At 36.4% G+C, this 72089-nt stretch overlaps 4 protein-coding genes across 6 annotated transcripts; 3 read left to right on the plus strand and 1 right to left on the minus strand.

Moving 5' to 3' along the window:
• Nucleotides 1-6223: 6223 nt before the first annotated feature.
• On the minus strand, nt 6224-8437 carry LOC142631533 (putative F-box protein At1g26515). Its single transcript, XM_075805706.1, has 2 exons — nt 8415-8437; nt 6224-7316 (listed from the first exon to the last, which is right to left on the minus strand). Exons 1-2 carry the CDS (start codon nt 8435-8437, stop codon nt 6224-6226), a joined length of 1116 nt encoding a protein of 371 aa, XP_075661821.1.
• Nucleotides 8438-15039: 6602 nt separating this feature from the next.
• Nucleotides 15040-29945, plus strand: LOC142614873 (putative alpha-mannosidase At5g13980). The gene is made up of 29 exons (XM_075787522.1): nt 15040-15504; nt 15596-15679; nt 16399-16487; nt 16709-16883; nt 17295-17414; nt 17554-17640; nt 17732-17803; nt 18480-18593; nt 19872-19972; nt 20064-20157; nt 20261-20428; nt 20524-20613; nt 21299-21364; nt 21474-21530; nt 22462-22681; nt 22804-22943; nt 23233-23298; nt 23416-23472; nt 23556-23627; nt 24403-24450; nt 24673-24792; nt 25044-25109; nt 27714-27826; nt 28094-28178; nt 28584-28694; nt 28816-28911; nt 29170-29217; nt 29399-29467; nt 29567-29945. The coding sequence occupies exons 1-29, from the start codon at nt 15307-15309 to the stop codon at nt 29792-29794; spliced, it is 3054 nt and encodes a 1017-aa protein (XP_075643637.1). The 5' UTR covers nt 15040-15306; the 3' UTR covers nt 29795-29945.
• A 3867-nt stretch (nt 29946-33812) lies between these two features.
• Nucleotides 33813-40248, plus strand: LOC142614453 (uncharacterized). Of its 3 annotated transcripts, none has more exons than XM_075786975.1 (9): nt 33814-34146; nt 34430-34476; nt 34720-35955; nt 36735-36823; nt 38083-38185; nt 38284-38388; nt 38899-39016; nt 39406-39582; nt 39857-40248. In XM_075786975.1, exons 1-9 carry the CDS (start codon nt 33936-33938, stop codon nt 40009-40011), a joined length of 2241 nt encoding a protein of 746 aa, XP_075643090.1. In that variant the 5' UTR covers nt 33814-33935; the 3' UTR covers nt 40012-40248. The 3 variants fall into 3 exon arrangements, with proteins under 3 accessions (XP_075643103.1, XP_075643090.1, XP_075643095.1); XM_075786980.1 differs by having other exon boundaries at nt 39406-39573; XM_075786988.1 differs by lacking the exons at nt 38899-39016; nt 39406-39582; nt 39857-40248 and adding an exon at nt 38489-38638 and having other exon boundaries at nt 33813-34146.
• A 3561-nt stretch (nt 40249-43809) lies between these two features.
• On the plus strand, nt 43810-46639 carry LOC142610084 (putative pentatricopeptide repeat-containing protein At2g01510). The gene has a single exon (XM_075781798.1). It carries the CDS (start codon nt 43944-43946, stop codon nt 46401-46403), a length of 2460 nt encoding a protein of 819 aa, XP_075637913.1. The 5' UTR covers nt 43810-43943; the 3' UTR covers nt 46404-46639.
• Nucleotides 46640-72089: the final 25450 nt, after the last annotated feature.

The raw sequence follows: 72089 nt of genomic DNA on the forward strand, positions 1-72089 counted from the left end.
GGCTGCAAAGTTCTAGCCTTATCCTCATCCGAGAAGCTCAAAGTCGGTCTGGTCTCCATTTTACTCCTCTTCGGATCAGGGGACGAGCCCTCTATAGAGGGCTGAGTCACAGACATCACCCTGGACGCCCAAGAACTAGTCTTGCCCGTAGTAGTAAGGATGATACCGGTTGTACCTAGAGGTGGTCTTGTAGGAGCATCTCTCTGAGCCTCGACCCAGCCTAATTTCCCTGTTCGTTGGGCTGATAGAGAAATTGCTTTAACTTTCCAATTTTAACCAACTGCTCTAAGTGGCTCCACAACGTCCTACAATCTTCAGTGGTGTGCCCTCGCTCCTGGTGGTATTGACAGTGAAGACTTTGGTTGCGCCTTATGGGGTCTCCTTCCATCTTGTTTGGCCATTGAAATTATGGCTCATTCTTAATTTTCTCCAAGATTTGGTGCACTGGCTCTCGGAACACGGTACTGACTACCTGAGTAGTAGCAGACCTAGAATGCCCCGTGAAATCTCTCTGAGGTTGGTTGTTATTGTATCTATCCGACATGGAATCCATTTTATCCTATGCGACCACTTTAGCTTTTCCCTTCCCTTGTTGTTGGTCCTCCTCGATCCGCTTGTACTCATCAATACGGTCCATGAGTCGATGCACACTTCTAACCGATTTCTTGGTCAAGGACGTTCTCAAATCATGCTCGACGGGTAAGCCAACCTTGAAAGTCCTTATAGCCACGTCGTCAAAGTTCCCATCTATCTCGTTGAACATCTCCCAGTACCTATCAAAATACATTTTCAGGGTCTCCCCTTCTCGCATGGTCATAGACAGTAGAGAGTCCAAGGGTCGAGGAACCCTACTGCAAGTCACGAAATGAGCCCAAATGCCCTAGTAATATCCTTGAGGGAGCTAATAGAACCTTCCTCAAGCTGTCGAACCATCTCATCGCCACTAGCCCCAAACTAGATGGGAACACTTTGCATATCAAGGCTTCATTCTGGGAGTGAACGGTCATTCTTTGGTTGAAGTGGCTGACGTGCTCCATAGGGTCCATTCTGCCATTATACATGGTGAATGTTGGCTGAGTGAAACGCCGAGGAAGCTCCCTCCTTCAATTCTAAGCGTAAATGGTGACTTAGAGATTTGGTTAAAAGCCCTACTCATAGCATCATTGCCCAAACCCTTGCAGGATGGACTCTTACTCCTCCGCTGCTAATGACGGTCCTCATTGTATGAAAGAGACTCACTGGGAGGAGTCCTAGACCTGGTCTTGTAGCTATTGTCCCCATCATTGCCAAAAGAAGCATCAGAATCCGAGGGAGTCCTTCTCCGTTGTTCGTGGCGTAGCCTCCTGCGAAGATGGCTAATCTCCAACTACAGGCCTCTAGTACTTTCCTCGTGAGAGATGTGACTCTTTCCTCGAGACTGGCTCCTGCTAGTTTGTGTCGTGTGCACGCTAACCTCACAGTCCCTCCTTTGTTCAAGGTTGAGAAAATGGTCGTGACGTGGGGAATCCACAGACTCTTCTTGATTAGGCCCTGAACCAACCATGACTGAACGTTGATCCCACCAAAGCTCAAGCCTTTCCCATAGATGGTGCCAATTGTAAGGGCGGGTTTTGGGGTCTTAAGCCCAAAAGATTAATGGATTGAGGCCCAAAGAGCCCAATACTATGAATTTGAAGAGAGTGGGCTTAAAAGTTAGGCTTCAATGGATCCAAGGACACGTACAATGAATTGAAGATTGAAAGAAAGTAAAGAAGAACAAGCTTTTTTCAAAAGAAAACCTTCCTCGACAAAGTGATCCTGCAATATATATTTCCTTTTCACTTGGATATTATTACAGTTCTTGTTGCTACAATGTTTTCTAGAGGTCTCTTACATTATATAGCTCCCTTAAGATGATCTTGGCCCTCCATTTGTTGGTCATCCTGGCCACTACTTGAGTGCCTATCCCATTAGACACCTTCCCAAACCCCTTGTGAGTTGCGGTAGCCAAGGTAACACTGTTCAGGGGTCTTCTCCACATAAATGAAGCCAGGAAGTTTGGTGGGATGCATTAAATGTGGTGGTAGCCACCATCCCTTCAGTCATGTCAGTGCGAACCCCTTCCTCGAAGCTCTTTCTTTACAGTATGACCTCCTCTAGTGACGTGCGACTGATGTGGCCTTACTATCTGAAGGTGTGGCCTTCTCGGCATGATAATGACCCCTCTCGGCCACGGGTATGACACGTGGCACAATTACCTTTTTCAAATTCTTGTACCCCACAGTACTGATTCAATTAATGGGTGTTCTTAGGGAATTTAGAAAAATTTTAGTACTACCACTTTCATAGAAAATATAAAAATTTGTCAAAAAAGTTAGCTGTTTTTTATTTTCCTATAAAAATTTTCTTAACTTATTTTCTTAAATAATTTCCTTAGAACATTTTTTTTAACTTTCTAGAAATTTTGCAACTATGGAGGAGATAATAAGAAGATGTAATCTAATGGTGGATTTGTCAAAATTCATCTCTACTAAAACGATATTAAGTAAGATTGTAGCATAAAACTATAGCCAATTTTGTAACTAAAAGTTGTCATTTTTTATTTTATAGGTAACTCTGACCCCCCACACACACACATATAAAGAGAGAAGAAAAGTAACTCTCACCCCACACACACACACACACATATATTAGCTTTATTAACTCAAATTAGCCATATTGGCCTGAACAAAATTCAAAGATTGGGATGAAACATCCTCCAACCACATAGTATAGTGTGAAAAATTTATTGCCAAACTATGAGTAGCTTTATTGCCATCTCTCTTAGTATGAGAGTGAGACAATGTGGAAAAGGAACTAGAGAAGGGGCTAGCATCATTAAGGAATAACCCATAAGCCGTTGACCTCGATTCCTCATTTTCCAAGATGTTTAATACTACCTCAGAATCTCCCTCTAAAATAGCCCAATGTATGCCAAACTCCAAACCAAACCTGAGGGCCGGGTTCTACTTGCTGCCATCGCCTCGACCTCAACTGCTTGATAGGCTTAGGATAGTTGTTGAACCAAGGAAGCAATAACCAACCCTTGGTTATCCTGGATAACAACTCCAATACTTGATTTGTTCACCTTTGCAAAAACAGCCCCGTCATAATTAATCTTAAAATAATTTGGTGGGGGTGGCATCCAAATTGCTCGATGTTGTTGCCGTCGCGACTTCATTGGTGGCAACAATGCTTTGAACTCCTCATATCTGTCTTTAGCTACTTGAGCTAGGTGGTCCGTGGGGCAACTAGGTTAATGGAGATGAACCTGGTTTCTTTGGTTCTAGATAGACCATAAACTGTCATGGCAAAAAGTTCAGGTGCTTTGTTTTTCTTCGAAATCCATGCAGTGAGGGCTTTAAAATCCTGGAAATATACTTGACTCCTAAAATCCGAGACTTTCTCGGCTGTCCAGATTATATCAAGCTCGGAGCACGACTAGAGGGCATACAATGGATTCTCTGTAGTTGCTACGCATCGATCACAAGTTGGGTATGAAATTATAGTTCGTCGAACCAAGTTACCCTTCGTTGGCAAAGAATTTATACAAGCCCTCCAGATCAAATTCTTCACCTTATTTGGATATTCTAAAGCCTAGATTTCTTTCCATAAGTCCTTCTCCAAGCCTGGAGGTTCTTTTATGATGTTGAGAGCAGTTTCTTCCTTCAAGAATCGATAGCTTGATTTACATGTGTATTTCCCATCTTGCTCCATAGGCCAGAAGAGAGTCCTCCACCACAACCTGAGACAAAGGGATTTTCTTAATTGCATTAGCTTCTTCAGGCACAAAAATACGTCCAACCATACCACTGTAAGATGGAGTTCCATGCATAGGAACCTGAGGTCGATTCTTTAGCCTCCATTAAAGAACAAATAGGGAAAAACGAAGCTTTAAAGATTCGGTAAAAGAGAGAATCCTTGTTATTTAGGACCCTCCAAGCTTGTTTTTCTAGCAAAGAATCATTAAACAAGGTTAGGTCTCTAAAACCCATCCCACCAACCATCTTGGACTTCGTCAGTAGGAAACTGTTCTCACACATACCATCATTAGATCCACCCATCTTGAACAAAAGCCCATTTTTCTATGAGTTTTTCCAGAAAAATCCATCCCACTTGATCAAATACCAAAATCTGATCATATTGTTATTTATATTTCCTTTGTTGATATCATAAATGACTCATTAAATTATTGCTAAAAAAAACCTACCAAAAATATCTTTTATTTTTTTATAATATACAGTTTTTTTTTATAATTATTTTTAATCTATAACATCCACTCTTAAAAATTGTTCTTAGTTTTTGGAGTAGCGAGGTTCGAACTCTAGGTTTTTTATTTGATGACAAGAGACTTTTACCAGTTCAACTTATTAGAACCCATAGAACAAGACTTAAATGATTGATAAAAGAAAGGAAAAACACACACACACACACACACACACACACACACACACACACACACACACAATTGCCTTGCATTTATCTATGGGCTAAACTTAGATACAATACTCTTAAACTTCTCTCTTAAATTTTAGCCATCTGTCTATTTTAATAGCTTAGCAAATGGGGGATTTTGATTTTGATTTGCAAGTAAATCAGAGATCGAGACAAAAGAAAATCAAATGGAAACTATGAATTCAAAAAAGTGCTTAGAAGATCTTAAATTTTAGCCACTAAATCATTGAAGAAGAAAACTAGATGGCTTTAGTTTAGATTTTTGTTACGATATAAGTGTCTCATATGGCTTAAGTACAAGTTTAACCATGTGTATACAAGCTCTTGGATACCATTCTCTTACAAGTCGGTCGATTTTTAGAGTGAGTTCTACCCATGAGTTTGTATCAATCTTTCTAACTTCTCCCATCAAATCTCACAAGAAGAAATCTAAATTTAGTAAAAACTACCATCCTTCAATAGTTTTTTTTTTCCTACACTTTCTTGGGAACCAAATAGAGTCCAAACCAGATGGTTATTGTACCAGAGCATAAACAAAATGTTCTTGGAGGCGGTAAAAAAAGAAACAACAATAAGAAGAAATTTTCTAAGAGAGAGAGCGTGTGGGATGGGAGGAAGTTGGAGAGATTTGAATTTAAGAAGTACACATCTCTTTTCTCACGGGCCACAGAAAGGGGAAAATATATATATATATAAAAGATGGGATTTTGTTATTATCAGTTGTTGTACTATCTAAGACATTGTATCTAAATTTTGACCATTTATCTATAATTTATAAAAAAAATACATATAAAATGAATAATTTTTCATTTTTCTTGATTTCATCAAATATCTCCACGACTCCATGTAAGCTGGTTTTCTTTCTTAAGAAAAAAAAAAGTCTTAAGTGCAACTACAATTTATTAAAAAATATATGTGTTACTTCTGAAAAAAAAAGAAAAAGAAAAAGAAAACTACCACAATTCTTCTTCTTTTTTTGAGAAAAACTACCACAATTCTTGAAAATAAAATTATTTCTCTTAGTCCATTTAGATTTTATTAGCTTTGTGAGAGAAAATAGTAATGAGATCCTTCCTCAAGTGAGATCCTTCTAAATCCAATAGGAAAGTCATTTATGTGAAAAATAGTCTATGACACTACTTATTCTGCAAAGATAACTACAAAAAATTAATTTAAGAAAATTATTTTCTAACTTACATACTCTTTTCCTTTTCTTCACATCCGGATGCAAAAAGTATCAATTTTAGATTCTCAAAACTTATTTTATTTATTTTACCATTTTATTTTACAATTTATTTTATCTATTTTAATTTCTTATTTTATAACTCACTCAACATCCTAACTTTTATTTTTACATAGAACTCAAAAATAATATAAATAAACTATATTTTACATACAACTCAAAAATAAAATAAATTATACCGACAAATAATATAAACAAATCAATTCTACAGTGATGTGACATAACTAGATGAAGCATGTTTTTGGTGTGTGAGGGTGTAAAATAGCAATTGAAGGGTTTTATACTCCAATGCTAAGGGCCTGGTAATGCTCTTCTAAGTTTTGTTTTGAGAACATAAACATGCCCAAATATAATAAAAAATTTTAAAAAAAATCTATTATGATTATTCAACACAAAATTACAGAAATCTTGGCAATATGGATCCTTTTCTCACATTGGGTGTTCTTTATTTTTTTACATTTTGAAAGTCAAAATAGTTTGGTTTTGGGGACTTGGATGTATACCTGCTTAGCTCCTACAGATAGGGGTGAAGCTTTCTTCAAAAATACTAACACCTCGGAACATATTATTAGGAGGAGAGCTTCTGAGATCAGAAAATTCAAGAGCTTTGCTTTTGATATCATATAAATACCATCTTCGTGCATCGTCTGAAAGTACTAGTATTTTCCCTATTTTGAGGCATGATACACATTCTAAATATGAGTCAGAAGCATCATATTCATATTGTTGGAAATCCTCAAAAAAGACTCTTAATCGAAATTCCCATTGATGATTCTCCAGCATGATACATACATCTAAGTATTGCCCATTGAGTTTAACGAAGTCAACTAAACACAACCTCCCTTCTTCATTTTCTGCCAAATACAAAGTCTTTGAAGGGTACATGTCAACTTGTGGAGGTAGACCGATTTCTTGGAATGTTTCATCACTAACGTTAAATGCTGTAATGTGATGATATTGATATTGATTTTGGTTTTTGGAGGAATCAAACCAGTAGAAAGTGCCATTAATACAGAATGTCATATTATTAGAAAAATGATAGGACGATGGGATGTCAATAATCCTCCATGATGAATTCGAACGACCCACAGTTATTATTGCAGCCTTGAATCCAGAAAGTGGAGTCTGATTAAACAAATCTCCATACACATAGTGAAAGATGCTCAATACTTTATATTGCTTTGTCAGAGGACAATATCCAAATCCAGATAATATAACAGACCTTCGCGAATCTAGAATATCTGGAAAAACATCGCAAGGACAAGGTGGGAGACTAACAAACTTTCCTGTGGTGGGATTGAATACATCAAAATCTTGGCCATCCTTCAAGCAGATCAAACCGTCCAAGGAATGCACTTGGCCGAAACTCCAGGACCGTGAGTCGATGTTTGATCTAAATACGTCTTTTTTCAAGAGAGTCTTAAACCCACCTCCTAATCCTACTTGTAGAGAACGTATTTCGAAGGAAATCTTGCAATCACGAGAATTACGATGGGTGTGCAAGCAGATGATCCCAGGAGATGTTTCCCTCAAGCGCTTCAAGTGTAAAGCTTCAAAGTCACTGATTAACACAGACCATGCCTTACACACGCACTTCAATCTGAACACACAATCCAGTGGAAACCGTAAGAATATATATGAGAATATATGGAGGATAATTTCATGTGGGAGAGAATCATAACTTCTGCGTCCTTCTATTGTTCTTATTTCTTCTTCTTTGGCTCGACTCTCAAAAACACAGTAATATACTCATCTATATATAAAACTGAAACATCTGAAACTACTACAATTTTTCACTTTATCACTATTTTTTTTCTATTTATTTTAAGTTTTATATCTTATATATTTATTATTTCTCTTCTGTGTGTAATTATCTTATCAAATGTTACAATAGTTTAGTTTAAGTAAAATTCTATTAGATAAATGTTTTAAAAGCTTGACAATTTTCAATCAATGCCAAACATTCTAATTAACCCAATAAAACGGCATGAGATGAGATTATCCCAAAGCAAAATACACTGATAGCCCCGTACGATATTTACTTAATGAAGTTCGGAATTCAGATCAAAGAACGTGTAACCCGCAAGAGACGTAAAACTTTTACATTCCATTTTATGGCTAAGACCCAAGTGGAATGCGGCCTCAAAATTTTGGAAAAGATAGGGTACATCATTGTGAGCAAAGAATAAAAAAATCTAGTACATTCCGATAGGCATTTATACCTAAAATATTTGTTTGGTCTAAACAAAATTAATTGGCTCAAAAATAACATCTTTAACTAGACCAACCAAAATTCAACCATAAAATAAAAATTCAGTCTAAAAATTTAGACACAAAACAATCACAAATCAAAAATTCCAAAATTCGGTCAAACCAAAATTACCCGCAAAACAAACACAAATCAAAAGATTACACATACCTTGATATTTCAATGAATTCAAATCACAAACCAAAATTTCTAAACAGAGTAACATTTGTTTTCTATTTGGATTTCAATGAATTCAAATCATAAAATTTTTCACTAGGATTGTGATATTATATAATAGTGCTATGCATAAACTATATCCTCAAATGCGTACATACATTTTGTGTGTGAATAAGGGAAAGATGCTGTAGTTTGTGTTTTTTGTTGCTAGCCTTACACTATCTTTTTCATTTATGTTGTGGTCTTTGTGGTTCGTAGTGAACATTGTTTTACCCTGCAATTTGATGTTCACCCATTGTGCAATAATTGATATTCCTTTAGGATTTCAGTTTGTTTGAATTAGGAACTATTTCATCTTATGCCTTTTTGTTATAGTAGATATTTTGGGCTCATTTATAAATCATAATTGTTAAGACTTTATTTTGGGGGGGGGGGGGGGGGGGCAAATGGCTACTAATATTAGTTTTCTGAAGTCTGAACTTTAACGTTATTATTATCATTGATCATATGCTATGAAATGAACCATTTTCAAGTGCTTCCCTTAGGTCAAACAAAAAACAAATTAAAGGGCTTCCCATAGGTGAACTCTCTTTTTGGGTCGTGAGCACCTGAAGTTGGAACGAAAACAAAAGTATTAAAATTAAACGGCAACTAAACTATTTTTTGCAACTGAAGTAGACCTGTTGTTTGGAACTTAGTTTAGCTTTAATATTCACTCCTATCCTGTGCAATAGTGCTTTATATATATAGTCTGATTTATCAATTATTGTTGTTTGGTTTACATATACTCTAAACATGACTTGGTGGCTTTTTGAAGTGTGCAGAGATTGGAGAGGACAAGTACTATTCAGTAATGGCAAGAGATAATTTGAAGATATTGCTGCTTCCAAATTGACATGGAGAGTAAGTAGGTAACTAAGAACAATAAGTGCATGACTAATTTGCTCTTATCGAATGTATAATTCTTAGTTTCCTTCCATATCTTTTTAGATAAGTAAAGTCACAGCGAAGAGTTTGTTTGCCATTCAAGAAATAGCTGAGGTTGAGGAGAAAAAGTTAACCTAGAAGTAAAAGTCTCTGACGAAAGAAATCAAGGTATTGCACCATGCAATTACCTTTTTTTTTTGAGATATAAAAGTTAAAATGATAATTTTTTAACCTTTTACTTTTTAATTTTTAATTTTATTTTTTTTTCCAATACTTTTTGGACAAAGTTTAGTTACAAAATTAATTTGTAATCTTAGGTTATAACCTTACTTAATATCTTTTTATTGGAGATGAATTTTGACAAATCCACCATTGGATTACATCTTCTTCTTATATCCTTCATACTTGCAAACTTTAAAAAAAATTAAAGATTAATATTTATATCGTCAATAAATTGTCTAAGTTGTAAGTTTTTGTAGTTTAAAATTACGTATAAAATATAAGTTTATAAATTATATAGTAAATAATATCTGATTGACACAAAATTTGACATGTGTATTAATAATGCAAAGAACATGCAATTCAACAACTAAAATTTTAAAATATGTAGTAGTATTTATTTTATTGAGTAAAATTGTAATCTTAGGTTATAACTAATGTTATAGATAAAATTTGTTTATACTTTTTTACCATCTTAACTTTTATACGTCACAACAAATGTTAATTGCATGGTCTATTGCACCAAATTTAAATCCGCAATTTAGTTATCATTTCATGAGAATAAGTTATGATAGTTTCAACTTAAGTGCATGAAAGATCCTTCAGTTACTGCTGTGATAGAGTTTGTTGAAGAATTCATTTATCAACCACTTTAAACCGCACACCTTGCAATTGCCTCATGATCTAGCAAATCTAACACTACTTAGAAGTGTCAACTGTCTAGAGTACTCCAACTGTAACAACCAGAAATGATCTTCAATTCTTCATTCTCCCCATCTCTTTTTAGTTTTTACTATGGTAATACACTTTGAAAAAACTTTTACCATAATTTAATAACATGTGTAACTATGAACAATCACGATTACGTAAGTTCACCATTTTTTTGCCATCATTCATAGTCGAACATATTAAAGTTGTGACCAAGAGTCTTGCCATAAAACTTATGACCATAGATTTTGCTTTATCTTTAATACGAAGGATAATCTAACAAGATTAATATAAAGGCAATGGGAACCCATACATTGTGGGTGGCTCTATTATATTGTATTGGCCCTATTGGGTAGGCAGTATACATCCTTACCTCTTAAATATGTTACACTTATCACCATCCTAGACTTATCCTCTTGCAGCCTCCACTCTATAATATAATAAACCTATGAAAAGGGCTGAAATTCAAACAAGAGGGATGTAGAAATTTTGGAATAAAACCAATAATAATCCTTTGGCCTGATGTATTTTCTGGGAAACAAAATCATAATGTTCATGTAATGGCTCTTTTTCCCCAGTCAAATGTAGTTGCTCTAATTCCTAATATTCATAACAATGTGGCTTTTGTTAAAGAGTATCCTAAAGGCTTGTATTTAATACTCTGTTAAATGATATTTATATATTTTTTTAAAAATAAAATCAAGTTGTGCATATATATATATATATATAAAACACACATAACTCTAATGAAATTGTGCATGAAAATCCATGATTTATATTGACAAGAATATTTTTATTTTTGAAAGTAGTGCATTGAAATTCATTATTAAATATTTACTATTTCTTAAGCCTGCCCCAAAAAACAAGATAATAAGGTACCCAAATTACTTTTTTTTTTTAATGAAAAACTTGTAACTTTATTAAGGAGATGATAAATTAATTATATTATGAGAAATAGCAGACTCAATTAGCGATGGATTTTCCCCCATCCAGGTTACATAATTATCAAAACTATCTATTTTTTTTAGCTTGCGTAGTCAAAAGACGTGCAGGCCTGTTGCCTTGTGGCATGGGAGACTTCAGCTGATCTAAAATTACGAAACTGATGGACTACACTGGTCAAAATATTAGACACAGTTATAGGCTAGGTACAGAAACCCAAAACAGCATCAGCCACAAGGAATCACTCTTGACCACCACATCCCTTATACCAACATCCCAAGCAAAATATACTCCGATCTCCATAGCCTTCGCCTCAATCTCTAATGGACCAAAAGGTTAAAGAATTAACTTACTCAAGTTGCTGTAGCTTGCCTTTCATGGTCACGGACCACCACCCCTACCATAGACCTTCGTGCTTGAGTGAAGACAGCGCCATGGACATTTACCTTGTATTTTGGTGCCATTGGTAATGTCCAAGCTTCATGCATCTCCTCCCTTGGCTGAGTTACAATATGATACCCAAATTACTTGGTGTCAACTCTTTAGTTTATTACTTTTCAACCTTGACGGTCTCGAAGAAAATTCTAGTTAAGGCCATGGACCAACTTGATGAGTTATACATAGGAAAACTACAACCACATTTTTATCTAATAATAAAAAAACCACATTTTTATCTAATAAAAAAAAAAAAGACCTAAATGTCAAATTGAAAAGAGGTTTGCATCTCCTTGTTTCTTTGTGAGTAGTGTTGTGTTAGCTTTATTTCGTACCAATTTGCTTGTATTTTAATTCATTACACTTATTTTGGTGGGCTAATTGTAATTGGTAGAGGTTCTTGGGCTAAAGATTGTTGCTATTGAGAAGAGAATTTCTCTCATGTGTTTGGTTAGACTGATAGAAAAATGAAAAGATGAAAAACTCTTCTTTTTTTGTTGAAAAGAAAAATAAAGATAAAAAATAAATTTTGTATAAATTTACTTTCATGATCCTATTGCATTAAAATTTTTTTTTAAGAAATGAAAAAACTAAACGTTACTTTCATAAAGGAAAAAAAAAGAAAGAAACAACTTGAGAGAGAGGAAAGGGTAGACGGGTAAATTTCTATTTAAGCCCCCCCTCTCTCCCTCTCCCCAGATTGGGAGACTCCAAAATCATTTCAAATTGTAGGTTCGAGGAGAAAACTCTTTGGTGCCATTAAAATCTCTCCCATTTTCCCCCTCAACCAAATATCATTCCAGACCATTTTCTCCCCACTTTGCTTACACCCATTTTAATCTCCCAATTTTCACTCTAACCAAACACACCGTTAGTTTTATAGATAATCCATTGTTGGGTATCCAAATTAATTCAATTATAATCTATAAAGTTAACTCCCATTTTATTCAGATTAAAACTTCCTTTAGAATTTTTTGTTTTATTTTATTGAGAGTACCTTAAGTAGAGTTAAAATTTTATGTTGGTGTGTGATAAAGAATAAGATATTACAATTTTTAATACACAATATATTTAACATTTTCTTGAAGATTTTCCTAAAGTATGTATGAACATCATGAGTTCAAATTCCTTTGCTTTCTCTCATCTATAACATAAAAAATGTGGTATTATCAATCCTATTACAAAATGTTATAAAAATTATTGATAATTAATGTGGGTAGCATCATGTCAACAATCTAATAAAAAAATTTCTTAATTTTTTTTTGTTTGTTTTATATTTATATAATAATATTTGAGAGTATTTTTTTTTTACTGTGAATATTTGACAGTATCCTAGCATTTACTCTATTATCAGCATTTGAAGCTTGACCTCATGGCATACAAATGAGGGCTCCCTCTTGCTGGGGCTACCTTTGCTGTCCCCCACTTCCTTTAAAATAAGAAGAAGAAAGAATCAGACACAAAAAATATGGTACTATTACTTAGAATCATTGAATTTTAACAAGGGCATTTTTGTATTTGAAAATTATGTATTGTAATTCGTAATATATATTTACATTCCTTTAATTTATATCCTTAGGATACTCATTAACAAAACCCAAAATTAATAGCTAGATCCTAAGAAAACAATGTTAGAAGGTACCTAAATTTCTTGTAAGCACTTTAATTAGTTTTTCAACCCGGGCAGACTCAAAGAAAATTCTCATGGACCATTTTTATGAGTTATATGGCAATACAACTACCACATTTTTATTGGCTAAAAGGAAAATTTAAAAAAAGAAAAAAAAGAAAAGAGAAAAGAAATTCAAACAGGTTTGTCAAATTGAAAAGAGACACCTTGATCTCTTTGTTTCCTTGTGAGCAGTAGTCAGTCTTTCCAATGTTGAGTTGTGCATTTAGCTCTTACTCCTTTTTTTTTTTTAATTTTTTTTTTTTTAGTTTCAACGTCGATTCTTAATAATAATTCTTTATTATCAGATCAAAAGGCCAATAAATTTTTGGCGAAACTACATTATTGATCCCTGAAATTTACCCTGTGTGCGCAATTGGTCTCTCAAGTTTGAAGCGAGCACAATTAGTCCCTTAAGTTTTAAAACTAAGTTGTATTGGTCCTTTTATTAACTGTTGTTAACTGTGTTACTTATGTGGCTAACGGAACAATGACTTAGCATTTTTTTAATGATGTGTCATGTTTTTAATTAAAAAAATTACAAACTAAATTTAAGAACTAAGAACCCACAATGTAGTTTCAAAAAAAGAAAAAAGAAAAAAAAAAAGAACCCACAATTGCCACCGCCTGAAATCCCATGCCCTTGCTGCCGTCGGCAATAGCCCAAGCCATAGTTGTCGCCGACGACAGCCGTACCCATGTTTTTTTAAAAATTGGTACAGCAAAAATGAAGCTAAACTAAACAAATAAAAAAAGAAAAAGGTGAACAAAACAGTAATATTAGAAATACCCATAAAGCTAAATCCAAAGAATTTGAAAGAATGATAAGGAAAACAAATATTAAGAACAAAGCCAAGATCAGAAAAAAGAAATGAAAAGAAAAAATAGTACCAACATCGTAGACCACGATATCGCTGAGAAACTTCTTGTCCACAAGTCCACCAAACACGACCACCTTTGATTTTTTTTTGATTTTTTTTTATAGATTTTACTGTATTATGAAGGTTACTTTTGGATTACTCTTTACAGAATATTAGTTAAGCAATGCTGAATAAGTCTTTTTTTTTCTTTTTTTTTTAAATACGTTGTGGGTTCTTATTTCTTACAACAGATAGAAAGTAATTTTTTTAATTTACCCGTAATTATTTTTTCCCACATGTAAATTTAGTTTGTAATTTTTTTTAATTAAAAACATGCCATATCATTAAAAAAAATGCCAAGTCATTGTTCCGTTAGTCACATAAGTAACACTGTTAACAACAGTTAGTAAAAAGACCAATACAACTCAGTTTTAAAACTTAAGAGACTAATTGTGCTCGCTTCAAACTTGAGGGACTAATTGTACACACAAGGTAAACTTCAAGGACCAATAGTGTAGTTTCGCCTAAATTTTTAGTGTAGACATAGATTGAATCTTAACTCTCTTTTTTAACCATCAAATCTGTTATATATCAGAGATTATTATTTTGGCTATCCCAATTAATAAAGAAAATATTCCATTAAGTTAACTCCAGTTTAATTGAGATTTTACAACTTCCTTAAATAGAGTAACCATTTTGTGTTGGTGAATAATAAAGTATAGGATGCTACAAATACTTACTTATTATGTCATTGAAGTGACACTAATCACATTAATTGCCTTTTATAGTAAAATTCGTAATAATTTTAGCATTTTTTTAAAGTATAGGAACTGAGAAATGTATTCTTGGTTAAAATTCCTTTACTTTCTCACATGTTCCATGAAAAATGAGGTATCATCAATCACTGCAAAATGTATATAAACTTAATTATAATTAATGTGATTCGTACCAAAATCAACAACATATTACATACAATTCTTAATTTTTTTTTAAATATTCATATAATAAATCAATTGTATCCTAGCATTCATTCTATGATCCACATTTGAAGCTAGCCCTCATAGTATACAAATGAGGGCTCCCTCTTCTACTCTCCCTCACTTTCTTAAAAAAAAGAAAAAAAAAAAAAAGCAAAACGAGTCAGACAAAAAAAGATGGTACTCTTACTCAAAATGTCATTGACAGCTTCACTTCCTCACAATTTTCTCCATTCCAATACCAACTCAACATGGGCAAGTTGACCCGTAAAACCCCATCCGAAACCTTTCTAAAAGACACTTGTAATCTGTAAAGGATTATTATCCATGCAAAAACCCACCTTTTCTGATAAAAATCACACACCCATATTAGTAGCATCAGCAGCAATTTAAGCCTGTGACAAGAACTGAGAAATTTGGTGTCTTTAATGGGGATTAAGGTGTTGTTGTGGCTGGTCCTTTTGGCAGGAGTTGTATGTATTGAATCCAAGTTCGTGGTGTACAATACTTCCCAAGGCATAGTCCCCGGAAAGCTCAATGTCCATTTGGTTCCTCACACCCACGATGATGTTGGTTGGTTGAAGACAGTTGATCAGTACTACGTTGGCTCCAACAATTCCATCCAGGTCTCTCTCTCTCTCGCTCTCTTTCCCTTTTTGTCTTTGTTATGAATTTGACTGAAGATGAAACTTAAACATGTTGTTTTTGGCTTTGTAGGTGGCTTGTGTGCAAAATGTATTGGATTCTCTAGTGCCTGCACTATTGGCTGACCCGAATCGAAAGTTTATCTATGTTGAACAGGCAAGTTTGTTGGTCCAATTGATATTTCTCATTTTAAGAAAACTAAAATTTTAACCTTTAATGGTTTAATTGATGAAAATCCACACACTTCAGTAATTATGTTGGGCTTTTCTTACTTGGGTCCAATTTGATGGATAATCTAAGATTTAAAATTGCTATTTCTTTTTCTACATTGTCCTGGTAAACAAACAAAGCATCATGGCTTGGTTGGTGGAGAGACTATGAAGAATGCAGGGGATTATGCTGAACTTGCACATGAGAATAGGAGAATCGGAATTTGGGACAGTGAAATTTTATTAAAAATAATATAAAATCATTTTTATTGCCTTTGAATTATGCCCCATCTCAGTCTCACCAATGCCCTCTTTGCTGTTCTTGCAATTAAACTGTAATATTGCAGTTCATTGAATCACAGTGTTACATCAAATGTCTAGTTTAGCATTAAAAATCTAAAAGTGAAGAAACTAAGTGCTAAGAATTGGTTGAACTTTGGTCAATTTTGGTATTTTGGTGTGAAGACACTTTGAGTGTCAATGCAATTCTCTTTCATATACATGGTTGGTACCATCATATATTAGTTTTCTGGTACCTATATGACATGTTTTACCTACCAGCCGTTAGATGATGCCATCTGTTCAATTCTTGCCATCTATATGTATTTTGTCCTATATTCAGAACATATTAATTTTATGACTTTTTCTTGTGCTTCAAAAATTCAGGCATTTTTCCAGCGCTGGTGGAGAAACCAGGGTGAGATAATCCAGCATGTGGTCAAGCAGCTATTGAGCTCGGGTCAACTAGAGTTCATGTAACATACTAAGTTAACAAATACATCATGCTATTTTTCCTTTTCTTAAATTTCTATAGAGGCCTGCCAAGCGAATGCAAGGGGGAGGAGGCTCAAGATGAGCTAGTGCTCATTGGCATAAGATATAAAATCATTCGTTCATGTTTGCTAACGTGGATTGTTTTCAAAAAAAATTTTAACCCCTTGATTCTTATTCAATTTTTTTTTTTTTTATATTGAAGAAATGGAGGTATGTGTATGCATGATGAGGCAGCAACACATTACATTGACATGATTGATCAGACAACCCTTGGGCATCGGTTTATCAAAGAGGAGTTTGGTATTGTTCCAAGAATTGGTTGGCAAATTGATCCCTTTGGACATTCTGCTGTGCAAGCTTATTTGTTGGGAGCTGAAGTAAGCTTTTCTTTATATTTAGCTTTTCTTTATATTTAGCTTTGAAGCTTCTTTTGTCATATTCCCTTTCCTGTTCAAAGCACAAACAGCCTCCGTTTGAGAAGCGCGTTTTGCGTTTCCCAGCGGTGCTTTTTTTTAGTGGGTTCCGTGCACTGTTCATTGGACCCGCAAACTACTTTTTTCAAAAAAACAACTTTAAAACTGGGTCCCATGACACTATTCACACATTTAAAAATTATTTTTCTACAGTGTTTTCAATTTTCGGTTTTCAGCAATAAGGTCAAAATTATTTTTCAGTTTTCTACAAACCCACAATGTGTAAAGTCAAAACTAAGCAAGAGCCAAATGACTGAAAGAACTTCCATATGCACATCTCTCACAAACATCGGTCAATTTCTGCTATTTGTGCAGCTTGGATTCGACTCACTTTTTTTTGGTCGGATAGATTACCAAGACCGGGCTAAACGCAAAAATGAGAAAAGTCTTGAATTTGTCTGGCAGGGTTCCAAGAGCCTTGGTTCATCTGCTCGGGTAAAGAGCAAGTTTTTTTTTTTTTTGGGGGGTGGGGGGGACAGGGCTGGTTTCTCAGTATTTACTTATAATAGTTATATTTCTTTGTTTCCTTTGCATTGTTTCTGACTTTTTGTAAGTTTCTTTCTTAAATGCGCAGATTTTTGCTGGTGCGTTTCCGGAGAATTATGAGCCTCCACCTGGTGGTTTCTACTATGAACTTAACGATGATTCCCCAATAGTTCAAGTAAAAATGATGAAACTTGTTATAGATGCTATCAGCATTTTGAGTATTTACTTGTTTGCAAAGTTAAATTTCATTTCCTCTTTTGATGAAGGATGACATTAATTTGTTCGATTACAATGTTCAAGAACGAGTAGATGCATTTGTTGCTGCTGCAGTATCACAGGTAAATGGGAAAAGCTCTTCACCCTGCATGTGATTATTTTATTTGCATTCCCATTATTTGGTGGAATGGGTTATACATTTTTCACATTTGCTTTCAAATGATCTTCAATTTTGACGTTTGCATATCTTGTTTCCTCCATGGTGACTGGTGAGGTCTCCTCTTTCTTATTTGAATTTTCACATCTTAAACTATATGGTTGCTGGGACAATGTGTTAAATTTTTCCTAGTAAGTTTCTGCTTAAGGCCAGTTCTTACTATGAATCATGACTTATTTGTCATCTTTCTAAATGCTAATCTGTACTAAACATGACATCACAACCGAGTGTCCTTTTGGAATTTCTACAAGAGGCTCAAAGGCTTTTCAACCTTGGACTCTGCGTAGGTGTTGCACCATAAGTTTTGAGTTTGCCTTGTCATCTTTTACTGCTCCTTTTGATTTCTGGAAGTGTGAAATCACGATAGTTCTAAATTATCTATTTGGAGTTACAGCTATTTCAGGAGATGTCCCTTATGCATTAATATGACAATAGCTGTGTTCAAAGCAATGTGGCTCGTTCTTAAAGAATATAGAATTACGTTTTATGAACTTGAACTCCAGTTAAGCATTGAAAGCAATTATCTTTTCCCATTTACAAGGGCCTCAGATAGTTTCCAATTGCAATTTTTTCTTTTTCAGGCTAATATAACTCGAACAAATCATATAATGTGGACTATGGGAACGGATTTTAAGTATCAGTATGCGCACACCTGGTTTCGACAGATGGACAAACTCATTCATTATGTCAACAAGGTGATTGATTGTTAAAACTGCAAAGATGGTTTTTCATCATTATAATCTTATTCCTTTCATGTCTCTATGAAGTCCTTAAGTTGAGGATTGATTGACATGCCCATCATTTAAGTAATAATCTCTGCAATTAATATGCATGTCTCATGTTTATTCAAGAAAGGCAAATTAGATGATAAGATACTCATTCCAACTAAGATGCATTGTATTTCTGATAAAGGCTGCTGGTAATAATTTATGGAATAATGTTGGTAATCTACTAGAAGGTAAGTGTTAAATTAACAATTCTCCCAAAAGCTTAAACTTTCAGGAAATGGTGAATTTAATCACTTAACTTTAATCCTAACACTCCCCCTCACTTGTGGGCCTAATCTTCCTCTTAATAAGTAGGGCTCAACACGTGTGATTTTTGACATTTTAAATGAGAGGTAGAGTAAAGACAGGGATTGAACTCAAGATTTCTTGCTCTAAGCCTCTAATACCATGTTAAATTACTAATTCTTCCAAAAGTTTAAGATTTTAGGAAATGGTAAATATAATCACTTAAACATAATTCTAACAATAAGAATTGAGGAAGCATTGATTTTGTTTCCTATTTGGAAAATTCAAACATGATTTAGGTTGAATCTGAAGAATAAATGGCATGGTACGGAGATTCTACCTAGTTGAAATACTTTATACTGCTTATATTCATATTAAAATATGTAATTATAGCATTTGGAATATGCAATTGTGCTCAATTTTGGCCTGTATTATATCAGCCTTAAAACTTATTAGGATTGATAAAATATGCAGGATATATAATCTTAAAAGCTATGCCAAAATTTTCATTTTATTTGTCCCATTTCTTTACGCGTAATTATCCAAGTTTGGCCATAAGGGTTTAACATTATTCAAACTTTTTATACTCGTGCTAAATGAGTTAATAGTTCCATCTCAGTAATACATGTCATTCTATCACCGCACACCCTTGGTGCGATGGTCACTCTACAAGTATAAGGGCTTATGGAGTGTGAGGGGCAAAGGTCGGGATTCAAGTCTCTAGGAGGGAGCTTCACACACATATACACTTAGATTAGGTTAGAGTGAAATTTCTATCTTGTATCAAAATTAATACATGCCATTCTAAAATAAGTTTTAGTTCATACATGTATCTTCCTTCTTCTTCTTCTCTCTCTCTTTAATGTTGAATTTTTTTTTGTGTCAGTAAATTTTGCCTCATCATTTCACATCCTTCTTTTATTTTCTGAATTGTTTTTTGGTTCTAATGGGCTTTTCTAGGATGGGCGTGTCAATGCTCTATATTCTACCCCATCCATATATACTGATGCAAAGCATGCTACAGATGAATCCTGGCCAACCAAGACTGATGATTTTTTCCCGTAAGCTTAACATTTGGATGTTATATAACCTATTTTCTTGTTGTTTCTCATTTCAACGTTTTCTTTAAGTTTGAAGTGTGCACCATGCCAGTTATGCAGATAGTGCAAATGCATACTGGACAGGATACTTTACCAGTAGACCAGCCTTGAAGCGCTATGTCAGAATAATGAGTGGCTATTATCTGGTATCATATATGTGACTATTTTTGTTTGTTTGATGGATTTTATTGGAACAGTCTAATGACAGTTTTAGAGTTTGAAATTTATTTGTCTCTAATGAATAATTAGGCTGCAAGGCAACTAGAGTTTTTCAATGGGAGGAGTAGTTCTGGGCCCAATACAGATTCACTGGCAGATGCTTTAGCAATTGCTCAACATCATGACGGAGTTACTGGTACAGAACAGCAACATGTGGCTAATGATTACGCAAAACGTTTGTCAATAGGGTACACAGAGGTGTGAGTTTGGCTTAACAATTCAACCAAATGTTTTTTCTCAAAGTTTCTCTCTCTCTTCCAAGTTTCATTCATTTCTTCAAAATTTATGTGTAGGCTGAGGAATTAGTTGCATCTTCACTTTCTTGCTTGGCTCAGTCTACGTCAAATATTGGATGCAGGAACCCAACTTTGAAGCTTCAACAGGTAAAGTATTATGATCTTCAGCTAGTGATCTATTTTTATTCATTGCTTAAAGGGCTCATTTTATTGTGGAATTCGTATAGTCATATATAGTACCTTGATTTACCTTTAAATTTTGAGTACATTATTATTTCTCTTGTTAATATGGTACTTTTTGGCTGAAATCCTTTATCCTTGCATTTTTTTTTTCAATGGCTAAGAGATGGTAATGTTTAGAGGGATAGTTTATCTTTGTATTATTATGGGTTAATTGTAATTTGCCCCCCTAATCTATAGGATCCATTTCAACCTCCACACTAACTCTAAAAATGAACAATGTCCCTCCTAATTGATTGATAATGGGCAAAATGACCTCTGCAGTTAGAAAATTCTGTTCAATTTAAAATTTTAAACTGAAAATTAAATTGTCTTGAAAACTTTTGTTCTAATATTTGTATATTAGCTTTGTTCTTTCAGTTTTGGCTAATTTTACATAATGCTAACTTCTTTTGGGCATAAATTCTTGTAACAACTAACAAGTCATTTAATGATTTTTTTATTGACATTCTTGTCAAAGAATAATTTTGCAGGAAACATTTAAAAAAAAAAAAAACATTGAAAATCAAGCTAAAAATGGTTTTGACATATGAATTGTTTTTGTACTCTTCTCTCCTTTTATTATCTTCTTATTTTTCTTTTCTTTTTCTAGTGCCCACTTCTGAATATAAGTTACTGTCCTGGATCAGAAGTTGATCTGTCTCAAGGAAAAAAGTTGGTAAGGAAAATATTTTTCCTATATTATGTTCTTTCTCCTTGTAATAATTATGATTGTTTCTATTCCACTTAGATAAATACCATTTTTTGGTGTTCTCTTATCTTTGTAGGTAGTTGTGGTCTACAATTCTCTTGGATGGAAGAGGAATGATGTAATTCAAATTCCTGTGAGTACTTCCATTCTTATAACAGTGTCTTGTGTTCCGAAATCTAAGGCTGCATAGTGGTTTTCATTTCTTTCAATGATCTAAATGTGTGGACTAGTCATGCAGTATGTATTGAAGAAGTTAGGCTACTTACATGTATTGGATCTTCAATCTAGATGAACATACTCATTTTCATGAGTCAGAAATTATTCATTAAAGAACAATATGAGAAGTTAAATGGTTTTTTATGTCGGTTGGTTGATTACAGGGAGAGGACCAGAAACATTTACGTAGACTTTTTTTTTTGTTAAGTAATAATAATTTTAGTTAACCATAAAAAAAAAATATTCTCCGAAGTATACATGAGTCATGACATATACAGCTAGGGATCAATACAATCAAGAAAAAAATTTACAAGCATCCATCAATCATAAATTGAAGGGATAGAATGGCTTTCTACGATAGACATCCAATCTAATAGCGTTCTAAAAAATAAAAGTTTTAGATCGATTAATGTTGAATGATGCAAAGCACAATAAACTTGTATTAGTTTAGGTAGAATAGTTATATGATTAAAATGACATTTTTAAGCCTGAGCATTGTATATGTGAATGCCCACTTGTATGTGTATGAAATGATTTCAAAATGTGGACCAGGACCAGTTGAATGTAAGGTTAGTAATTGATGACTTCATCGATATCTGAAATGTCTCCCTCTCTCTCAGGGGAATAATTCTTTATTTTAAAGGTAAAATGAGAGGCCTCAGTAAATCATGACAACAGTAGTTCTTTGGGGTGTATGCGTGTGTGAGTGCATCCCATGTATTTTCCGATAGGTCTAGGAGTATTTGTACTATGGCAATCCCATTGTTTCATCATTATCAAACATGTTCCATTGTAAATATAGATTGGCATAGCTTTTATTCCTACTTACAAGATCTTACTTTCTTTAGGTTATCAATGAAAATGTTACTGTTTATGACTTTGAGGGGAGAGAAATTGAATCGCAACTTCTTCCTCCTGCCAGTGCCTATATGGACTTAAGGAACTACTATGTTAGGGCGTACTTAGGTCAAAGTCCAACTGAGACACCCAAGTATTTGCTTGCATTTTCAGTGTCTGTACCACCACTTGGTTTCAGCACATACACTATTTCAAGTGCCAAAAAGCCAGGTCTGCTTGTATTATTGCAATAGATATACCTTTTGATTATTTTTACGAAGTGGAAAAACCTGAAATCCGTTCTTCAAGGAACCAGTATAAGTTTTTGAATTGTTTTTGCCTTTTGGTTGTAGGTGCGGGTTCAACCAGATCATCTGTACACAGGTTTCAGAATAGTAAAAAATATACTGTTGAAGTTGGTCAAGGAAACTTAAAGCTTACCTTTTCCACCGATCAAGGAAAGATGATAAATTATGTTAATAGCAGAAACTTGGTATGTAATGTGCCTGATAGTTCTGTAATCACTTGTTACTTGAAATTTATGCTTACATTTTCCACCTCCATTAATTTTTTCAAAATTTTTGTTTTCTTAGCTATGATCAAAAGCAAAATGAATGATTTTGTTGTTGCTGCATTTTTTAATAGTTCATTTTCCTTACCCCATCTGCCCTCCCCCCATCCCCAAAATAAAATATATATCAAAAAAAGAAAAAAAAAGAAAAAGAAGAAAGCAGGAAAATGTATGATCCTGTAGCTAATGCACTTAGTCATAACTTTTGAAGGTTGAGGAATCAGTTGAACAATCTTACAGTTATTACTCTGGATATAATGGAAGTGGCAAAACTCAGGTACACTTATCTTGTGTTACATATCTCTCTCAACCTTTCTTTTATTTATGTTTTGAAATTGCATGACTTAAAAGTTGAAAGAGTTGTTGAATCATCCCTTACCAAGTTATTTTTCAGAATTCTGGGGCATATGTCTTCCGTCCAAATGGCACATTTCCCATAAAGCCTGAACAGGTGTGTGATGCCTTCTGATATTTATTCTCTATGGGGAACTAATAATCATGGTAATCTCAATTTGAAGCTGCTAAAAGTTTCAGGTTGCTTTGACTGTTCTGCGTGGACCAGTAGTAGAGGAAGTACATCAACAAATCAATCCATGGATATATCAGGTGCCTTGATTATTATGATTTCTGTCTATGCATTATGTTTTTCCTCAAAACCTTTTTCCTTTGTTTCAGCACTGTGAACATTACTATTGCATGCTGAAGATAATGACAATATATATTTTTTAAATCAACGATGAGTAGTCACTTCTGAATTTCAACTAAAGCTTATCATTTGGATTAAAAGTTATATTTCTTGTACTTATGGTCTTGTGCACAATTTCTAAGATTAGGAAAGAAATGCTAATTCAGGTGCAACTAATTATGAGTGCTTTTGTAACTTCAGGGAATCTGCTGTTGTAGTTATATGTTTTCAGAAACTTAGATATTGCATATACGAATTTTGTGTTTCTCTTGATTTCGATTTAGTGTGTTTCATATGATTCATACCCATTAAAGAAAAATCTTTGTTCAGAAGCTTTTAGCAAATACACTATAACATAAGTATGTCATGTACTCATGTTTGTAGGTTTGGTTTGAAGCCATGAAATGTGACAGTAACATGAAAACATAGAGAAAAAAACTTGTTATCATTGTTATGTACACCTTTATGTTCCAGCTCTAACTGCCCTTATGCACTGATCATGGTTGGGCTATAACTTAAAAAATTGATTGCAACTTAGACAATTAATGAAGCATTTTGAAGTAGGATCATTCATTATCTCTTTTATTAATATCATTGTTAGAATAAATGATAGCACACAATATCTTTAATATTTACTACTTAATAAAGATTCAGTTTCCCTGTTGCTAGTTATGTTATGTAAAAATTTGTTTGCAGACTACCAGACTTCACAATGGGAAAGAGCATGCTGAAGTCGAGTTTATTGTAAGCTTTACCAGATAGCTCATTTTGTGTTGTTTATTGGTATTGTTGCTTTAATTTTTATTATTATTATCCATCTCATCTGGTTGGTGGAGAGAATCAAGCACTTAGGGGGGTGGGGGACTTTGGTTTCATTTGTTGGGTTGTTGGATCTTAATGTTTAGCTCTGCATCTTATGTGCTGGATAATCCTATGGTGGTTAAATGAAATAATTTGTAATATCAGGTTGGACCTATTCCTATTGATGATGGATTTGGCAAAGAAGTTGCAACTCAAATTACAACTTCCATGGTTACCAACAAAACATTTTACTCAGATTCTAATGGACGCGATTTTATCAAAAGGGTATGTTGCTTACATGCCATTATATGTCATCATTAACATGTAAGTTTGTGTGCATCAGGATGCTAAGAATAGTTTCCAACTTGAACCTATCCTCAAGTTTCTTTATATGTCTCTTTATACCAGCTTTGGTGGTGTTTATATGTCCCAATATATTATGAGTAACATAGATAAGAACTTCTTGGAGTGTATGTTATCATGTTCATTTTCCAATATTCTCTTAAAATGATCTAGAGCATTTATGTCATTTGCAGATTCGTGATTATAGAACAGACTGGGACTTGGAAGTGAACCAACCTGTTGCCGGAAATTATTATCCAGTATGTTCATTTTTCAATAAATATATTGCCCAACTTTTTTGGTTTCTTAAAAAAAAAAAAAAAAATTGTTCTATAATCATTTAAAGCTCTCAATTTCACTATGGGTTACCTTGCTTGGGTGGCTGTACTCCTGGTGTATACTTAAATTGTGCTTGCTAATTATTGATTGTACTAGTGGGCTGATGCGGGAGATGCAGGAAGATTTTTATTTGGTATTATTTATGTTTGCCAGTTGTGTACACAAGGAGGGAGTCGCCACTTAGTTTTTGCAATGGTCTAGGAACCATATATATAGCGTCCTTTTCGAGGAAGGACCTTTTGGTCTTATTACCAGAGATATGGGTTCGGAGTTTAGGTACGCTTTTGGGAAAGTGTTAGGCATCCAAGATCGCTTAACCCTAAGGTTGGCCTCCCATCATTGTGTCTTATGTCTTAACATTATCAAAAACAAATTCAATACTTACATTCTACACACACTAGCATGCATCTAACATACAATATGGCGTCATCATCCCAAAACAACACATCATATCCATCCATAAAGCAATAAAAAGCCAAACCACACACATATACAAACCCTAGCATTCATCTAGCATGTGAAAGCCCTATCATACATCTAAAGCAAGGCAGTAACTTAATCATGGCAATCACAAGATCATGTAATCATCCATACTCAAAACCAAACATCATACAAGCATATTCATCACAAAAGATGCATGTTCATATCAATGAATGACCTACCTTTACTTACTTTGTAGCAACTCAGCACCTATGGCATCAATGCGTGGGCACGTGAACGAATGGCATGGTATTAAGATTAAGAAATAAGAAGATCAACCTTAATCTAGCATACAATGACAAACAAACATGTGAACAAAGAAAAAACAAATCAAAAGCATATCAGAAGGTTAAAATAGAGGCATATTAGGTAAAACAAACAAAGCAAAAGAAATTGGACAACCAAATTTAGGGTTTCCGACACGGGTATGCGTGTGCATACATAGGCTTGCTTATGCAGGCCAGTTGTATGCGTACGCATACTTCGAGCCTACGTGCGCATACAAAAGTATGCGCACGTAGACACGCCCGTACCCTAACCTAGAAACAGCAAAAGCAGAAAAACAAAGCAGGAATGAAAACCCTAATTCTAGCAGCCAAACATGCTCAGAATATACAAGAAAACATAAACCTACTCTAAACAAACTGGTTATAACACAAACAAAGCAAGAAAAATAGATTAAACAGCAAAAGAAAGACTAAAAAGAGAAAAGAAAGGTTGAAACTTGATACCTCAAAAAGGAGTCCCCAAACTTTGATTTTGACGGTTCCCCTCAGTCAAATCTATCACAAGTCATTAAACAAGTGATTAGCAACGTTAAACTAAAAAGATTGGGGCCAGAAAAGGTCTTTATCAAATAAAATTGCTTTGAGGGTGTTTTGTGAAACTCCTTTTTGATTCACTATTTTCTAGTGAATCTTAGGTTTTTCCTGTGGGATTTCTGTGTGTTGAAAATGTACTATGTAAGGCTTTATATAGTGGAAAAAATGGGGTTTGGAATGGCTCCTAGACGATGTGAGATTCATTCCAAACTTCAGTCATTCTTGTAGAAAACTTGCATTTTTCATACTTTTGAAACCCTAGCTGCGTACGCAAGAATGTGCCTGCATACGCATGCTTTGGCCCACGTACGCAGGTCGATGCCCATGTACGTGGGTGATGGCCACTTTGGTTTTTTACTTTTAAAAATAGATTTTTGCTTATTTAAAAGATTATATTTTTCATTTTAACACTCCTCAAGTCAATTTGATATTTGATTGGGCTCTAAACTAGCCTTGGGCCTTCGAGTTCGAGTATCATTGGGGAATGAGGGCCCGAGTCGTAAGGGGTACAAAATTCGGTGTCTACACCTGTCAATTTTATTTTTATGTTTTAGGTCTTAGTAGTTTATTAGGCTATTAGTAGTTTACTTTGGAGGCAGGGTTATTTTTGTAATAAGACAATTAGGGCTTCCTAAGCCAATTAGAATTAAAGTTTAGCAATCTTTTATAAGCAACTTATTGTACTCCTTGAGGAGATAGATGATATTTTGATGAATGAAAAAAATGCTCTTTTGGTCTGGTGCTGACTCCAGTTCCACACTAGGTGTTGACTCCTAGTGGTTATCTTGCTTGGTGCTGACTCCAAGTCAAGCCTAGGTGCTGACTCCAAGTCAGGCCTAAGTGCTGACTCATAGATCATATCCTTTTATTTTCTTCTTGTTTAATTTTGTTTTGGTTGTCCGGTGTCATGGGCTTAGATATATTTTACTACTACTATTATCCTTCAGAGACCTTGATTATGACTACTACGAATCCAGTGAGTATTTTAAAACAGTGTGTTCTGCCTATAGTTCACAGACACACTGATGACATCTCTTTCATAAGCAGGATAAAATGAATGTGCCTGTGGTGAAATTTGATGTTTTTGTACTCTGATTCTTTTAGCTCTTCCATACATTTCTACATGAATTTAAGCCCCATTATAATAAAGTAGTCAAAGAAAATTACAATCAGTAATTCTATCCTTGCCTTTTGCTTGATACATCATCTAATTTGTACTTTCAGATTAATCTTGGGATTTACATGCAAGATAATGAGAAGGAATTTTCAATTTTGGTGGATCGGTCTTTAGGGGGATCCAGCATAGTGGATGGACAAATAGAGCTGATGCTTCACAGGTATGTTCTGTCTTCCATGTTAATTTCGTCATGGTTAATATCCATGCTAAAAGGATTGGTATTTCATTGGTGTGCACAACTCAGAAGGGAGATCTTATTTAAAAGAATGATGGACATTACAGCTATTTTTAGAGGCAATAAATAACTGTTGTGCACTTTAATAGCATTACTTAAATGGTAATGCATAAATTCATGATTAATCTTTTCATGCACCACATGTAATCAGAAACATTATTGAGAATTTCTCTCATTCATCTTACTTTACAGGAGACTACTACTTGATGATTCAAAAGGTGTTGCAGAGGCCTTAAATGAAACAGTCTGTGTTCTTAATAAATGCACGGGACTAACAGTAAGTACATGCTACCCATTGGAACTCGTTTTCAGCAAGTAGCTGGCATGTTGGTTTAGAACTGTCACCATAGGTGATTTAATTAGTCAACTTTACTACTCACTCAACAATTAATCTCAGAAAATTCCTGGCTATTGTCCATTGTATTTTAGAGCCAGAAAGTGGCATCTGTGTCAAGAATTTTCCATCCAATTATGTGGTGAACTTATTTTCAATTAGTAAGTTATATTATCCATATAGCGTATATTATTCCTGAGAATGTTGCTTTCGAAGATTTTCACATTGCCTTTATAGCAAGTCAAGATTGCAATGATATTTTGAATTTAATCTCTCCTAAGTAATGTGATATGGAGTATTTGCTGAAACTTTTAGCATTCAGTTCTTACATACTGATGACTTTTACAGATCCAAGGAAAATTTTATTTCCGATTTGACCCACTGGGAGAGGGTGCCAAGTGGCGTCGAACTTTTGGCCAGGAAATATATTCTCCACTCTTGCTAGCCTTTGCCGAACAGGTAAACTTGGAAAAGAAAAGATTTAATCTCATTTATTCTAGTCTTCTGATTTAGTTAGTTACCAAAATAAGAGGGAAAAAAAGGTAGGTAGTGTCTAAAAAAGGTAATTCTCTATTTGCAGGATGGTGATAACGCGATGAGTTCTCATGTAGCCAGTTTTTCAGGGATTGATTCCTCATACAGTTTGCCTGATAATGTTGCTCTAATAACTCTCCAGGTACTTGACCACTTGATGCTTTTCTTTCTAGTTCCATTATTATTTATCGTTTCATTGCAATGTTATTTTGGTAAGTATAAGACAAGAAACAGAAACCAGTTATCAATGTCTTTTCAGTAAGTATAAGACAAGAAACAGAAACCAGTTATCAAAGAAGTGTTAGACCTCAACAACTAACTCAACAGTGGGGCTGAAGATAAGCAGCTTGGAATTTCCTTTCTCTTCTCATTTTGATTTTTCTTCCCCCGAATTATGCAGGAGCTTGATGATGGAAAAGTTCTCCTTCGATTAGCACATTTATATGAGGTTTAACTCTTTCTTACAAATTCTGCTCAATGATGTTTTGTGTGTGCTCTACAGTACTTCATTTGTTTAGATGAATGCTCATTCAATTATTATTATTATTATTGTTGTTGTTGTTGTTGTTGTTTCTTTTTTTTTTCTTTTTTTTGTTTTGTTTTTGATTGGCTTGTTCAAACTATGCAAGATTGGAGAGGACAAGAATCTTTCTGTAATGACAAGTGTAGAGCTTAAAAAGCTGTTTCCTGGAAAGAAGGTAGAGACGAGTCTCATGACACTATCCAGGCATCTTTGTTAACTCCAATTTATAATTTTGTCTCATAATAATGTTCTACTTATATTATGTCTGTTTCAGATCAGTAAAGTGACAGAGACAAACTTATCTGCCAACCAAGAAAGAACAGAAATGGAGAAGAAGAGACTCGTTTGGAAAGTAGAAGGGTCTTCTCGAGAAGAAAACAAGGTTGTGAGGGGTGGACCTGTTGATCCTGCTAAACTGGTTGTAGAACTTGCCCCCATGGAAATCCGCACCTTTGTTATTGACTTCAATCCAGAGTCCCTCCGTTATGTATTTGATGCATAAAAAGAAAAGAAATGCCCCATGACATGAGGTCCTTACAAGACATTTGCTTTGTGTTGTACCATAATCCACAATCAACTTGAGTCTTGAGCTCCATTTCTGTTGTAGTGTTTTAGTCCCCAAGACTAAGTTTTGTACAATGGCTCTTTACCCACGTGTATCAATAAACAAGATTAATTAGCTCAATCTCTATGCCTTATGTATGTCATAGCAAGCTTGCATGTCTTGTGGATGTTAAGTATAAATAAGTTGACAATTTCCTGTATCATCAGAGTACTGAATACACGGTCGGAATCATCGGATCCGATCATATTGTTTTGCACTCAAGCATATTTTAACTATTTTCCCATTGTTTAATATCGAACTTATCAGCTCTTCTGGTCCATAAGAAATCAAAATGAACTCAGCCCTTTACCACTGAAGAGAAAATGAGTCAAAATCACCTTTTTAATTCTTTAGGTTAATAAATTTTCCATTTTTTGCAATGAAGGGTCAGTCAGACTGAAGATGCTTCCCCATCACAATGTGAGGGGCACTATGTTTTTTAACCTTTTTTTTTTTAAAAGAGAAAAAATGATATCTCTATAATATTTTTACAACAAATTCTATGTGAAAAGTCGTTAAAGGTTGTCATTGGTGGGGTAGAAAAGTAATTTCAGTAGTAGATTCAAATTAGAATTTATAACTAACCACCTATGATTTGTTGTAAAAATGTTGTGGACGTAGCACTTCTAAAAAAAATTTATTATTATCTTCTTCTTTTTTGAGAGAGTTTTAACATATGACATCCGCTCTTGATGATAAATTTTTATCATTAGACCAAGACACCAATCAGATTTTGGTGTAGGCGAGGTTTGAACCTTAGTTCTCTTATATAACCATTAGAGACTTTACCAGTTGAGCTAACTAAAACTCACTATTATTATCTTAATTCAAACTTGTGGTATCTATTTTATGACAATGTTTTAGATTATTTTATTTTTTACTATATGAACTTATGACATCAGCATTATAACAATCTTTCTATGTTGTATGGTTAAAACACTAATTCATTTTTAATGTAGGAGATTTAAACTAAGTCTTTTGTTATATGATTATATACTTTAACAATTGATTTTAAAAGAAACTAACATTAGTTCATCAAAAAAAAAAAAAAAAAAAAGAGAGAAAAGAAACTAACATTAGAGATACCATAATTCACAGCTGTTGTAGTGTAACTGTGTAATATCATTTTTACATCACTATTATCTTAAATCTTATACTTTAATGACTAACAAAATAAAATATAATAATAAAAAGTTATCATGTTTTTTTAGTGGAGTTTGTGATATGTCTTTACGTTAGAAGTTAATACTTGGATTTTTTTTTAAATAACTATAAAATTTAAACTATTTCATTAGTTAGCAACGTTTCTAAACTATTTAGGTATCTAACAATTCGAGTCTGTGAGTGTCGATTTCACTGTAGCAAATCGAGTTTAAGAGACTCGATTTTTATAGGTGGCAAAGCTGAGGTGGAATAAAAGTTGAGGTGGAAACCCACGTGGAACTCGAGTCTTTAAGACTTGATTTCCACCATCTTCTTCCTTCCTTCTTTTTCTCTTTCTTTTTTTTTTTTCTTTTTTTTTTTCCCTCCATCTGCCATGCCCCCAAAAACCCAAGCCAGTTCTTCCTTCTTTTCATCTAAATCCATTTCTCAAAATCTCAACCCAAATCATGATCTCAATCAAAGCAAAAATCCAAACCCCTTACCTAAATCCATTTCTCAAAATTCGAAACCCAAATCACAATCTCAGTCCGAGCAAAAATCCAAATCCAAAAATCACGATTTCGGCACGGGAGCGCCATTGGTTTATCTCTTGATTTGTTTTCTGTTTTTTCTGGGTTCGTCTGTCTCAGATGGAATATTTTTTGTTGTGGGTTTGTGTTTTCTGGATCTGTTAGTGTTTTCTGGGTTGATTAACTGGGTTTTTTTTTCTTTTCTGGTTGGTTTGCTTGTGATTTCTAGGTTGCTGTTCTAGTTTTCTGCGTGGGTTTGTGTTGAGTTTTCTTTTCTGGGTTGCTGCATTTTCTGGTTGCTGCGCATTTTCTAGTCGCTGCATTTTTCTGGTTTCTAGGTTGTTGGTTGCTGCGCATTTTCTGGTTTTTCTGGTTTCTGGTTGCTGCATTTTCTTGTTTCTGGGGTGTATTCTCGGGTTGGGGAGCTCGAGTCTTAGAGATTCGAGTTCCACATGGATTGAACAAAAATCAAGTCTTTAAAACTCAATTTGCTACAGTAAAATCAAGTCTCACAAACTCAAATTGTTAGATACCTAAATAGTTTGAAAACATTGCTGACTAATAAAATAGTTTGAATTTTATAGTTATTTTTTAAAAAATCTCTTAATACTCATTAGTCATTTCCTTCTTTCTTGTATGTGTTTGTTTCTTAAAAATAAAATAAAAACTAATATAATAAAAAAAAGTAAGAAATTAAAATTTATAGGCACTGCAAAAAAAAAAAAAAAAAACTAGATTTAGGCAGCGTTTGTAAAACATCACAAAAAAAAAAAAAACCTTGATGTAGACACAAATGGTCTATCGTGGTGTTTTCTATTGTGATGGTTATATGCCCACACTTTAGTGGCAGTTGGCAAAAACACCAAAAAAAAAAAAAAATGCCATCTAAACCTAGTTTATTTGTAGTGAACTTAAAAGTAACAAATTAAAAGTTAAGTTTTGAAAAATGTAGCTAGTTAAGTTAAACAATTAACCTATATTAAAATTTTTAAAAACACATGGAATTTTACTTAAATAAGTTGAGATTTAATTTGTTATAAAATTTGAGTTTTGAAAAGGTAAAAAATTAAATTAAACAATTAACCTATATTGAAAAATTGAAACACAAATGGAATTTTACTTAAATATGTTGAGATTTAATTTGTTATAATTTTTAAAGAGAAGTACTACTCCTACAATATGTTCCCAATTAATCTTAGATGATAAGTTGATATTAGTTCTAATTTGAACTAATTATTAAATTTTTTTTCTACCATGTTAAGAAAATATTGTAAACATAACGTATGTCACTTTTTTTTTCTAAAACCACTCAAAAATTTTTTTTTCTTAGGTGCGTTTGTTTGAGTGTAAAATATTTTTCGGGTGTAAAATAATTTCAGGTGAAAATATTTCCGGGAAAAGAAAATAATTTCTAGTGTTTGGTGGCATTTAAAAAAATAATTTGAAAAATATTTTTTAGTGTTTGGTTATGTTATTGAAAATACTATAGAAAACACATTTTCTACTTGTTGCTCACATATTCTCAGCTACCAAACAGATATATAATATCATTTCTCAATACAGAAACACAAAACAAACAAAACCCCAAAAAAAAAAATCATCAAATCCGGTCAGAGAAGAATGAAGAGAGAGAGAGGCGACTGGATTTGACGTTGAGGCGAGATCGCGCGACAGAGGCGAAGGCGAGCACGATTAGACTGGGTTCATTGGAGATGGGTTTGAGCATTGAGGCGGCGCGAATCAGATTAGTGATGGTGAAGGCCGATCTCGAAGCGCAATCTCGAAGGCGCGATCTCGCCGGCATGGGTTGGGGCGAGATCTCTCTACTCTCTCTCTCTCTCTTTCTTTGCACCTCCGAGTCCGAAAATGGTTTGAAGTGAAAATAGAAAGGAAAACAATTTTCGAGTCAAAGCCTTTATTTTATGGTCAAATGAAATGCTTTTTCGGAAAATTCTATTTTTCATATACAACCAAACATACGTTGAGGAGTAAAATAATTTCTTAAAATAGTTTGAAGCCAAAACAAACGCAGCCTTAATTGAAATTGAAATAAGGAGACAGAGCATGGGCATATCCGTAAGCAAAGAAAGGTGCTGAATATATTCGGTGGAAGATGCGGCAGCAAAGAAGTAGATACTCCAAACAAAGAAAAACGCAAACCCTTTTTTAGATTATTAATTGTAATTAATTAATAAAAAAAAAAAAAAAAACCGAGAGACAATAAAAATCAATGTTTGTTATTACTACAAGGCTAAAAGGCGCAACAACAATACAATCGAATCGAAACCGCAACAGGTCTCTCTTCTGACTTTTGTTTCTCTCTCTCTCTTTCTATCTCGCTCCCACAAGTACTTTCGAAGATTTTCATGTCCATCTTGCCCAACAATACTCAAGGTTCTACGTCGTCGTTTTCCTCTTCTTCAATCTCTCCTAACCCTAATTCCCAACATGGAAATCCAACACCAACCCACTTATTTCAATCTCAACCTCAATCTCCGTCCGCTCTTTCCCGCCAATTTGGATCGCTCCAGATCTCTGACTCCCTCTCTCCAATCCCTATGTCCTCCCTTACTTCAGGTTTTAATCTTAATTTTTTTTTTCTAATATATATTTAGTAATGTTTGAATTGTTGGAATTTAACGTAAATTGTTGTGCTTTTCTGTTCTAAAAAGGTCAATTGAGGTTAAGAGCCTAATCTTTTAAGCTTGTTTTATGCGTATATGATTAGGAATTAGAATACAGTGCAGAGGGTTTTTTTTAATTTTTGGGTAAATGGGTTTTTGAGTTTGTGAATTGTGATGGTGTTTGATATTTAACTGCTACCTGTTTAGTTATTAAAATGTGTGTTTGTGTGTGGCAGGGCCGTTGGTTTCAGCTGCAGAGGCTTCTGGTGGATCTTCCAAAAAGGTATATTTGGTTTTAGTTGTTTCAGCCTTTTTTTTTGTAGCTATATAAATTTGTATATTTGTACAATGCCCGTGTAGAATCAATGAAGCTTCTTTGTAATGTGTGATTAGATTAGTAGTTAGTTGGTCTAATATGGTTTTATGTAACAATGACGGAAGTGGAAGTTGTGGCAATTTTCAATCTTTTTTAGTGATTGTCGAAGCTGACATTGGGCATCCTCTCCTGTTTTTCTTGTTTCTATAGGTGACTGAATTAGGGACACCAAATGGTAAGACGAGTTTTTCTCATCAAAATAGTGACACAAATTCCCAGTGTCACTCAGGTGGACGAGGGGTTGGATCCTCTCAGTCCAGAGGGAAGATGTCAGGAAACATCGGCTCTCCTCGCAACCAGCAGAATACTGGGTCTTCAAACTCTCATGGAAGCACAGTGCATTTATCGGGTAGAAAAGGCCAGATGATGAATGGTAACCACTTGCTGAATTTTCATTATGACCCCATTTCTCGTCCTCAACATCAACCAAGGGCTCCTCCACCAAGAAGGCAGCAGAAGACAAGGCCATACAACAAAGATCTATTTCTTCAGGCAAATTACAAATTCGTGGTGTTAGATTCTGGAAATTATACACCTGAATCGATGGATCCAGATAAAATGTTGAGGTGGGAGGATATAATATGTGTAAGGTATTCGACCCCATTTCTGGTACAGTGTCCAATTTGTTTGGAGTCTCCTCTATGTCCACAAATTACCTCATGTGGGCACATCTTCTGTTTCCCATGTATTTTACAGTACTTGTTAATGGGTGAGGAGGATAATAAAGGCAACAGCTGGAAAAGATGTCCATTATGTTTTGTGATGATATCACCAAAGGATTTATACACCATCTACATTGAAAATGTCAAGCAATCTTGTGTGGGTGATACAGTAGAGTTCATGCTTTTGACTCGACAGAAGGATTCATTTACTCTGTCACATAAAAGTGAGCAAGAGATGGATATCATGTCTTGTCGCAATGATGAAATCTATGATCCCTTTTCTAAGTTTACATTTACTTCAGATGTGGATCTTTCAGTCAGAAAAGCAATATCTGATCTAGATAGTTGGTTAGTTAGAGCAGATTCGGGCCTTGTTGATGACTTAGAGAAGCTTCCATATGTGTGTGCTGCAATGGAGCAATTAGAACAGAGGAAGAAGTATTGGAATGACCACCGGGCTTGCGACAGCAATAAATCATTTAAAATTACTGATCATGAAGCGTGTGGTTGCAGTGAAACTGTGTCTGCTGATGTAAATGACCAAATCAAGTGGTCAGATAATTTGATACTAGAAAATGCAAATGGAGGGGCTTGGTTTGATCAAACTACGGTTGAGAATGAATTGTTGGAAGGGAAAGACACACTTCTATCTTCCTCATATGAGGAAAGGCTCTCAAATGACACTGGAGATGGAAAGGACAAGAACTCGTACAATTTCTACCAGGTTACTGATATTCACATATCATTTTCTTCTTTCTTTGTTTTATAACATTATTTAGTCATGAAGAAAAGAGTTGTTTCAGTTTTAGGCAGATCAGTTTTATAGGGAATTAGGTAGTGGACCGTGGACCTTATGGTGTGGATCTAATAAATTGTTCAATCTATATGTAGGACTTCATAAATTCAGTTTTGATCATTGATGGAATTATTTAGCTGCCATAGTCTTGCTGAAGCTATCTAAAGAGTAGAGCACAATATTTAAACATACTGTCTCTTTATTCAGGCCTGACCATTTGCAGGATCGTGTATCTTTAATCAAATTCAAGTGAGGTTTAAAATAGTAATGTTGAATAAATGTGTTGAAAATGGGAAAGAAGAAGCCAGTAATTGCACTAATTGTTTTCCTTTATTAGAAAGGAAAATCTGCAGAGGTGTTTCTCACTTGCAGTTGTTTAACGGTTACCATGGCCAAAGTTCTTGAGTAGCTGATATTAGTGAGCACCTTAAATTAAAAATTTTATTGAATAAGACTACTTTGTGTATATGAAATGAACTTATGAATACAAAGAAGTGTAAAGAATTACAAAAGGTTAGGTACCTAGAAAGATAATGTTCTATTAGTCTTATTTATATATATAAAAAAAAGATAATGTTCTATTAGTCCCTGCTAATTGCTATTCAATATCATTTATCAACAATCATATGATTTTCCACGTTTTCTGATTTTATGATTGACATTTGACCTTTGTCATAGTTTGTGTTGTCTGCTTGTGCCTGTTTCAGGCAGCTGATGGTCAGCACCTCATTCTTCATCCACTAAACATGAAGTGTCTTCTACACCATTATGGGAGTTATGATATGCTTCCACACAGGTTTGGGGGAAAAAAACTGAATTATGTTCTTTACTGTGTGATTAGAAGCGTTTGAAAATTATTATGAAGAGTTTTTTTATATCCTTCCCACTCCAACAGGAAAAAAAAAATGTTTGTCCAGAATGAAGAACTTCTTGAAACATTGTAATTTAGGCTGCGTTTGTTTCAATGTAAAATATTTTCCGAGTGTAAAATAATTTCAAGTGAAAATATTTTCGGGAAAGGAAAATACTTTCTAGTGTTTGGTTGCATTTTAAAAATTATATTAGAAAATGATTTCAAGTGTTTGGTAACATTTTGAAAATGCAAATTTTCTACTAGTTTCTCACATTTTCTCAGCTTCCAAACAAATTTTATAATAGAAAATTGCAATATATAAGCTTTTAAAGAAACAAAAATAAAAACAAAACCATTCTCAAAACAAAACCATTCGGTCAAACTGAGAGAGGGAGGAGGAAGAGAGAGTGATCGCAAATCGAGGGAAAGGGAGAGGTAGATCGAGAAAGAGAGAGATTGGTCATGGGTGGCGAGACCGGTCCAATGGCGGTAGGCTTCAGGCGGCATTGAGATTGAGACGAAAAGAGTTCGATCTAGAGGGCGGCGGCGGCTCGATCTCGGCAATGCGATCAGGGGTTCGATCTCACCGGTGCGATCTCGCCAACGATCTCACAGCTCGATCTCGCCGACGCGATCTCGATGGCGCGATCTCGCGGCTCGATCTCATTGGCACGAGCTTGACGGCACATCTGGGCTTGGGGCGACGGTCTAAGCTCGACGGCGCGAGCTCGATCTCACTCTCTCTTCTTGCTCTTTCTCTCTTTCTCTCTCTTTGGGTGTTTTTAGTCATTTGAAGGTAAAATAGAAGTGTAAAATATTTTCTAGGTCAAAGGGCTTATTTTACGGTTAAAGTTTATGATTTTCCGTTTGACTTTATTTTACAGGCCCTAAAAACGCAGCCTTAAATTGCATCTGCAAAATAAGATTCTTGTATCTTATGCTAATTTTGAACCTTCATCATACTTAACTTACAATTCCCATTTGTTGCACTTGTATCAGAAACTATAAGATATCTGTCTCACTGGTAGTTGGAGGATTCAATGTGTTTATGCAAATACATGTGAAGATTTTTCATTAGACCTTCTGGGCGTTAGGCTGAAAATAATTTAAAACTTAGAAAATGATGTCACTAAAGTCTAAATTTCTTCTTTTTAACTGAAGTACTTTTGTCAATGGGCTTTTTGACAAGTTTTTAATTGCAGAATAAGTGGAAGGATTTTACAATTGGAGACAGTCACCCAGTCTGAGGCCATAAGGAGGCGCTATCGTTACTTAAGCCATTTTTCTCTAACAACAACATTTCAGGTACCTTTCTATCGACATTTTTTCTCCATCAATTATTCATATGGTTTGTTTATTATTTCTAATTGTTAGCCACTTTTTTTTTTTTTTTTCCCTTTCAGTTTTGTGAAATTGATCCGAGTGAGATACTGCCTCCCGATGCCCTATATCCATTCCTGGACGAAATAAAGAAGCGTGAAAAGCAGAGGAAACAACTTGTCAAGAAGGTAGCATCACCTGGTCTGCATCATGCTTATGTTTTTGGACACTTAATCTAAATCTTTTTTGTTCTTTGCTAGGCTAAATGAATTTATGTCCATTATGCAGACACATACCCTCTTATGATTTATAGATTTATTACATGAAAAGTCTTAAGGTGAGGAGCACAGTATGCAATATAAAACCTAAGGTGGGCTACTTTATAACAAAGAAAAACCCATGAGTATAATGTCCTGTTGTTAGGAAAGTGTTGGATGGCATATATTGTTACATTGTAGTTTATGATGGAGCTTTAGGGAATGAAGGTTTGATCTCTTTGTTCTCAATATTGATTCTTTTGTGCTTGCCTAAGTTGCCTCTCACCCATGCACACACAAATTGTAGAAAAAAAAATAATTTAAAGCACGGTCTGTTTTGTTGGTTGAGTTCTTTCCAGATTGTTTTGTTTTATTTATGTTGGGGAGAGTTTAACATGAATTTGTCCATTCTTTCCCAATTATATGTGATTTTATTTCTAGGAGCGGAGGGAGAAAATTAAGGCTGAAGCTGCTACTGCATATACTGTGCCTGAAATATACAGTTTTGGACAGTCCATTCATGTTGACTCCCCTACGTATTCTATGGATGACTTTGAAGGTAATCAGATAGATCTCTGTTAGAAAATGTGCAGACTATACTATTGGTGATGACCAGAGTAAAATTTTTTCCTTTTGGGTACTCTTCTGTGCAAAACATGAGGTGACCCAATTTTTGGCTTATGAAAATTTTTTCTGGGGTTCCTTAATTTATGTCTTTCCTGAAAGTAAAAAATCCTACTGGATGTATTGGGAAATCTTGCAACAATGGTAATTTAATTTCTAGCATCAGGACCTTCTAATCAATTAGAAAGGATGTGTAGTTGTGAAATTCAACTGGGATCCTGATGGCTGTTTTAATCTGTAGCATTTCCTTTTTTCTTCTGTGATTCCATTTTACATTTCATTAGTTTAAACTCATTTATTAATTCTCATCTTCACGTTTCATAGCTTTGGGAAGTTCTCCTGTGACATCATCGAGCCCTCCAACTGTCGGGGAAAGGAAACTGTTTTCGAATGTTACAAGGCTTGGTTTTGCTGCTGCGCACGATTCTCCAGCTCTGAAAATTCAAGAATCCAATTCTTTGCCAGACAAAGGAGTGACAAGCAATCCATCTGGTATAGATGGTATTTCCCTAAAGCAATTAGAATGAGCTTTGGCTCTTAGATTCAAATGTTATGCAAGAACCCTCTTCATAACTTACATCATTGGAAGGATCATTAGTAGCCCAGTAAACTAGTTTTTATATTATTTTATTTTACCTGATGTCAGGGTTGAATCCAACACCCCCTCCACCCCCCCCAAATTGTAATTATCAAATTTATAAAAAGTAGTGGCTGTTAAAAATCTGTTTCTGGGAAATTTCAGTGCCCTGATTTTTGGACCTTTTTGTTTCCGTAGGTTCAAAGAGTGCAGGCGCACCCTCTTTTGTCAATATAATATCGAGGGGAAAGTCTGCTGAAACTTTGGATGGGCCCAAGATGACTGAATTGGGGAAGAAAGGAAAAAAACCAAGTCGAGTACTTTTGTCAACCGCTGGTGGTCGTCGATATTGATTGCTTTGGTGCTAACTAAGAAACCTTTAATGTAAATGCATGGTTTTATTTTAATTGGAATTTCGGACCTTGTAAATTCCAGCACTTACGATAATGTTGTTGTAATTGGGATTATTATAAATGTTCTCTGCAATGCAATATAATTGTGGAAAAATAAATTAAGCGACTTAGCCAAGGTGCTTGTAAGAATTCGCCAATTCTGATGCAGATGTTATAGTGAACACTTCAATACCCCAATTCTGTTTTGTTATTCTTATTTTTTTTTTTGGTGTGGTGGAGTTTCCTATGCTATGAGAGGGAGGATGCATGTATCAAATGTATGAGAATGAGACACCTTTTCGGCTTCAGAGGGTTTTGAAGCAACTCACTATATGCTCTTATTATGGAAACAAAACATTAATACAATACAGTTAGGTCTCCAGCAACAACAAAGTTTGTCTGCTGAAGGATTTGCCCTTCCAATTTTGTAGAGTTGGGTTTGGGACAGATGTGAAAATTATTTTGCATTCAAATTTCAAAGATTGGAAGCAGAATCTTTAGGACTTGGAGATTGAGAAATTGAGTTTGGAGTGATTACACATTGTATAATATTATTATTTTTTATTAAAAAAACTCAATTTAATGTCGTTAGAATCCATCCTTAGCAGTTTGAAAATTAATCTAACCTAGTAAAGGGAATTTATATAACACATGCTATTACTGCGTTATATTGAACACTGCCTGCATCATTATTGTTAGCAACTGCTTTTGATATTTTTGGTTTGGTTCTTTCTCTGATTAATCATGGTTTTTAGGTGGTTGGTTTACATGTGTGCGTTTGCACCAGGGCTGTTTGATTATTTGCCTCGTGTTCTTTTCTTTCGAGTTTTCTGGTTTATGTGAAAACTGCAAATGGGGGCAATCTTCTGAGTTTTCTGGATATATAAAATTTTTAATCATTTAGATTTGGTATAATATAAATTTGAAGAATATATAAGCTTCTAGGAGAATGCCGTAATTTATTCCAGTTGCATGTCTATTAGTTTGTATAATTATTATCTGTCAAGTTTATGCTATGCTGACTAATTGCTTTACTCGTCACCGACTCACCATGCCATCTGATTTGCATTTCTCGCTTCATGAGGCTTGGTTGTCCCAGCCAATTGTGCTACCCGGGGGTATTCTTATATGTATTTTTACAACTATAATAGAAGGTGATCATGTCAAAACTCCAATTGCCTAAAGTAAAACAAACTCTCACTTTTAAGCATCTTATTCAAGAGAACATCAATATTCACTCTGCACTGAAATCCACAGACCCAAATTGAACACATAATAATAAAGCAGAAACATGAATATTGATGATAGCCATAGAAGTCTCAATTTTGACAGTCTTTAGGCGGAGTACATAATAGGATATCAATTGCATGGTTCATGTAATAGCTCCCCTACACAATAGGGTACAGGAGGAATCAAGAGACAATGTCACTAAAACAAACTACTGACACTTATAAGCTTGTTGATTTAGACTATATAGCCTGTTTCGTAGAACATCAGTTTTTGCTCATTTTCTGACTCTTCTTAAAAATTAGATACACACATAATACATATATGTTTTTCTACAGGTCAATTGCAGTTACAAATGGATAATATTTAACTTTAACAAGTGTCTCACTCTTGCAGGTACATGATTTTTTCTTTTTTTGACAAGTACTAAGAAAGGGGTGCAACATGAGCACTTCCCAAGAGATCACCCATTCTAGCACTATTCTAGCTCAAACACATGATTGATGATTCTTTGTATAAAAAAATCATTGAGATTCACAAGTAGTACCTCTACAAACATATGGATTACTGACATAATCATTGTATTTTTTGAACCAAAGTGACAAGATTTTCTTTAGGGGAACTAGAATAAATTCGAAAACAAATGGCACCGAAATTGTGAGGACCCTTTTCTCTTTTGTTTGCCATTTTCCAAATCTGAACTGGAGTAACTATTTATACAAAAGTTACAGTACCATCTACTTGTCTACAAGAAAATTTCCTTTTGAGTGCAGGAGAGTCTGAAAGAAGTGATTGGAGCTCTCTGAAGTAATTTTCTAGACGACTAGAGTCTGAACTTTGCTCTTGCAAACCTGGTACATGAGAACTAGCCTCAGCATCATCACTTCGTTCCAGAGCCTTTTTTGAGATAATATCATCATCAAATAACCAAAGGCATCCGCTGCTAAAATAGAGTGAACAGATTCATACAAGCCCCTGAATTCATTTCTCTTTTCTTGTTTCCATTAACTTTTCTTTTAACCCATCTGGAAGCAAAGCCAATGCACTTCATATGCGTTGCAGATACCCAAAAGAAAAAGGAAATTGTTATGTCTCTAGCGCTCAATATCTTTAATATTCATTATTCACTAATTAATATCTTCCAGGTTGCTAGTAATGTTATATAAAAATGTGTTTGCAGACTACCAGACATCACGAGGGGAAAGGGCATGCTGAAGTCTAGTTTATTGTAAGCTTTACCAGATTGCTCATTATTATTATATTCCCTTTTTGCACCTCATCTGACTGGCAGAGAGGATCAAGCGCTTTTACGTGGGGAGGGACCTTGGTTTCATTTGTTGAGTTTGGATATTTATGTTCGGTTTTGCATCTTATGTTCCGAATAATCCTAAGGTTTTTATATGAAATCAACATCAGGATAGACCTATTACTGTTGATGATAGAATTTTCTTGGATTGAAGAGAATTATCCTTGATTTTCTAGAATAAGCTCTTCTCGTTTATGTATTTACTGCTTTTATTTATTTATTTTTTTTTTTAAACCAAAAATGTTAGTTTTGTGCATCATGATGCCATGAGTGGTTTCAAACTCTTGAACTTTCCCTCAAGTTTCTTATTATTATGTCTATATATATATATGCTAATGAATGTCCTAAGGACAGTGGTTAATAATCCATTTAAAGAAAATTTTTATGAAAAAATGAAATAAAACATAAGTTTAACGTCTGACAGGTGGTTACTTGCTAATTTATGCATAAGTAGACCGGTTGTTTTATTCCACTACTTACGTTAAGAGCATTCACAATTGGCCTTGCAAATGACTTATGTAAGCAAATTTTAGCATTAAAGTACTAAAAGGCCCCGCATTTGGCATTGTATTGGCCTGGTATCTTAAAAAAATTTAGAATTGTGCTACAGTACCATCACAAATTTGTGATGATGCTGTAGCACAATTCTAAAAGAAAATAATTTTTTTTTATTCATTTCTCTTTCCTCTCACTCTGTGTCTCACGTCTCAATCTTTGTCTCTCTCTCCCTCTCTCATTTTTGGATTTTATTTATGTTTTGAAATATATTATTTTATTGTGTAGATATATTATTTTAATATGTTGTATTGTAAAATAAAAATTGAGATGTTAGATATAGGGTCCGTTTGGATAGAACTTATTGCTGAAAACTGAAAACTGAAAACACTGTAGCAAAATAATTTTTAAATGTGTAAAAAATTACTGTTTACTCTTTTTTTACTGTTCATATGCCTTAGTGCACTGTTCATGTCCCATGAACAGTACACTAAGAGCTGGTCTTAAAAAAAAAAAAAAAAAACAAAACGTGGAAAGCTGGACGCAGACGCGACGTGCTATCCAAACCCTCTCACATTGTAAAATGGTATAATATAATTAATAAAGTATCTTTTTTAAATGATAAAATAAAATAAGATAGAATTTTCAGATGAAAATGCACTGAGGCTTAAGCCCGGACCCAATAGAGTCTAAAACTTTTTAAGTTTTAAGTTTTTATTCGTACAATCAGTCCCAAAAAAACCATGTCTGGTATACTAAGCAGTCCTCCACGTCACTGATTCATAAGTTTAGTTTAGGTTTTGAAAAAATGAAATGGCGCGCTCATCATTATTAGGAAACTAATTTCTATGTTTCTTTGTTTCCTATGAAACCTTTACATAGAGCAAATGCGCTTCAAACCTTTGCTTCTTTAAGAGCCTCTCAATCTCCAAAGCTACCTCTCAATGATGTCCATTATTTTATCGATGCCCGTATCATCAAAACGGGCTTCAATCCACAAACATGCCGATTTAACTTCCGGGTCAACGATTTTCTCCAAAGAGGTGAATTGTCCCATGCACGTCAACTGTTTGATCAAATGCCTCAGAAGAATACAATCTCGACGAACATGATGATTTCCGGTTATGTGAAATCGGGCAATCTTTCTTATGCTAGAGAGTTGGTTGACGCCATGATCGAACGTACAGCAGTGACTTGGACAATCTTGATAGGTGGGTATTCACAATCTAATCAATTTCGAGAAGCTTTTAAGCTTTTTGCCGCGATGTGTAGGTGGGGGACAGAACCGGATTATATAACCTTTGCGACTCTCTTATCTGGATGCAGTGACTCAGAGACGGCGAATGAAGTTGTTCAAGTCCATGCCCATATTGTTAAATTGGGATTTGATTCGACTCTCATGGTTTGCAATTCCTTGGTTGATGCTTACTGCAAAACACGTTGCCTAGATCGAGCTTGTCAGCTTTTTCAGGAAATGCCTGAAAGAGATTGCGTCACTTTAAATGCCATGATAACAGGGTTCTCAAAAGATGGGATGAATGAAGACGCAATAAAGCTATTTATGCAAATGCAGCGTTTTGGTTTCAAGCCTTCAGAGTTTACTTTTGCCGCAATTCTATGTGCTGGGATTGGATTAGATGACATAGTATTTGGGCAGCAAATTCACTCTTTTGTGGTGAAGACCAACTTTGTTTGGAATGTGTTTGTGGGGAATGCTTTACTCGATTTCTACTCAAAGCACAGTCGTGTGCTTGAAGCAAGGAAATTTTTTGATGAGATGCCAGAGTTGGATGGCGTATCATACAATGTAATCATATCAGGTTACGCATGGGATGGGAAAGTCAAAGAGTCTCTTGATCTTTTCCAGGAATTACAGTATACCAGATTTGATCGCAGGCAATTCCCTCTTGCAACCTTGTTGAGCATTGCAGCCAATACATTGGACTTGGAAATGGGTCGACAAATTCATTCCCAAGCTATTGTGTCAACAGCTGATTCAGAAGTTCTGGTTGGAAATTCTTTGGTTGACGTGTATGCCAAATGTGGCAGATTTGAGGAAGCCAAAAAGATATTTGCAAATTTAGCCCACAAAAGCACAGTTCCGTGGACTGCGATGATCTCAGGTTATGTTCAGAAAGGACTACATGAAGAAAGCCTAAAACTGTTCAATGAGATGCGTAGAACCAATGTAAGTGCTGACCAGGCAACTTTTGCTAGCATCTTGAGGGCTTCTGCAAATTTAGCCTCCCTCTCACTAGGGAAACAGTTACATTCATTTGTAATCAGATCAGGATTTATGTCAAATGTATTTTCTGGAAGTGCACTCGTAGATATGTATGCAAAATGTGGGTCATTAAAAGATGCACTTCAAAGTTTTAAAGAAATGCCTGAAAGGAACCCAGTCTCTTGGAATGCCCTAATCTCAGCTTATGCACAGAATGGAGATGGTGTAGGCACTCTTATGTCTTTTGAACAAATGGTCCAGTCAGGTTTTCAACCAGATTCAGTTAGCTTTCTTAGTGTCTTAACTGCTTGCAGCCATTGTGGGCACATTGACAAAGCATTGCAATACTTCAACTCCATGACTCAAGTTTATAAACTTGTTCCCAAAAAAGAACACTATGCGTCATTGGTTGATGTGTTGTGTCGGAGTGGACGTTTTGATGAAGCAGAGAAGTTGATGGCTCAAATGCCATTTGAACCTGATGAGATTATGTGGTCATCAGTTCTTAATTCATGTAGAATTCATAAAAATCAAGAATTGGCTAAGAAAGCAGCAGACCAACTTTTCAGTATGGAAGAGCTTAGGGATGCTGCTCCTTATGTCAATATGTCCAATATTTATGCAGCAGTAGGCCAGTGGGACAATGTTGGAAAGGTAAAGAAGGCAATGAGGGATAGAGGAGTTAAAAAGGTCCCTGCTTATAGCTGGGTTGAAATCGAACATAAGAATCATGTCTTCTCAGCAAATGACAAATCCCACCCACAAATGGGGGATATCATGAGAAAGATTGATATGCTGGCGAAGCAAATGGAAAAGGAAGGATACAAGCCAGACACAAGTTGTGCCCTTCACAATGTAGACGAGGAGATCAAAGCAGAGTCTCTTAAATATCACAGTGAACGCTTAGCAATTGCATATGCTCTGATCAGTACACCAGAAGGGTCACCTATACTTGTGATGAAGAATCTAAGAGCTTGCATAGACTGCCATGCTGCAATCAAGGTGATCTCAAGGATTGTCGCAAGGGAAATCACAGTCAGGGATTCAAGCAGATTCCATCATTTTAGAGATGGTTTTTGCTCTTGTGGGGACTATTGGTGACCTTTATAAACCCCAAATGGGTGGATTATAATGTGTCTTAATTTCTGTTGCAGTTAAGATTTGATTCCCTCTTTTTTCCTCGAATTGATTACCAAGATAGAGCTAAGCGACTAAATGACAAGAGTCTTGAGATTGTTTGACGGGGTTCCAAGGCCCTTGGTTCATCTTCACAGTTTAGGGAGGGACATGATGTCTATATTCTTAGACCCTTTCAAAGTTTTTGAATTGAGAATTTACTACTTGTTTTCTGTGTTCTACTTCAATGATATTTCATGTACTCTTTTGACTCCTGTTGCAAACTTCATTTGCAAATATTCACAGGGATATTCCCTAGGCATTATGGCCCTCCTGATGGTTTCACATTTGAGATTAATGATGTTTCCCCTCCTATTCAGTTACAGCATTTGGGATATGCCATTGCGCTCAGTTTCGGCCTGTATTATATCAGCCTTAAAACTTATTAGGATTGATAAAATATGCAGGATATAATCTTAAAAGCTGTGCAGAATTTTCATTTTATATATCCCATTTCTTTACACATAATTATTCAGGTTTGGCCATAAGAGTTTAACATTAATCAAACTTGCTATGGTCCTGCTAAATGGGTTAATAGTTCCATCTCATGAATACGGGCCATTCTAAAATAAGTTTTAGTTCATACATATGTCTTCCTTCTTCTTCTTCTTCTTCTTCTCCCTCTCTGTCTCTCTCTTTAATGCTGAATTTTTTGTTGTGTCAGTAAATTCTGCCTTGTCGTTTCACAGCCTTCTTTTATTTTCTGAAACTTTTTTTTGTTCTAATTGGCTTTCCAGGATGGGCTTGTCAATGCTCTATACTCTACCCCATCCATATATACTGATGCAAAGTTGCTACAGATGAATCCTGGCCAATCAAGATTGATGACTTTTTCCCATAAGAGTAACGTTTGGGTGTTATATAACCCGTTTCTTGTTGTTTTCCACTTCAACCTTTTCTTAAAGTTTGAAGCATGCACCATGCTAGTTATGCAGATAGTGGAAATGCATACTGGACAAGATACTTTACCAGTAGACCAGCCTTGAAGCACTATGTAGAATAATGAGTGGCTATTATTTGGTATCATTTATTTGACTATTTCAGTTTGAATGATGGATTTAATTGGAACAGTCTAATAACAAATTTGGAGTTTGAGATTTATTTATCTCTAATGAATAATTGGCTGCAAGGCAACTAGAGTTTTTCAAAGGAAAGAGTAGTTCTGAGCCCAGTACAGAATCACTGGCAAATGCTTTAGCAATTGCTCAACATCATGATGGAGTTACTGGTACAGAAACCTACATGTGGCTAATGATTATGCAAAATGTTTGTCGATAGGGTACACAGAGGTGTGAGTTTGGCTTATCAATTCAACCATATGATTTTTCTCAAAGTTTCTCTCTCTCGCGCTCTCTCTCTCTCTTCCAAGTGTCATCCATTTCTTCAAAATTTATGTGTAGGCTAAGGAATTATTTGCATCTTCACTTTCTTGCTTGGGTCAGTCTACGTCAAATAATACTTGATGTGGGAAGTTTCAACCAGTAAAGTATTATGAGCTTCAGCTACTGAGCTATTTTAATTCATTGCTTAAAGGTCTCATTTTATTGTGGCATTCGTATAGCTCTGATGATGGATCTTGTTTTTCACTTTTGAGCACATTTTTAGTTTTCTTGTTAATATGGTACTTTTTGGCTGCAATCCGTTATCCTTGCATTTTTTTTAATGACTAAGAGGCGGTAATGTTTAGAGGGGTAGTTTATCTTTGTATTATTATGGGTTAATTCCAATTTGCCCCCTTAAACTATAGGGTCCAGTTCAACCTCCACGCTAACTCAAAAAATGAGCAAAATATATAGTCTGAATGGTTTGTTTTTATGTAATTTGCAAAATATTACAAGGTCACATCATAAGCTATGCAGAATCATTAAAAGCACTGCTATTCAAGGTGCTCTGAGTGGCAGGGAGTTGTATCAGAAAGGCCCAAAGATCAGAATAAATAAACAATGATGAAAAGCGGCTTACATGTAGAAAATTACCATTAGATAAACAAGGGATGAAGAAAAATCAAAGCAATATAAATTTAATTTTGGAGCATGTCATTAAGCTTCGCACAGAATTCATCAAAACTTTCATCATTAGACATCCTAATGCTTTCAAATCTAGTTGTTAACTGCTGCAACTTATTGATTTTAACAGCCTTTGTGCTTTCATGTACAGTTTGGAGAATATTCCATGCAGTATGAGCAACTTCAACATCTGAGATCCTCTTGAATTTTTCCATAGAAATAGTATTGAAATAGCATTCATGGCTTTACTATTAAAAGCGGCTGCTTCTTTCTGAGAAGTTTGCCACTCGCTTACAGGAGTAGTCGGCTTCTCCCATCCATATTCAACGGAATTCCAAACCCTCTCATCAATGGATTTCAGGAATGCTTTCATTTTTACTTTTCAGTAAGCATAGTTGTTCCCATTAAAATGAGGTGGGATCACAAGAGAGTGATCATATTCCATGACAACAGGGGTCAATGATCAACTCTTAGATCAAAAGATCTAAACACTAGAGCTAACCTGCTTTGATACTACTTGTACGTTTTTAGGCTCCTTAAAAACCAATTGTTTAATATAGTTATTTAGCCAAGTGATTACTTAGATAAATTATTCAAATCTAGGTTAACACAAGTAAATCATATCAAGTGAACAATGCGAAAAATAAAGAACACAACGATATAATAACTTAGGAAAACCAAACCGGTAAAAATCCTAGGGAGGATTTAACCTAACTATCCTCAAGGTAAAACAAGATCTACTATGAAAGAATTGAAGTTTTACAATAGCGACTTAGACCACTGACATCCTATTGCTACCTCGAGTAGAAAACTTACTACCATGACCACGTGACAGCTCCGAATTCACGGACTACTTCTTTCTCAGATTCACAACATCCACAAGTACACCCACTTGTGTTTTTCTTTAAACTCTTGAAACAGCAACTAAAGCGATCACCAAGCTCTCGACATCAATCTTGATCTTGATAACCCTAAGTATGTATGAAGGTAAACACCTTTAGATCTCACAAGAGATTCACATATACAACATAACAACAACCTCTAAAACGTGGCTAGGGTTTTTTATTTATTTATATGAGACATAAAACATAAAACCCTACATGTCAAACGGGCTTGAGCTGAGTTGGAAAATTTTGCAGAAAAACAATCTGCACGAGCTTCGATTGATTGAGTCTAATTTTCAATCGATCGAGCTTTGCAGAAATTGAATAGTAATCTCCTGCAATTACTCAATTCCAACTTTACACAAACACATACTTTGAGCAGCGTAAATCTAGATTAAACATTTTGATCAATGGCGATGCCACGTGCAACTCAGGGTGTTCCTAGGAACACCCTGATCTAAAAAAAAAAAAAAACTTGAATTTTTTTTTAAAATTTTTTATATTTGCTCCGTATTAGGAACACCCTTAATCACAGAATTAGGAACACCCTCAAATTAAAAAAAAATTTATATGTTTTACTTTCAAGCAAAAAAAAAAAGCCCAAAAAAAAAAATTTGAACTAAAATCTGAAAAAAAAAAAAAAAAAAATTGTAACAAAGCCAAGCCCATGGCAAAGCCCAACAGATTACAGAGGTAGCAAACCCACAGATTCTCCAAAAAAAGAAAAAAAAAACAGAGCAACACCTCTGTCCCTAAAGGTCGAAATCACTAAAGGCTTTATCAAAAAAAAAAAAAAACCACTAAAGGCCTAAAGCAAACCTAGACTCAATCCCTCAAAGCAATGCCGCTTGAGCCTCAAGCCAACAGAAGGAGATCGGATCGGTCATAGCTCGCTCGTCGGAGATCGGCCCAGTCCAGATCGTCGTTGTCGCTTGCTCGCCCCTCCTCGTCGTCGTTGCTTGTCGCTAACCCTCATTGGAGGACGGAGATCGGCAGATCGCTTGTCGCCTCGTCACTGCCTCAGCGGCCTTAGCCTTCAAGCCTCCCTGCTCGGCTGCTCTGGTACTCCCTCCCTCAAGGTGTTTCATTTTACTAAGCTAGCTTCTCTCTCTCTCTCTCTCTCTCTCTCTCTCTCTCTCTCTCTCTAAACTGAAATGAAAATTATGAAATAAATGAAACTCTCTCTCTCTTTTGAACTAAATCTGTGATTGGCCAAACTTTAGCTTTATTAATATATTTTGTCTGTTTTTGACTTTTTGAATTTGGATTTATCAGTTTATCTTATCCATTGGTGTTGGTGTGTGTAGTGTGTTGGTGTTGGTGTTGGTGTTGGTGAGATATTAATTGTCTTTTAGTGTAATGTGTGATTGTGAAATTTTCTGATTGGCAGGGGGCATCAGGCATGAGGTGTGCTTGTGTGTTGAGTGGGGTGGGGGTAGATGGGCACATGGGGGGCCAGGCTGCACATTACATTGCTTTAGTGCTTTAATTATTGTGCTACACATGGGATGTGTAATGTGCACATCAGTGGCTCTTTTAGTGTAAACAATATAACAAATTAAAGCAATATAGTTTATTGTTAGGATAAACAACAATAATTAAAGCAGTATAATTAACCAATACATTATAAAAGACAAACAAATTAATGAAACAACTAAACAACCGACCCTCGTTCTTCGTTATGTAAACAAAAAAAGAATTATTATAGAGCGGTTCCTTGGTGTTGTACATGTAGCAAGTACCACCGCTTTGTCACTCAAATATGCTATTGAATGTTTACTTTGTGAACATAATTTGAGTTTATCGAACCTACGTGGGCAAGGTTATGACGGGGCTAGTAACATGCAAGGTGATATCAATGGTCTCAAAACTTTAATTTTGAAAGAGAATAAGTTAGCATTTTATGTCCATTGTTTTGCTCATCAACTTCAATAGACACTTGTTGCCGTTGCTAAAAATCACATTAACATTGTTGAATTTTTTTATGTGGTTAGTAATTTAGTAACTGTTGTTGGAGGTTTTTGTGAGAGACGAGATGCTCTTCGAGATGCACAATTTGCCAAAATTAAAGAAGATTTAGAGAATGATGTATGTAGAAGTGGGCAAGATTTGAATCAAGAGACAAATCTTAAACGTCTTGGTGATACACGTTGAGATCATATTATGGGACTATTCTCAACTTGATTTGATGTTCTCTGCTGTTGTTGATGTACTTGAGATTATTGAAAAAGATGGCTGTAGAAAGGGAAAATTCCCGACCTATCACAAGCTGACGCATCATACTACCAAAGTCCACAAAATACAACCAATTACAAAGCGCCACGTACTGCTGCTAGGTTTTGCCATCACTATTCAGAAACCAGTAGAAATTCACCAAGTGTCATTGAAATGAAGGCATGAAACTGCATCAGCAGGTGTAAGCGATGACACAGGCAGCCTCGCACGTGTAAGCAGTGACACAAGCACTCAGCACGTGTAAGCGATGACATAAGCGGACCAATCAAGCTGTGACAAGTGTCACCAATCAGACTCCGCCACGTGTCGCTCACCTACCCCTAAACTCCTATAAATAGAAGCCTCCCCAAGACATTGAAGGGGAGACAACACAGAGAACAGAGAGAAGGAAGAAGATATCTTGAGTTCAGAAACCTAGAAGCTCTGCCAGGATCAAACCTCAAAGCCTCCAAGAAATTCAAGAACTTCAACCTCGAATACAAACAACATTCGAAGCAAAATCATCCAAACTACTCGTCCAGATCTCAAAGTTCACTGGAATCAAGCTCAAAAGCCTCCAGAAACCTCAACAGACCATAAATCAACGAAGCTCTACGGAATCAAGCCTCTAAAGCACCGAAGAACTTCCACCACAAACCTTCAAACACGAAGAACACACGAAGAACGCGAAGAACACGAAGAACAAAGAATTTCTAACAAGCTCATAGCCAGAGATTCATTGTAATTCCGTTTCAAAGATCTTCGATCCATTCCTCAGCCAAATTGAAGAATATCTTATGTTCAAATCAAAATCACATTACCACAATTCTAATAAAAAATCTTTCAAGGAGATCGAATCAGAGGATCACTCTTTTGTAATTACAGAGAATTGTACCACATATTTATCAATACAAATTCGTATTTGTGAAACTATTTTATTTGTTTGATTTATTTCGAACTAAGAAATTTAGTCGTCAACAAATTCTGGCACGCCCGGTGGGACATCTCTACCTCTCATCTCATTCTCTTTCAAAAGAAAAGAAATTCGATCTGCTACTAGCTTCGATGGCTTCTAACAAGAATGCTCAAAAATCGGTGATGGATGCTTCCGTTGCGGATGATTATGTCGGCCCAATCACTCGTAGTCGATCCAAAGCTCTTGATCAACCGCAACCCCAATCAACCAAAGAAAACAAGCTTCATAATATCATCTCTCTAGACTTTCTTGCAAAAAGGAAAGCCACCGCTAAGAATTCATCTGTCTCGACGGATCTTGAGATCAATGATGAATCATCCTCAACAAAGACCTTTTCTATCAACTCTTCACCCGTGATGAGAAGCCTAAGGAACAAAATGCCTTTAACTCATCCTGTCTCATCGTTTTCTCCATCATATCTAGAGGTCATGCCAGTAATGATGACCAACACCTCTACTGTGGAAGAAAAAATGGCTGAAATGGAACAAAGGGTTATCCTTCTCACAAAAGCACTTGAAGATAAGGATGTCCAAATTGCAACCCTAATGAACAAACTGGAAGTCCAAGATTCGGGTGAGTCAAATCTAGACCTTGAGCACCCTCCTGGCTTTACATTGAAGGGAGAAAACGCTAAGGGTGATAAGGGAAAAGGAGGTGAAGGCACTTCTCAACAAGGACATTCCACCTCACTGGCCTCAATATCTGTCCAACAACTGCAGGACATGATAACGAACACCATACGAGCACAATATGGAGGTTCTTCTACACATTCTCTCATATATTCAAAACCTTATACGAAGCGCATTGACGATATGAGAATGCCAAATGGGTATCAACCCCCCAAGTTCTTGCAATTCGATGGCAAGGGAAACCCTAAGCAACACGTTGCGCACTTTGTAGAAACCTGTGAGAATGCAGGGACTCGAGGAGGCCTCTTTGTAAAGCAGTTTGTTCATTCTCTGAAAGGGAATGCCTTTGATTGGTATACAGATTTGGAACCTGAGTCAATCGATAGTTGGGATCAGTTGGAAAGGGAGTTCCTTAACCGGTTTTACAGCACGCGCCGCACGGTAAGCATGATGGAGCTTACCAATACTAAGCAGTGGAAAGACGAACCCGTTGTTGACTACATCAGTCGGTGGCGTTCTTTGAGTTTAGATTGTAAGGATAGACTGTCTGAAATATCTGCTGTAGAAATGTGCATCCAAGGCATGCATTGGGGACTTCTGTACATCCTACAAGGGGTAAAACCCCGAACATTCGAAGAATTGGCAACTCGTGCGCACGACATGGAATTGAGTATCTCTTGCCATGAAAATGTGAAACCTCCCGTACCTGAAGAAAAGAAAGAAAGGCGAGAAATAAGGAGAAATGACAGGAATACAAAAAGTAATGTCAAACACTCTATGAATGTCAACCCTGCCCCAGTCAAAATTTCAACAGGAAATGTAAAGGCTAACGAGAAGAGGCCCGAGGGAGGTCAACGACGCGAGACGCGTCGCTCATCACTCAAGGAATGGGAACAAAAGGTGTATCCTTTCCTTGATGCTGATATACCCGAAATGCTAGAACAACTGCTCAACTTGAAATTAATTGAATTGCCAGAATGCAAATGACCGGAAGAAGCAGGAAAGGTTGATGACCCGAACTATTGTAAGTATCATCGCATCATAAGTCATCCGATCCAAAAATGCTTTGTTCTTAAAGAACTCATCATGAAGCTTGCCAAGGAAAGGAAAATCGACTTAGATGTTGGTGATGTTGCTCAGTCAAACCTTGTAACATTTGCTTGCGAGTCGCCTAGTTGCATGTCTCCAACTACTAAGCAGAGGATGAATACCACGTTCATCCGATTTGGTTCTTTGGAACCTGTTCAAGTTCAACTCTCACAAAAAGCATCTGATTATAATTCAAATGATGATAAAAAGTCAACAATGGATAAGGAAGAGGGTTGGACGTTGGTTACTCGTAAGAGATGGAAGAAGAGACGAGTATTCCTTCTTCATTTGATCACCCAATAGTCCAGAAGACCACAAAACCAAATTCAGCCGTAGTTAAGAAGAAAGAATGATAAAAGGAAAGAAAGACTAAGAACGGAAATGTGTGATGATTCGACACAAACCCAAAAATCTCGAAGTCTTTTCACATTGGAAGAATTTTTCCCCATAAGATTCTTTCAAAACAAGTCAGCGGAGGCTGTTCACACGGTCTCTCGTTGTGAAGTTGATGAAAAACAAAAAGGTGTTGACCATGGTAGTTCAAATGTGACTTCATCATCTTTAGAACAACTCAAATCTCAGGTTGATAAAGTGGAACCCTCGCAATCCTCCACCTCACCGAAAGAAGGGATCATCCAAGCTCTTGAAAAGCCAAAGATTTACACCCCTTGTACCAATACACTTCAACAAACACAGGAATGTTTCGCGTGCTCCCCAGACTTGACTTTCACTGACAAGGATCTATTGTTAGGCCCTAAGCCTCACAATCGTCCACTTTATGTCTCTGGTTATGTTCGTGAGTAAAAAATTGATCGCATTCTCATTGATGGAGGCTCAGCTATTAATATACTGCCGAAAATGACAATGAGACGACTTGGTCTTGCTATGGAGGAATTATCACACAGTCGCTTGGTCATACAAGGTTTTAACCAAAGAGGACAACGCGCCATCGGCATGATACACTTGGAGTTAATTATTGGAGAATTGACAAGTAATATTTTGTTCCATGTCATTGATGCCAAGACAACCTACAACATGTTGTTAGGACGTCCATGGATCCATGGGAACGGAATAGTGCCGTCAACTTTGCATCAATGTTTCAAGTATCTTCAAGGTGGAATAAAGAAAGTAGATGCCGACTTGAAGCCTTTTTCTGAAACTGAAGCTCACTTTGCTGATGCGAAGTTTTATGTAGAAGATGATATCCCTAGTGAAGTTCTCCCAGTTGAAGTCCCGTTCACGAAAAGCAAGCAGGGTGAAAAGAAGCATGTTAAATTCATCACTAGAAAGGATATTCTTTCCCCAAAGGAAGATCCAAGATATGGGAATAACCAGTCTAGTGAGTCTACTAGCAATTCAGAGAGAGCAGGTGAAAGTTCTGCAACTTCCAATAACCCTCCATTCCTCCGTTATGTACCATTGTCACGCCGTAAAAATGGACAATCACCATTCACGGAATGCCTTCAATCTACAATGGATATGTGAAGACCTCCTACAAAGCTCACGATGAAGGATGTAGCCATGTTGAAAGAAAATCATGTAATGCCTTTAACCTCATCCACAAATCCTTTGCCCTCAAGGCCACTAAATGGATTCGTGAAGTCTTCACAAAGTCTGACAGAGCATGGTATTCTACCAAATGAGCGGACGAAAGAATGGTTTGACCCAAAGGCATATAGGCTATTAGCCAAAGCAGGCTATGATTTCTCAAAACAAAGTAGCCTAGGGAAACTAATTCCAGAAGCCACCGGAGAGAAGATGCACGGCCTTAGTAAAACGCAAGGAAAAATGCGACTTGAAGGGCATGAAATTCCTATCCCAAAGACCGGAATAGGTTATACTCCAGAACCACCAGCTCAAATATGGATCAATAAAAGAAACAATGCTTCAAGTTCCCAATACATAACAGCAGAAGTTGATGAAAGTCCGAATTGGAGAAAAGATCACTCTTCATCACGCATCTCAGTATTCGATCGCATTAAGGCTTCATCGTCACGAGTTACAGTGTTCGACAGGTTGAATACGGCTTGTTTAACGCAAAGTCGGGACACTTTTGCGTGTGGATCAGTCTTTAATTGATTGGGGGCAACAAAAAGGCCCATTGATACTTGCTCTGAAAGTTTAATAAACTCTGAGGACCAAAAGGAGGAGAAAGCTAATGAGGAGATACGTAGTAGTATTCCTTCACGCATGAAGCGTAACTTTATCTTGGATATCAGCACTGAAGGAGCTCTCAAAGTCAAAAGGCGAACGATTGTACACACAAGTCAGTCACTCGTCCACAATGAACAAAATGAAGAAGTATCATCCTCGTTTCACATTACAGTAGAAGAAGATACACTGTCAGATGATCAAGCCGCAAAGAATGAGGTCGATGAAGCTCCCCTAGCCTTGGAAGATGGAGTACAGGCTACAGTTGATGAACTTAAAGAGGTCAATTTAGGAACTACTGAAGAACTTCGACCAACTTTCATCAGTGCCCTTCTCACTCCTGCAGAAGAAGAAGGATACCTCCAGCTCCTGGTAGAATATAAAGATGTGTTTGCTTGGACTTACAAAGAAATGCCTGTGCTCAATCCAAGTATTGCTTTACACCATTTGGCAGTAAAGAAGGGCGTGCACTCGGTAAAACAAGCTCAAAGACGCTTTCGGCCTGAGCTTATCCCTCAAATAGAAATTGAGGTCAATAAGCTAATTGAGGCAGGCTTCATCCGTGAAGTACAGTATCCGGAGTGGATCGCTAATATCGTCCCTGTCAAAAAGAAGAATGGACAAATCCGGGTGTGCGTTGACTTTCGTGATCTGAACAATGCATGTCCCAAGGATGATTTTCCGTTGCCTATCACTGAGATCATGGTTGACGCTACTACTGGTCATGAAGCCTTATCTTTTATGGATGGCTCTTCTGGTTACAACCAAATTCGAATGAATCCTAAGGATGAAGAGTTCACAGCTTTTCGTACCCCTAAAGGTATTTACTGTTACAAAGTGATGCCTTTTGGATTAAAGAACGCTGGTGCTACTTATCAACGAGCCATGCAAAAGATCTTTGATAATGTACTTCATAAGTACGTGGAGTGTTATGTCGATGATCTGGTGGTTAAATCAAAAAGGAGGGAAGACCATCTGGTAGATTTGCGATCCGTGTTCAACCGCTTAAGAAAGTATCAGCTTAAAATGAACCCTCGCAAATGCGCTTTCGGTGTAACATCCGGGAAATTTCGTGGTTTCATTGTGAGGCACCGCGGTATTGAAGTTGACCAGTCCAAAATTGAAGCTACCCAGAAAATGCCAGAGCCTAAGAACCTGCAAGAACTTAGAGGCTTGCAAGGAAAACTAGCTTACATACGATGATTCATTTCAAACTTGGGAGGTCGATGTCAACCTTTCAATAGATTAATGAAGAAGGATGCACACTTTCAATGGGATGAGGCTTGCAGCAATGCTTTTGCGCGCATCAAAATATACTTGCTTAATCCTCTAATTTTAGGTGCTCCTACCCAGGGAAAGCCTTTGCTGTTGTACATCGCGGCACAAGAAAGGTCTCTAGGTGCTCTTATGGCACAAGAAAATAAAGAAGGGAAAGAAAGAGCCCTTTATTATTTAAGTCGGACTCTCAATGGAGCTGAATAAAATTATTCTCCTATTGAAAAGATGTGCCTCACTCTTTTCTTTGCCGTAGACAAACTGGAGCACTACATGCAAGCACATACGGTCCGTTTGATAGCAAAGGTGGACCCGATTAAATATGTCCTCTCCAGGCCGGTGGTTTCGGGTCGCATAGCTTGATGGGCAGTCTTGCTGCAACAATACGACCTTGCATATGTTCCGCAAAAAGCTATCAAAGGACAAGTATTGGCAGATTTCTTAGCTGATCACCCAGTTCCATCTGATTGGGAGTTCTCTGATGATTTCCCGGACGAGGATGTGTTTTACATTGAAGTAATGCCACCATGGATGATGTTTTTCGATGGGGCTGCACGTCAAGAAAGAGCGGGGGCAGGTGTAGTGTTTGTTTCTCCACAACGACAAATACTTCTATATTCGTTCTCATTAAGTGAACTTTGCTCCAACAATGTAGCCGAATATCAAGCATTGATCATTGGTCTACAAATGGCCATTGAAATTGGCATATCGCATCTCGAAGTCTTTGGGGATTCCAAATTAATTATCAACCAAACCTTGGAGCAGTATGATGTCAAGAAAGAGGACCTTGTCCCTTATTGCAAATATGCGAAGAAGTTGCTCGCAAATTTTGAGGCAATTACATTGGAGCATATACCGAGGAAGGAGAATAGACAGGCCGATGCTTTAGCCAATTTGGCTACCACCTTAGCATTATCTCAAGAAGAGACAGCCAAAGTTGCTGTTTCCCAAAGGTGGGTGGTGCCTTCCGTGATTGAAGAAGAAAAAGAAGAAAAGCAAGCCAACGTCATCTCTGTATGCCTTGTCGAAAATGAAGATTGGCGACAAACAATCATTGAGTATCTTCAACATGGAAGACTCCCAGATGATGTACGCCACAAGACTGAAGTTCGGCGAAGGGCTGCTCGATTTATTTACTATAAAGAAACTCTCTTCCGCCGTTCATTTGATGGTTTGTTTCTTCGTTGCTTAGGAGAGGAAGAGGCTAAACAAGCCTTAGAAGAAGCTCATTCTGGAATATGTGGTGCACACCAATCAGGTCCTAAGTTACACTACAGGATCAAGCGAATGGGTTACTATTGGCCTACGATGGTGCAAGATTCCATGGAGTATGCTAAGAAGTGCGAAGCTTGTCAATATCATGCAAACTTCATCCATCAACCACCAGAACCTCTACACCCAACTGTAGCTTCTTGGCCTTTTGATGCATGGGGGCTTGACGCAATAGGACCATTACCAAAATCATCTGGCGGCCATTTGTACATCTTGGCTGCAACTGATTACTTCTCGAAATGGGCAGAAGCTGTGCCTCTTAGGGAAGTAAAGAAAGAGACGGTGGTCAATTTTATCCGAACTCACTTGATCTATCGGTATGGTGTCCCTCGATATATCATAACCGATAATGGCAAACCATTTCAGAATAGGTTGATGACAGAGTTGTGCGAGAAATTTGCATTCAAACAGTACAATTCTTCTATGTACAATGCCCCAGCGAATGGATTAGCCGAAGCCTTTAACAAAACTCTTGGTAGTTTGTTAAAGAAAGTGGTATCCAAAACTAAGCGAGACTGGCATGAAAGAATTGGAGAAGCATTATGGGCATATCGAACAACATTTCGAACGCCTACTCAAGCAACCCCGTATTCTCTCGTTTATGGAGTAGAAGCTATCCTTCCCTTAGAACGCCAGATCCCATCACTATGGATTGCCATTCAAGAAGGATTAACTGAAGAGGAAAATGCCAAGCTTAGGTTGCAAGAGTTGGAATCACTGGATGAGAAAAGGCTCGAGGCCCAACAACGCCTTGAGTGCTATCAAGCTCGTTTGTCAAGCGCATTCAATAAAAAAGTTAAACCACGATCATTCCAAGTTGGTGACTTAGTCCTCGCTGTTCGAAGACCTATCATCATGACTCATCGTACAGGCGGTAAGTTCACCTCGAAATGGGATGGACCTTATGTTGTACAAGAAGTCTACACTAATGGAGCTTACAAGTTGATTGACCAAGAGGGTGTAAGGATCGGCCCCATCAATGGGAAGTTCCTCAAACGCTTCTATGCTTGAAAATCAAGAATTGCTCCTCGGTAAGAGCTTAAACTACCCACTGCAGCACTACAAGAGTACATGATGTTTTTTCATTACCTTTGAAAGTGCACCAATAAGGAGAAATTAATCCCACTCTATGTCACCATTTGTGAGTGTGGCGTAGTGGTTGGATGCCTATGTCACCCTTGAGGCCAAGGTCTCGGGTTCGATTAGAGGTGATACCCACTATTGCACAATTGGTACCCATGAAATGCCGTGGGGTGTAGGGCAAGGATTACACACGTGAGCCCTCCCTTTTTGTAAAAAAAAAAAAAGAAAAAAAAAAAGAAGAAACAAAAAAAAAAAAAAAAAAAAAAAAAAAAAAAAAAGCAAAAGAAAAAAAAACAAAACAAAAGAAAAAAAAATCATCAAAAACAAAGCAAAAGAAAAACAAAAATTTTTTTTGTTGAACTCCGTAAATGACTTGATCCCTCTCCAGGGGACGTAGGCAGCTTAGTACTTTTCACTAAGTTCAGTCACATAAAAAGAAGAAGGATTGTCAGTCTAGCTTGAAGAGTTTGTCCAAGGGTCGTCAACATGCTTTCAAGAACCCTTTGATTGGCAAGGCGTCGCTTAAGATCAATCAATTGCTCACTATATGATGTTCAAAGATCATTGTGGTAGAAAGTGATAGCTGCAAAGAATTGGTGTTACGTAGCTTTCCTTGAAATAATGATAACTTGATTCTCGGTTGTGGAGTAAAATAAAATCTTCAACCTCTGTTGCAAGGAATGAAGTCTGCATGGAATTGCTCATCTTTTGTGGACATATTCCCACGTCTCTGAAGTATACTTTGCATCACTTATCTCCTGGGGGCATCTTTTTTGTACCTTTCAAGTCTAGGCTATATTGTCTCTCTTCTAGGATGTGTCACTTCACAACTTTGAAATTTGAACCACATCATCTCCCTTCTGAGTGGTGTTGTTTCACATCAAGTCTCTAAAATCTGGACAATGTCACCTTCCTCCAACATCTGAAGTTGATGTTGCATCATCTCTCCTCTAAGGGCATGTTCGTGCAATGTCAAAATCATGGCGGCATTCTTCTCACATCTTCAAGGTTTTATTGGCATCTCTTTGCATCCTCAAAGTCTTGATGGGAGCTTCTTGAAACTTCAAGCTTCATTATAAAGGCCAATATTAGTGCAGCTTCTGTGCAAATGGAGTGTTGACGTAGCTTCATGGCAAAGATGAATGTTGGCATAGGTTCTGTGCAAATGGAGTGTTGACGTAGCTTCATGGCAAAGATGAATGTTGGCATAACTTCTGTGCAAATGGAGTGTTGACACGACTTCATGGCAAAGATGAATGTTGGCATAGCTTCTGTGCAAATGAAGTGTTGACGTAGCTTCATGGCAAAAATGAATGTTGGCATGGCTTCTGTGCAAATAGAGTGTTGACACGACTGCATGACAAAAATGGATGTCGGCACGACTTTAATATAGATGAACTATTGGCCCAGCTTCGATGCAAATGAAGTGTTGACGTAGCTTCATGGCAAAGATGAATGTTGGCATAGCTTTTGTGCAAATGAAGTGTTGACGTAGATTTATGGGCGATATCATTATTGTCTAGCTGAATATCCTTATGGAAACGTCGTTGCAAAGACAAATATCACTAAAAGATTGTTGATGCAAGAAAAGAATGTAACAACATGAAGGCATACGTTCTTGCAACGTTGCTATCAATGAAATACAAAGTCACCAAATGAAGGCAAACACTTCTATGAGAACGTCAGCGTGAAGTTTGATATCAAAACCCAAAGATCAAGGAAACTGAGCTGCAAAACAAAAACAAGCAACAACAAAAAAGCAAAGTCAGAAGAAAATCTCATTGCATAAATAAATAATGAATTAAAAAAAAATAGAAAAAAAAAGATCTCTACACTTTTATTCAGAAGATTACACTTTGAATAAATGTATGTATGCCCGTATGGCTTTATATAGAAAAATTTCTGGGATAAACAGACAAAAAAAAAGAGAGGAGGAGTCCAACAATGCTGCTTCTCTTCCAAATTTTTAAAGTTCTCTGACAAAGATGACCCAAAGAATCAACATTCGGCAGCCACCATAATGTCTTCATCCTGTCAGGGCAGCCACCATAATGTCTTCATCCTGTCAGGGAGGCCACCAGAATTCCTGCATCCTGTCAGGGCGGCCACCACAAAATAAGACCAGAGAAAAAGAAAGCCGTAAGTCCAACAAAGACCCACGACTTTCTCGTCCAAGTTTGTGAAAATCCAGACCTTATTTCACAAATCTGACACCACAGGAGTCTTCTACAGCCTTCGATCCGCCAAACCTGAAAGTTACAGGCCCAGATACCCGGCCACGCGCCACCACGCGCCGCCACAAATTCTTAGTGACCCGCGGGTTTTTCATTCAAAACTGTGCAGATCTATGCACAATTTCACAAAACCGACCATATAGCAGTCTTCTACGGCCTTATAACTGCAATATGTGAAAATTTCAAGCCCAAACGATGGGCCACGCGCTGCCACGCGCCGCCATAAGGTCCGGCAATCCCAGCGTCAGTTGCATGCGCTTCCACGCGCCGCTGGATGATTTCACACGCTCCCACGCGCCGGCACTCCTTCACGCGCTTACACGCGCCACGCGTGACACGCGCTCCTCGTCGATGACGTCACGGATGACGTCATCCTCCTGGCCCGGTTCAATCCGCTTAGACCCGGTTCGACCCGGATCCGGACCGCCTGAAAAAAAAAAAAAAAAAAAGGAAATTAAGTATTTAACTTGGACTTTGACCAAAAAGTCAAAATTTTCAAAACGGACCTGTCCCACTCAATTTTTCGCGTACTTTCCAATTTTGGGGTCTGTTTCTTCAACCGAGACTCAAAAATTGCACAACAGTCCGATTTCTAAAAAAAATTGACTTTTGCACAAATTTTGACCAAAAGTCAAAAATTTTAAGATTGACCTGTCTTGCTCAATTTTTCGCGTACTTTTCAATTTTGGGGTCTATTTATTCATTTGAGAATCCAAAATTGCTCAAATAGTGTGAGTCTACAACTATTGGCTTTGGTGTAAACTTTGACCGAAGATCAAGATATTCAAGCAAAACTTGTCCTATCAGGTTTTCGCAAAGATTTTGATTTTGAAATCCAGGTATTTGTTTTGGACTTAAAAACTACACCCGCTTCTCCAAAGTACTAGCGGTGTCCAAAATTTAAGCTCTCAAGATCAAAATTTGAGATCCATCCATTTGGTCTGGATTCCCTCAAAATTATCCTCCAGACTTGATCAAGGCTCCCCTTTAAAAAACAGACGAACTCTCACAAGTATGTCTCAAAATTGAAATTACATTGGGTCACTGCTTCAACCTATTATTTTCGTCGGTGCCTACCAGTCTCCAACCTAACATTCCCATTCGGCGCCTACCATTCTCATCCACCGTTCCCATTCGGCGTCTACCATTCTCATCCACCATTCCGACCAAGAAGTCTCATCCGCCATTCTTAACTACCCAGCTACCATTCTTCATCTCTTCGCTATAAATAGAAGGGCCGAATTCGCTAAGTCCATCAAGAAAAAAAAAAACACATACACTGAGTTATGAAATGAAAATTTGCTTCTTTCAAATTTTCAAATCCTCCTTCTCATAGCCAGTTCTCACTATGGTCTCGTCATTCTCAATACCGAGCAACCAAGATCACTTCATGATCAGTTTGAAATCAACCCCTTCATGGTTCAGTAGCAACCCTTCTCACAACATCATCACTATTTTAGGATTCAAAGAAATTTTGTTTCCTCACATAATGACCACGTTTGTTCATAGAGTTATTCATAACAAGGTCGGCATCGTTGTTCCATGATTTCTTGGATTTGGTTCACCAGGAAATCCAAGTCCAGCAGAGACACCCGTTCCTAAGACCAGGGCTTCCGTAGTCTCTCTTCAACTGTTTGGTCTCCCAATAGAAGCGGTGGTTCGGAACAAACAGCAGCTTGGCTGGTTTCTAAAACCAGGATCACAAGTTAGCTCCATCTTTCATTTGTTATGCTTTCCCAATAAAAATGCATCAAGTGAAGATGGTAAGAAGTGTTGGGGTATCCTACAAATTGTCTCCCATCCAACACTTGTGATGACCTCCAAGGTACCAGCTCATTAGAAATTAGCCTTTGGTTTAGGTGAAGGGTTACCAAAGCCTCATCCCATGTTTCCGCCATCATGGGGTCCAAAGGTCATCGTTGCTGGTACCACAAAACACACTTTCTGGAATTACTCCAACTTAAGATCAGCTTGAAGAATTTCAGAAAATATTCTTCTGAAATTACTTCAACTTAATGTCCGTCAGTATGGTCCAGTCACACATGCACATTCAACGACTTGCTATCGGACATCATTCAGCATGCAGCCAGTCCCACATCCGAAGGTGTACTTCCCAGAGACATCTACGCCAGAGAGTCCCCAACATGCAGGGTCGGGGCCATGGTGTCATATGTCTCACCCATTCACTTCGCTTCATCACCATCTTCTTTCACCATCAACAACAACATGCCCAAAATCCCATCTGAAATTACCTCAACTTAACCAGAGTGATGCGATAACGCAAGCACATTCGACCACACTCCCACATGTTCTCTCTGTGACCCGAAGTATACCCTTCAGATATAACTTCACCAGAAGTCCTTAAAAATAAGAGGCTAGCTCTAGAGCTCTGCATGCTGTATGCCAACATTCTCACCTCTTCTCCATCTTCAACACCCTGTGATCACCACCAACAATCCAAAATACTCTTCCGAAATTACCTCAACTTAACATCTACCGAAATGTTTCAATCTTGCAAGTACATCCAACTTCTTGCAAATAACTTTCAGCCCCACCAACCCACTCCAAGTACCATTGAATACTCTTCTGAAATTACTTTAACTTAACCTTTGCTCAGAAAGCTCGGTCACACGAGCACATTCAAATACTGGCAGACCCCTCCTTGGTCTCATCAAAACCTTTCATATGGGTGGGTCTACTCTTCTGCAATTACTTCATCCTGCTAAAAGCTCCACCACCTTCAACTATTTCACTAGAAGAGTCAAGTATAAAAAGGAATCCACTTTCTTTCAAGACTCATTCATTCACCACACTCTAAAAAAACTGTGTGCATGAACGAGTCTCGAGGGGGCATTTGTAGAAAGGGAAAATTCCCAACCTATCACAAGCTGACACATCATACTACCAAAGTCCACAAAATACAACCAATTACAAAGCGCCACGTACTGCTGCTAGGTTTTGCCATCACTATTCAGAAACCAGTAGAAATTCGCCAAGTGTCATTGAAATGAAGGCATGAAACTGCATCAGCAGGTGTAAGCGATGACACAGGCAGCCTCGCATGTGTAAGCAGTGACACAAGCACTCAGCACGTGTAAGCGATGACATAAGCGGACCAATCAAGCTGTGACAAGTGTCACCAATCAGACTCCGCCACGTGTCGCTCACCTACCCCTAAACTCCTATAAATAGAAGCCTCCCCAAGACATTGAAGGGGAGACAACACAGAGAACAGAGAGAAGGAAGAAGATATCTTGAGTTCAGAAACCCAGAAGCTCTGCCAGGATCAAACCTTAAAGCCTCCAAGAAATTCAAGAACTTCAACCTCGAATACAAACAACATTCGAAGCAAAATCATCCAAACTACTCGTCCAGATCTCAAAGTTCACTGGAATCAAGCTCAAAAGCCTCTAGAAACCTCAACAGACCATAAATCAACGAAGCTCTACGGAATCAAGCCTCTAAAGCACCGAAGAACTTCCACCACAAACCTTCAAACACGAAGAACACACGAAGAACACGAAGAACACACGAAGAACACGGAGAACACGAAGAACAAAGAATTTCTAACAAGCTCATAGCCAGAGATTCATTGTAATTCCGTTTCAAAGATCTTCGATCCATTCCTCAGCCAAATTGAAGAATATCTTATGTTCAAATCAAAATCACATTACCACAATTCCAATCAAAAATCTTTCAAGGAGATCGAATCAGAGGATCACTCTTTTGTAATTACAGAGAATTGTACCACACATTTATCAATACAAATTCGTATTTGTGAAACTATTTTATTTGTTTGATTTATTTCGAACTAAGAAATTTAGCTGTCAACAATGGCATCTCCGACCAAAAAGTTGAAATTTGATCTATTATGAGGTCAATTTTATCTTTTGAATTTGTCTTTGCTCTACACTTGATGAAAAACATTTTAGGGATCACAAATGAGTTGTCAATAGCATTGCAAAAAAAAAAAAATCAGGATATAGTAAATGCTATGGATTGCAAGTGATGAGAGATGATGAATGGAAATCTTTATTAACTGAAGTGCCTTCATTTTGTATCACATATGATATTTCTATCTTGAACATGGATAAAATATTTGTAGTTAGTAGGAGGCCGCGACGCAACACTCAACAAAATACAAATTTACATCATTTTCGTGTTGAGTTATTCTACACAGTCATAGATATGCAACTTCAAGAGCTTAACAACCATTTTTCTGAGGCAAATACCGATTTGCTACTTTGTATGGCTTGCTTGAATCCAAGTAATTCATTTGTGGCTTTCGGTAAGGAAAAGTTGATACGTCTAGCTAAGTTCTATCCCTCTGATTTTCTTGGGATAGATATTTTGGCACTTGACTCTCAACGTCAGAATTACATTTTTGATATGCGCAGCAATGACTTCTTTTTAGAGCTTCAAGGAGTTAGGGAACTTGCTGAAAATTTAGTGAGCACAAGGAAGCATGAGACATATCCATTAGTCTATTTGCTTGTGAAGTTAGCTTTGACCATTCCAGTTGCTACTGCAACAGTAGAGAGAAGTTTTTCAGCAATGAAATATATAAAGAATGAACTGCGCAATCAAATGGGAGATCAGTGGATGAATGATTGCTTGGTTGTGTATATTGAAAAAGTTGTAGCTTGTAGCATTGATAATGAGACTATCATGTAACGATTTCAAAATATGAAAACTCGTAAAAGACAATTGTAAATTTTATGTATTTGCGTGTTTTTTTATTGTTATTGTTGTCAATATATAAAATTTTCTTTTTATTAGATTGTGTAATTTATGCTTGTTGAGAAACACCATGAAAAAATTTCCAAGAGTCACCACTGGAGGTAATAGGCAAATTGTACCCTATAGTTAGAAGACCATTAAATTTAGAAATTTTAACAAAATATGTTATTCCTTGAATAGTTTTTTTATGGCTAAAATCTAAAGTTGACCCTCTAAGTTTCAACTTTTGTCATTTTAGTCTTCAAAGTTTCAATTTTGTCATTTTAGTCCTCTAAGTTTTAGATTTTGTCAATTAAGTCCTCCGTTACTCTTCCTTTAGTTGTTGCCGTTTATTAACCAAAACGACGCCGTTTGGGGCCTTTATATATATAAATTTCGTAATTAAAAAAAATGAAAAACTATTATTACAAAAAAAAAAGAAAAAAAAGAAAAGAAAGAGGAACGACGTCATCCCACACTGAAAACAAAACACAAAGTACAACCCCACCCCACCGAAAAAATACACCATGTTATGGGTGTATGTTTCTTCCCTCTCACGGCTGGTGGAACCCACAGCTGATGGGTCCCACCAGCTTGTGAGAGGGAGGAAGCATGCACCCATAACAGGGTGTACTTCCTCCACCCCACCGATACCCTACCTTACCGATTTCTGAGAAAACAAGGGGCTGAGGGACTAACTGAAGGAGAAAGAAAGAGGGGGAAAGTGAAAGAGTGAGAGATCAAGAGGGGGAAAGGGAGAGGGAGAGACCGAGAGATTGGGATAGGGAGAGGGAGAGACTGGGACAGAGGGTGGAGTTAGACTCGCCCAGGCGAACATTCCTAACATGGGCACTTTGCAATGTCGCACAGTTCGGTGACCGTGTCATTGCCCTTCACGTCATCAACACTTCCACAGGTCTGTGCTTTTAGCATTTTTCTCTCTCTGTAAGATGGATATAATTGTAATTAACAAGAAATTCATGGGTTTTTCTCTTTAGGTTTTGTACAGAGCACGGCTGCGCTCCTCTCGCTTGCGAACCAGTTTAATTTCATGCTTTCTGTATATGAATTTGTCTGCAAATTGAGAGAGGTGCTTTCCAGTTTCTCTATTTTAACTTGCAATCGAGTTTTGGTTTTGGTTTTTTTTTCCCAGTACCCAAATAGGCTTACTTTTGTTCTTTTAGGTTGATTTGAAGTTGAAGATGATTAAGGGCTTAAAGGCCCAGAAAATTCTAGTCCAGGAGGCGAAATCTCATGGTGAGGCGACCCTCATTGTGGGTATTTCTAAATCCCGTCTTAGAATCTGGCCGTCGGCCTCCCTTGCCAAGTATTGCACCACCAAATTGCCGAAGAACTTTGTTGATTTCACTGTCTCCCTCTCCCTTTCCCCCTCTTGATCTCTCACTCTTTCACTTTCCCTCTCTTTCTTTCTACCTCAAGCAGTCCCTCAGCCGTTGTTTTCTCAAAAATCGATGAGGCAAAGTATTGGTAGGGAGGGTGGGGTTGGGTTTTGTGTTTTGTGTTTTGTGTTTTGTTTTTAGTGGGACCAACATCGTTCCCCTTATTTCTTTCTCTATTTTTTTTGTAATAACAATTTTTCTTTTCCTTTTTTAATTGCGAAATAAAATAAATTAAAAAAAAAGGCCTTAGTGAACGGAACAACTATCAGAAAGGTAAGGAGGACTTAATTGATAAAATTTGTAAATTAGAGGACTGAAATGATAAAACTGAAATTTAGAGGACTGAAATTTAGAGGACTAAAATGACAAAAGTAAAAACTTAGAGGGTCAATTTTGAATTTTTGCCTTTTTTTATTTATAAGTAATAGAAGTTTTATTACCGGTGAAAAAAGTACTCTATGTTCATGCTGAAGAACACAAAGTACCTAAAACAATTACAAGACAATCAATTCGAAGATCTAATAGAGAGTTGGAATTCAAAAAATGGAATTACAATGAGTAAAACCCCATGTCCAAGAGGCCAAGACCAATCAAACAGAGATCAACAAGGACTTGAATTGATCAACAGGTCTCACAACATCCTCAAACGTGAGGCTGTTTCGTTCCTTCCACTCTAACCACACCAATTTTACCCTACGAGTTAAACATGCCAAATTAAGAGGTGTGCGTCAACGTGAACATAGGAGAGGACGACTTGGGGTGGCAAGGAATGGGCCAGGGATGTAATAAGAGAGATAGAGAAGGAGGTTGTTCATGGGAAGGTGAGGTGTTATGGAGTTTGGTATTCTGCAGAGCAAGGGATCACCAAATGAGTTACAGCTTGGGAGGACTTGTTGAAGACTTCGGCAGAGACACTAGGAGGGGTGCCACATGGCAGTAATGGGGTCCGGATATGCCTTCACCATCAAGAAACTCAAGGACACTAAGTACAGGGGTCTGGACGAGTTATGAGATGCAGGGGAATGCCTCCTGTAACAAGGGGGAGCCAATGAAGTGGAAGCCATAGTAGGGTGGGGAGGTTACTAATTAATGTGGTGGTGGTACTCTTGATCTGCATCATTTCATTGCTCCTTTCATCCATGATCAGCAGGAATACTTGATTTGGCTCTTGATTGGCATGAAATTTTTTTTTTTTTTTTTTTTTTTTGTAGTTTATGACTTTGTCAAAGGTGAATTGATTAACTGGAGCTTTATGTATTACTGGCTTGAGAAGTTGTTAATCTGATAAGGTTTTGTGCCACAATTCATTTTTGTGTCAGAATTTTATTCTTTGTAGTTCATAATTTTTGCTATTGGATTGCACTATGTAATTTGATTGTAATGTCTTGAAATGTCTCCAACCCAACATTCTGTATATTTTTTCTTGTATAGTAATCTTTCCTGTGATGAGAATTATTACTGTTCCTAATTTGCAATCAGATTCTTTTTCTTATTTCATTTTGATTTATTTTTTTGGTGTAAGAATGAAAGGTGTGGTTTTTTTTGGGTTCCTTTTTTCAAATTTATAACTTGTTAGCTTGAACAATGAAATCAACATTACGAGTTAAAATTTTAGTAAAATATAATTGAATTGGCACAAGTTTCAAGACAATTGAATTTTCACTTTAAAATTTTGAATTTAACAGAATTTTCTAACAATAGGGGACATTTTGCCCATCATCAGTCAATCTGCAGGAACATTGCTCCATTTTGTAGTTTAGCGTGGGGGATTGAACTGGGCCCTATAGTTTAGGTGGGTGTATTGTAATTAACCCATAACAATATAAACATAAACTATACATTACCATCTCTTAGCCATGAAAAAAATGCAATTATAGAGGATTTTAGCCAGAAAGTACTATATTAACAAGAGAACTAATGATGTGCTCAAAAAATAAAAAACATGATCTGTCGTCAGAGTTTAAAAAGGAAAATCAAGGTAATACAAATGGCTATATAAATGCCACAATAAAATAAGCCTTTTAAGGATGAATTAAAATAGCTCACGAGCTGAAGCTCATAATACTTTACCTGTTGAAACTTCATTGATGGGTTCCCACATTCAGTATTTGATGCAAACTGAGCCAAGCAAGCAAGTGAAGATGCAGCTAATTCCTCAGCCTACACATAAATTTTGAACAAATAAATGGCACTTGGACAAGAGAGAGAGAGAGAGAGAGAGAGAGAGAGAGAGAGAGAGGACAACTTTGAGGAACAAACGTTTTGTGTAATTATTAGCCACATGTTGCTTTTCTGTATCAGTAACTGCATCATGATGTTGAGCAATTGCTAAAGCATCTGCCAGTGAGTCTGTATTGTGCCCAGAATTACTCCTTCCTTTGAAAAACTCTGGTTGCCTTGCGGCCTAATTATTCATTAGAGATAAATAGATCTCGAACTCTAAAACAAAGTAACCCATAGTGAAATTGAGAGCTTAAAATGATTATAGAACAATTATATTAAAAAAAAAAAAAACCAAAAAAGTTGGGCAATAGATTTATTGAGAAATGAACATACTGGATAATAATTTCTGGCAACAGGTTGGTTCACTTCTAAGTCCCAGTCTGTTCTATAATCACGAATCTGCAAATGACATGAAAGCTTTAGATCATTTTAAGAAGATATTGGAAAATGAACATGATGACATAAACTCCAAGAAGTTCTTATCTATGTTACTCATAATACACAAACACCACCAACGCTGGTATATAGGGACATACAAAGAAATTTGAGGAAAAGTTCAAGTTGGAAACCATTCTTAGCATCCTGATGCACACAAACTAATTAACATGTTAAATATTATATATAACTAGTAGCAGACTCACGCGATGCGTGAGAGTAGATAATTATTTTCTAATTGTGGTATAAAATATAATTTGTTTTCTAAATTTTGTTGAAGATAATTTTGTTCTCTAAAAATTAAACAATTTCTAAAATTATTTCATCTTTCTAACACTACCAATATATCATTCTATTATTTTGGGTTGTGTTTGATTGATATTATTTCTTTATGAGGTGGTCCATATTATTCAAAATTATGTTATAGTGCACTATTTTTTTTTTTTTGGGTGCAATTAAACTTTTTAAGTTTTGAATAATCATTCAAATTCCTCATTCTCTTAATGAAGATTAATGTTACTCAAATAATTGATAGACACATTCAAATGCATAGTCAAGACTTTTTTATATATATATAAATTCAAATTCTTACTTACAAAATAACTAACTCAAACAAAAATCAAACCAAAACAATAAGAGGGAGAGAGATTACTTGTGATAAAAAACTTGAAAATATAACACTAAAACTTATTAACCCAAAATAAAGTTTTAAAAAATACAATGATTCGTCAACCTAAAGTAGAGTTGCAAGAAAGGATAAAAAATCATGAGAGAGAGAGAGAGAGAGAGAGAGAGAGAGAGAGAGAGAGAGAGAGAGAGAAACAAACTTATAAAAATGAAATCTATGATGTGGCTTGATGCAAATGTGCTGCAAACAAATATTAATGATAAATACGAAAAAAAAAAAAAACTTTTGATACACTGCCATAATCACAAAGGATTGGGAGTGGACCATGATTTCTCTAGCACAACAAATCCATAAAAGTCACATAATAGGAAATCAAGACCACCAAAAAATGAA

This window comes from Castanea sativa, chromosome 1, assembly GCF_040712315.1.
Source record: "Castanea sativa cultivar Marrone di Chiusa Pesio chromosome 1, ASM4071231v1".
Classification (NCBI taxonomy): domain Eukaryota; kingdom Viridiplantae; phylum Streptophyta; class Magnoliopsida; order Fagales; family Fagaceae; genus Castanea; species Castanea sativa.

What these genes read in the sequence shown, in the direction of transcription:
- LOC142631533 (XM_075805706.1), bottom strand. Translation starts at nt 8,437, where the DNA reads ATGGGTGAACATCAAATTGCAGG. An exon ending in GGTGAACATCAAATTGCAGG is followed by an intron (nt 7,317 to 8,414) that starts GTAAAACAATGT and finishes TTGTGTGTTCAG; the next exon opens with ATTGAAGTGCGTGTGTAAGG.
- LOC142614873 (XM_075787522.1), top strand. Translation starts at nt 15,307, where the DNA reads ATGGGGATTAAGGTGTTGTTGTGGCTGGTCCTTTTGGCAGGAGTTGTA. An exon ending in CAACTTTGAAGCTTCAACAG is followed by an intron (nt 20,614 to 21,298) that starts GTAAAGTATTAT and finishes TTCTTTTTCTAG; the next exon opens with TGCCCACTTCTGAATATAAG. An exon ending in GACGCGATTTTATCAAAAGG is followed by an intron (nt 24,793 to 25,043) that starts GTATGTTGCTTA and finishes TGTCATTTGCAG; the next exon opens with ATTCGTGATTATAGAACAGA.
- LOC142614453 (XM_075786975.1), top strand. Translation starts at nt 33,936, where the DNA reads ATGTCCATCTTGCCCAACAATACTCAAGGTTCTACGTCGTCGTTTTCC. An exon ending in TATGATATGCTTCCACACAG is followed by an intron (nt 36,824 to 38,082) that starts GTTTGGGGGAAA and finishes TTTTAATTGCAG; the next exon opens with AATAAGTGGAAGGATTTTAC. An exon ending in CAATCCATCTGGTATAGATG is followed by an intron (nt 39,583 to 39,856) that starts GTATTTCCCTAA and finishes TTGTTTCCGTAG; the next exon opens with GTTCAAAGAGTGCAGGCGCA.
- LOC142610084 (XM_075781798.1), top strand. Translation starts at nt 43,944, where the DNA reads ATGAAACCTTTACATAGAGCAAATGCGCTTCAAACCTTTGCTTCTTTA.